The 72089-nt window shown below is 35.2% G+C and overlaps 4 protein-coding genes and 1 pseudogene across 4 annotated transcripts; 2 read left to right on the top strand and 3 right to left on the bottom strand.

Annotated features, from left to right (window-relative positions):
• The first annotated feature begins 24350 nt into the window (after positions 1–24350).
• LOC133798021 (putative glycerol-3-phosphate transporter 1) lies at positions 24351–27389 on the top strand. The gene is made up of 3 exons (XM_062236189.1): positions 24351–24505; positions 25323–26413; positions 26509–27389. The coding sequence occupies exons 2-3, from the start codon at positions 25408–25410 to the stop codon at positions 27075–27077; spliced, it is 1575 nt and encodes a 524-aa protein (XP_062092173.1). The 5' UTR covers positions 24351–24505; positions 25323–25407; the 3' UTR covers positions 27078–27389.
• A 15050-nt stretch (positions 27390–42439) lies between these two features.
• Positions 42440–43719, bottom strand: LOC133793935 (uncharacterized). The gene has a single exon (XM_062231162.1). It carries the CDS (start codon positions 43583–43585, stop codon positions 43409–43411), a length of 177 nt encoding a protein of 58 aa, XP_062087146.1. The 5' UTR covers positions 43586–43719; the 3' UTR covers positions 42440–43408.
• A 4877-nt stretch (positions 43720–48596) lies between these two features.
• Positions 48597–56236, top strand: LOC133798019 (DNA-directed RNA polymerase II subunit RPB7). The gene is made up of 7 exons (XM_062236188.1): positions 48597–48846; positions 49763–49905; positions 50271–50436; positions 50534–50584; positions 50755–50820; positions 50930–50998; positions 55935–56236. Exons 2-7 carry the CDS (start codon positions 49790–49792, stop codon positions 55995–55997), a joined length of 531 nt encoding a protein of 176 aa, XP_062092172.1. The 5' UTR covers positions 48597–48846; positions 49763–49789; the 3' UTR covers positions 55998–56236.
• A 616-nt stretch (positions 56237–56852) lies between these two features.
• Positions 56853–58918, bottom strand: LOC133795753 (uncharacterized; annotated as a pseudogene).
• A 551-nt stretch (positions 58919–59469) lies between these two features.
• On the bottom strand, positions 59470–60384 carry LOC133795752 (glutathione S-transferase T3-like). The gene has a single exon (XM_062233207.1). The coding sequence runs from the start codon at positions 60382–60384 to the stop codon at positions 59470–59472; it is 915 nt and encodes a 304-aa protein (XP_062089191.1).
• Between the last annotated feature and the right edge of the window lie 11705 nt (positions 60385–72089).

Below are 72089 nucleotides of genomic sequence, written 5' to 3'. Positions count from 1 at the left end.
TTTATAACACTAGTATATATAATAAGCAATTAGTTAGGACATAAAATAGGTTTTAGTTACCCATTTTATTTTAATTATTTAATAATTATAATTTATTAAATACTTATCAAAATTAACCAATTATAATTTTGACATTTATTTTATTAATATTAATACCAATTTATCAATATTAACAAAATTATCTCAATTGACTATAGTACTCTATTTTTTAGACATTTCAATAAAATCCTCAAAGTTTCTTCTATTTATTTTCTCACAAAATATCAATAAATAATTTAACATTATTTATTTTCATTGACCTAGTCAATATGATATTTTATAATTAATAATTAAATTAATTATTCAAGACTACTATGTTCATTTTGATACGAGATGACATGGGGACCATGGATCCATGAACTCAATCTCCAATAAATTACCGTGAGTTTATTTATAACAAATAATTTCACACCTTATTAATTCCTTGTGACTCCACTATAGATTCATAATTGCACTCTTGAATTCATATAATGCTTTACACCAAATGTAAATACGTTATCCATTGTTATAATTATAACCGTCATTCAATCCTCTATGGATGATCTACTAATGAGACGGGTGCAAATTACTTTTTTACCCCTCATTGGTATTTTATCTTTAACTCCCACTAAGTTCCTTGTAAATGATATTTCCGTAAACTTAATTACAGAAGTGAGTAATCTATCATTTAATACTTGAACCAAGCTATAGGAAATCATCGTTTCACTTCTTAAACAGAAGCTATAGATTTCATGCCTATGATGAATACTCTCACTCAATTATACTACAAAATCTCCAATATGTAAGTATGAGTTAATCCATAGGGTAAACTGGTAACGAACAAATCAAAAGACTTGTATAATACAATTAGCAGAATATTAATCACCTATAATTAAAATTGAATTGACCTATGGTCAACATTGTGATATGATTAGATTAGATAATAATGATACTTACTTATCTTATCAATAATCAATATCGATCAAGTTCAATGTAACAAAATACATCGGATCTTGTCTACTTGGTCAATGCCTTGGATAAGACATTACACCCTGAATGTGTAAGTAGATTATATCGTAGATTACCAGATCAGTGAAAATCCAATGCACTGACTTAATTTTAGGACTTGTTCTTTTGAACATATAATTACAATTATAATCCACTGTGACCTAGTCACTATAATTGTAATTATTTATATGTTCGAGATTTTATAAATATTTGTATTATTCCAATAATTATGTAATAAACACAAGCAAGCAATACGGTTGTCAAACTAAATAATTTATACTTTTTTTATTGACAATATAAAATTACATTACATGTTCGACATGATTTTATAAGAGCATAAAACCCAACAGTCTGATCCCCCTTTATTAGCTTGTTCTGGTGACCTAGCTCGTTGAAACATGTACCTTGCTCATTGGTGAGAAGCGTCTTGCTTGGGGGGAAACAAAGAACGGGGAGTACCTCCTCATTTCGCCATGCTCGCGAAGCGTAGCAATTTCACAATTATAAGTTAAGTAACATGTTTCACAACCAAAAGTTTAGTTGCTGATTTCATAACATAAACTTGGTGACTTATTCATAATTAGAAATAGTGTGACAAAATTATAATTATCAATTTGACATTTGGATTATTAATGTAATGACTTTTCAAAAGATGAGTGCTCGTAATATTTCTTTTTTTTTATTCTTTGTTAAATCAGTGTCACTCTCATTGACATGTGATATTACCAACAATTAAATATCTCATATAATATTGCGGCCGTATTTGAAAATAATTGTATAATTACTAGAGTATTAATTACATATTTGAGTAATTACACTATATTTTGAAATACAAAATATATTTGAATGTCAAGTGATAATTATTTATAAATTCATATTGTCATGTTTGACAAAATGATTAGTAATTACACAGAAAAATAATATTATGAAATAAATATTATTTGAAATTGATAGTAATTAGTAATTACACTAAATTCTCATAGGGTTATGAGAATTAGAGAGTGTAATTGGAACCCCTCAATTACCTCAAATTAAGTAGTTACTGTGTAATTACATGGTTAGACAAACACTCCAAATTAAGTAATTACTGTGTAATTACATAATTAGACAAACACTTCAAATTAAGTAATTATTCCGAATTATACCTAATTCCAATTACTTGGTGACTTTTCAAATAATAAGATGTAAGAGTGTTAAAGAAAGTGATAAAATCGTACATTTTTTTAAATGTTATTTTTCTTAAATATTTTCAAATTTATTACAAGACGTAATATTAGTTTTAAGAGAACATAAAGGTAATTTACCAGAATATCATATTATGTCAACATTTCGAAATTCTATGTTTTTTTTTTCTTTTCCAAATTCTCATATTTTTGTAAATTATTATTTCTCTTCAAAAAAGGTTTCAAATGAAAATTTTCATATTTTTAAAAATAGGGAGGGAATTTTCTGATATATTCTTGTAAAGTCTTCAAGCTTTTATATCACGTCACGTAAAATTACAAGTCATGTCATGTGTAGTATTTTCAAGTGTCATAATCCAAATCCACGGACTTGGAATTTTCTATTTTACAAAACATATCTTATAAAATATCTAAAGAATATATAAAACTTTTGGAACGTAATATTTATAGCTGGTATGGCTTTTTTTGGAAGATTGTTAATTAAAGAAATAATTGAAGAGATAAGAAAGAATAAATTAGATGCATGTAGATCTTTCTCGTTCTACATATATACAACAAGAACAATTTTAATTTTTCTTTTTCCACGAATTGTCATATTCGTTGAAATTAGTGTACTTTAGTCATCCAGCTATATATAATTGAACCTTTAAAAGCTAAATAGATACTGCCAAATATCTCTTATTATTCCTAGCAAAATAATATGACTTTTATTATTATCATCTTCTTTCAAAGTTTGAAATTAACTATAGGTTTTTAAATTACAATAAAATCGCATACTCGTTATAAAAGAGTTAGTCATGGCATAATAAATATATCCAAAAATTTAGACTAATAATAATGTCAAATATATATACTTTCACGTGCTAGAACCAACCCTTGACGTTATTAATTATTATTTTTTTAATTAGAGAAGAGAGATTTAAACTTAGGACTTCTTTGTGAGGAGAAGTGTAGTATTACTAAATTATAACTATGATCATACGTTATCAACTTTTAATTGGTGAATAATTTTTAAATTCTATAAAATAATTTTAAGGGAATTAACGTTACCTAAAAGCACTAAAGTAATTTTTAAAAATGCACTTATAAAATATCTAGAAAGAAAGAGAAATACAAAAATGGGTAGATGGATATTGAATACTCGGAACATTGTTTGAAAAACCATGCATTGAGGTAGAATCCATGATCCAATGATATAAACACAATGCACTGATCGAGAAGAAAGTTCAAAGATGAATAAATGAAAAGTGAGAGAATGAAAGTGATGAGACATCGTTTTTGTGTGAAAAAGTTAGCTATGTGAAAACCAACCCCTTCAATAACATTTTAAGCATGCATGTATCTACAAGTGTGACGATTTCAAATATTCATCACAGAAAAAACAAAAAATAGAGACCAAGTCCAAACTACTCAAAAATACTTATTTTAAGACCCTTCTACCAGTTCGAACCAGGGACCGAGCTTTTGACACTCTTAAAAACATAACCCAATGTCGCTAAGGGTGAAATTAAGGGTGGGTTAGTTAAAAGTTCTGCAAGTGTAAATTTTTGTCATGTATTAAACTTCACGTTGAGACATGAATTCTATGCTATAACACTGAAAGCTCGGGAGTACTATATTTTTAATTCAGCACATGTTTTGTTGAGCTGGCTTTTCCTTTGTGTGCCCTAGTATATATAGTAGTTTTGTGTGAATTAACCATACTGTTGACGTTGTTTTTCGTCAACTTAAAATATAGAGTAATTAAACAATAAGAGTTATGATGAAAATGAATAGTATGGTGGAACAACAAGGGATTTACGTGGTTCAGCAGTTAAATTTGCTTAGTCCACGAGTCTATTTTATTAGAGTTTTCAGAGTTCATTCCCACATCTTTCGGGAAGATACTCCTGCTTATTAATTGAAATAATGATATTAAATGTTGTAACTCCTATATACAAAGAAACGTCCCCTGAAGACCAGGAAAACGGATAACAGACTTGTTAATATCCCTTTAATGTCGGAACGTTACAACAATAAATACCTTTAAATGTACAGAACGTGTTACATCAGATGATTCATCAAATCTCCGAGATCAGCAATCAGCATCACATCAGTCAAGGTTTACAGACAAGTTACGAACTGGCCGTCTTACTCCAAGACCTGCTCGGGGCAGATAAATACCGTCGAGGCTGTCACATTTCGAGCTTGCACTCTTTAAGCTCGGGCTACTCGATCCGAAGACACTCGGTAACGGATGTATCCCGATGCTATGCTCTTTCGAGCTCAGAAAGAATCTCGAGGCTACATGTCTTCGAGGTTGTCGTCTTGCTTCGAGGGTTTTACAGCTGTACCATGAACATGCGTTTTTATATATCTCGAGCTCACACTCGACGAGTCCAGCTTTCGAGGTCATAATTTATTGTCTAGAAATATGGGTATAACACCTACATTTCTGAGCAGCTAAAAAGTGAGTTCTTCAAGAAACAACCTCTGCAAAAGGTCTGAAGCATTCAATGCTTCATTGCTCATTGCTTATGGCGTTTTGGTGAGAATTCACCATTCTATCTTTGGTTTTCTTGTTTAAAGCTTGAAGGGAGTTCAAGCAGATTCTCGAGGGGAGCTCGAGGTAAAGCTAGAGGGAGTCCAACAAACCACTATACCAGCGGGAGGCTGGTTGCTTGAAGATCTTCACTAAAAATACGGAGTTGGTCACATGTTGCTTGAATCAATTCAAAATGGAGTTTTGGGTTGTTTTTCTCTTTAAGTGCTTGTAATAAATCTCAGTATTTGTTAGTGATTTGTTTTATCATTAGACTAGGTCTCATGTAGTAGGTTGTGAGAAATCATAGCTAAACCATGCAAAATAATTGTGTTATTTTTATTTTTCTGCACTATATTTTTTTGTTGAATCTGAATTTTAGTAATTAGTTCAAATGAGTAATTGGTAGGAGTAGTTAATCAATTTTCAAGCTCCATCATGCCACAAAAAATAATCAATTTTTTTTTCAGTTTTATATATGATTTTATCTTAAAATTTTAAAATACTAACACCTATGTTATTAAATAAAAAATAAAAGTTACAAATTGTATTCTCTTAAAATAAATGTTAATTTGTATTTGGTTTATTATTATTTTTCAAAATAAAAGTAAAAATAAGTTTTTTTCTCAAATATATATATATACTAAATATAAGCAACATGCAATGCACATTTATTTAGTTTCATTTATAGAATTTATTAATTATATTTATTAAATTTGTATCATTGTCATATAAATTTCAAATAAATAAACAATATTATATATAAAAGAATGACATAAGCATATTGAATGAAAAATTAAACCAAACACTATTTATGATTTTTTTAAATATCTCTTCTATATAATAAGTGTGTAGATAACGGAAATTCTTGGTTTCAACGGTTTTTTATTTTTTAATGTTAACTTTAACAGAATATTCTTATATTTAACATAATATTCTTATATTTAACAGTAGTTTGTAAACACTTAAACTTAAATAAAATAAAATAAATAATTAAAAAAATTAAAACATGATATTTTTTAGATATTTTACAATGATAATTATTTAAAAATAATAAATAATTAAACAAATTAAAATATGATATTTTTCAGATATTTTACAATGATAATTATTTTAAAATAATAAATAATTAAACAAATTAAAATATGATATTTTTTAGATATTTTACAATGATAAATATTTAAAAATAATAAAATCATACATTTTATAACTCAAATAAAATTTAATTAAACTTAAACCCACTTATTACGATAATATTATATTAAAAATATAATATAATCTACTGTGAATTAGCAATAAATTATTAAAAAAAAACTAGCAAGAAACTTAAATTTAAAATCTACGTATAATATTTAATATTACATTAAACATATAATGTATAATCTCTTGTTGTCACTTCCAAATTCAAAAAATAGAACAAACAAAAACTTAAACAAAAAAAAAAAAATTTAATTAAAATAGGATATTTATTTCAAAATTTATATGACATTAATATAAATTTAATAAAAATAATTAATAAATTTTATAAATAAAACTAAGCAAATGTTCATATTGCACGTTACTTGTATCTGGTATATATATATAATATAATAACCTTTCTAAACATAAATGATAATTTTTTTAATAAAAATTAAGATTATATATTATATATTATTATTATTATGATATTTTAAAATATTTAAATTTATATTGATATAAGTATTAAATATCTATTTTTGTATTAAATATAATAATAATAATAATATTTTATAATATTTGAATTCATATTAATATAATTAATAAAAAATTAAAATTATCATAATAATATTTTATAATATTTAAATTTATATTAATAAAAATAGTCTTATATTAAATATTATTATAATAATATTATTTTATAATATTTGAATTTATATTAATATAATTGATAAATATTTATTTTTAAGTTAATTTTAAAGTTATATTATGTTAAATATTTAGAATATTCTATTAAAGTTTATAAAGTAAACTGTTTAAAACAAAAAAAAAATTAGTTATCTACACACTTGTTATAATAGAAGAGATATTTATCACGGGACAACTCCATCGATTGAGTTATTTTTCTTATTTTTACTTTGGATGGATTACAGATTGCAAAATTGTAACTCGAATTTGAGTTAGGAGGTTTAGGTAAGCTCAAATCAATTGATAAACACTTGACAGCTTCCTAATAAAGTTTGTTGGAAAAATAATTAATAGATGGGCCTTTTAATAAGATTATGCAATGATAAGACTTTAATTAGGAATTTTTAAAAAATATGACTTTTATATCATCGTTGTGCAAAAATATGGGAATTATATTTTTGTTAATTTGTATGAGAAAATTTATTAAAAAAAATATAAAGTATGAGAAATACAATTACTAGCTAACTAAATATAGAAGTTAAATTTAAAACTAAAACACATCAGTCAAACATGGGTACTATTGTAAAATTAACATTCTATTATTCTCTCTCTCAAACCCCAGGCACACAAACCTTTTATTTCTCTGTATGTATATTTATGGGGTTTTTTTTTATGGTAATTGGTTACTAAAATCATAGTTATTTCTTCTTACTCTTTTTTAAATAAGTTTTTTTTTTTTTTTTTTTTCAAATTTGATGTTTTCATTTCATATTTAATATGTGTAACCCGTCACCTCTCTTATGGTAACTGGTTACCCCTCTCATGGCAGAAGGCTACTCTTCTCAGGGTAACTGGTTACCCCTCTTGTACATATTATTTAACCTAGCTCTATAATTTTTTTTACATAGCTGTCAAAAATCAATCAATTAACTGACTATCTTACCCAAAATTTGAAAAAAAAAAATTAAGTTTTTTTTTACAATAAATCAAAAATAATAATAAACACGATTCATAATTTTTTTTTAAAAAAAAGAAAAAAAATTTGCAAAACAACCAAAGAAAAATTTAATATAAAATCAGTTATAAAAAAATAATAATTAAATTACAAACATACCCTTCCAAATTAATAAAACTTGATTAAGAGTAAAACTATGACATAAACAAATTTTTATACAAAAATATGATAAAATAAGCCCATAAAAGTGAAAATTCTTAAAAAAAGCCATAAATTAACTTTTTTCTTTAAAAAAAACATATTTTTGAACTCTATTAAAAATCTCATATAAAATATAATTTCCTCTTTAATCAAAGTCCGGGGTTTTATTGTGGCTTGTCATTGAAATGAAAAGTCGGAGTTTGCCTTATTTTTCACAAATAATTTGAGGGTGTTTGACTCCTTAACTAAAAAATTGTTTTTTATTTTTAAAACTTGAAAACTATTTTTTGAAAACAAGTAGTGGTGTTTGACATTATTTCCAGAAAACAATTTTTTAAAACAAAGTTACAAAAAATAGAAAATTTTGAGAACAACTAAAAACAACTTTTTGTTTATGGGTCAATTTCTCTCTCATCACTCTTGATCTCCATATTTTTTCTCTCACCACTTAATATTTTATTATTTTCCCTCTCATCACTTCCTATATCATTATTTTATCTCTCCTCATTTTTTCTATATCGCAATTTTCTCTCTAATTTTTTTTTCTTGCATCAGTTTCTCTATTCTCAATTTTTCTTCATCAAAGTTTCTCTCTCCTTATTTTTCATCATTTTTTCTTTCACATTACTTTATCTTATTATTTATTACAAATTTTTAAAAGATTTTTCTCTTTGTAAATATATTTATTAATTTTTTTATTTATGATTTTTTTATAAAAAATAAAATTAAAAAATTATTTTTAAAAAACATTAACCAAACACATATTGTCTTTTTAATACTACAAAAATTATTTTCTATTCTTATTTCTAAAAATACAATTTTAAAAACAAAAAACAGAAAATATTGTCAAATAAACCTACCATAGTAACTAGTTCTGCCCTTGCCTTGTGCCTCGCCAACTTATCTACCTCAAACTTTTTATGGATCTCTCTTTCTCTTGAACCCTAACTGATTCTCTCAATCTTTCCATTTTTTGTTGTTTTTTTTTTTCCATTTACACGTTTCTTTAGTTTTTGAGTTTATGGATTTTGATTCTCTTTCATTTATTTTTTTAGTTTAATTAAGCCTTAGAATGACTCCGTTTTTAAATTTTTCAATGAAGAGATTTTTTTTTTTTCAATATCTTGACTAATTTATTTATAATTTTTTTAAAATTTTGTTTAATTCTTTAGTTTATTCATATTTTTAAATAAATTATTACTTGTTGGCATAAGAATTTGTCAACTATAAACATGAGCAATTTGTGAAGCTTAAGACTAATGAACATAATTTATTTTACAAGATTCAACTATTACTGAGATTTAGTCTACGAGTTAATGTCATTTATCAAGAACTTCTAAACCTTAAGTTCTCTTTGGGTTACAATTTGGTAGTATTTTGCCCCCTAAAATAATTTTAAAAATTAAATATATATAAAATATTATAAATTTAACATGTACTAATTTTAAAAGAAATATATAAAACTTAATTAATTAAAAATATTGGGTCAAAATGAAAGAATGGAAAGTAATTAGAAAAATATATTAAAAAATAATAAGGGTTTACACCTTTTTGGACCCTGTGTTTTTTCCCATTATCTGTTTGGATCCTGTGTGTAATGCCCCGAATTTCCTAATAAGGTTTAGGACCTTGATTAGGAGGCCGGGAGGACCATAATTGATTTATTATGATATCTAATGCTTATATGCATGTTTATATGAATTATATTATTATATGATGGTGAATGCATGCATATGGGCTTATATTTTAAATGCAAGGGCATTTTGGTAATTTGGCCACTGTGGGCGTAATTGTATATTTTGGGTGCATGGTTGAGATTAAATATAATTTTACCACATTGTATGTGGATTGGTTCGAGCTTTTCGACATGAGACGATCATGGGATGTAAGTATTCGGTCTAGTCATAACGGGCTTAAGCTCGGGGCTCGGGGTGAGTCTCGGGGTGAATTTAATGATTAGAGCATTACCGGGAATTAAAGGGTAATGGGATGTGATTTATTGGTATTTGAGAATGTGGAGATTAGCGGGAATTGGAGAGCGTTAATTATAATTAACGGTATTGGTTTGAAATGACGATCTTACCCTTTGAGGTGTTTAGAAGCTTTAAGTGACCTAGGGGCACTTAGGTCTTTTGGCATGGGATAAGTATCAATTAGAAGGCTGTGGAAAAACAGAACCAAAACAGAGCCAATCTTTATCCTTCTCCCTTCCTTCCCGTGCAAGTCTTTCCTTCATCCTTCTCTTTGAATTTTGAGAGTCACCTTGAGGAGTTATGCATGGAGGTCAAAGGGAACAAGCTAGGAATTGAGGTTTGGGCTTAGGAACTTGTCACAGCCATTAAAGGAGGTTCAAGCTTGGGTTTAAGGTGAGCTTTATCCACTAACTTTCTGGTTATACCCTGTTTTAGTGTTAGATTTCAGCTTGTGTTTTATGGTGGCTTGTTTGGATTTGAGGAAGTTTTTATTGAGGTTTGCTTTGGGTTTTATTAAGGTTGTGGTATGGAACAAGTTTATGGATTGTATTGGAGGTTTGAGTGGTGTTTAACTGGGTTTGATGGATTGGTTCTAAGAGAAATCGTAGGGGAAGAAAAACAGGGGTATTTGCTGAACTGGGGGTTGCGCCGCGGCATGGCCAGGGAGAGCCACGGCCCTTGGTGTGAACTGGGTTTTGGGCGCCTCTGTCTGGGGGGCGGGCCACGGCATGGCCAAGGAGGGCCGCGGCCCTTAAGGTCATTTTTGCCATAATGGGGTTTTTAGCTTGGGGATTTAAGCTTTAGGCCTCGGGGTTGAACCTACTACCCGGTTGAGTAGTATTTGAGGTCCCGGAGGTTAGGTTTTGGTTTGGGAACATTTTATTATTCATTTTATTAATGGTATCCCATATGTTTGGTTATGACTAGGTGACCGCTAAAGGATGAAAAGCTGATCGTTCTCAAAGGTCGTTTCTTTTATTAATTCTCGCTCGAACCCGAGGTAAGAAAACTGCACCCCGTATGTGACATGCATGGCTATGATTGATGCATGTTGGATGTTTAAATGTAAACATTGATAGCATAATGAATGCTTGGCGATCTTGCCCATTTGCATATGATTATTAATGAAGCATGCTGGGTGATTAAGTGTGATGCATGTGATGCACGAGAAACATGTGATTAGGGCATGCCATGAATGATGAATATGAGATTGGCCAGAGCTTGAGTCTCTGAGTTTGTGCATGATCATGATTATGCTAGCAACTGTTTAGTAAGCATGCTAAATGCCCTATTCTTGGATAATTGGCATATGATACATATTGATAGCATTGCTTACTTGTGCATGGCACTGACTAATTAGTCAGGTTTGGCAAAGGTGTTAGTATCAGCTGTGAAGCTGTGACTGAATAGTCAAGTTCGGCAGTGATACTGGACACTGGTCACCCAGAATTGGCAAAGGTGTTAGTACCAGCTGTGAAGCTGTGACTGATTAGTCAAGTTCGGCAGTGATACTGGACACTGGTCACATAGTGCTGACTGATTAGTCAGAATGGTTTTAGCGTGGTTCACGCAAGCCAACGGGGATTAGATCTAATCGATTACTAGCATTGAATGACTCAAGGAGCATTAATGCCTGACCGACCTTGAGGGTCGATGAACAAACAGAGCTTGAAGGCTAGTGGCTTACCTATCAGCCACTCTCTTGCTAGAAAACAGAGCTTGGAGGCTAGTGGCTTACTTAACAGCCACTCTCCCGCTGAAAATAGAGCTTGGAGGCTAGTGGCTTACTTAACAGCCACTCTCCCTCTTGAATTATGTGATGTTTACTCATTGGTTTGGAAGCTTTATGCTCCGTTTGATTATAACGATAATCATTTAATAATGCTTATGTATAGTGTTATGTTTTCTTGCTGGGCTTCGGCTCACGGGTGCTATGTGGTGCAGGTAAAGGCAAGAGGAAGCTGGACCATCCTTGAGTTGGAGAGCTTAGGTGATGACGTGTACATATGCAGCTGCTCGACCGCCACGGTCGAGGTTTAAAGTGGAACTAGGGTTGAACCCTGTCTTGCCGCTTAGAACGGCCTGTTGTAAATATTTTCTGTAATAAACTCTGAAATTTATATTTTCGGGATCCCAATGTATATATTAAACGTTCTAGTGAAACGTTACACCTTAACCAAAATGTTTAATCCCTAAACCGCTAATCATACTTAGATCACGATTTTGGCCAAATGACTCGATTAGCGAGTTTAGCACTATTTACAAGGCACACCGTAACGGTCCCAGGAGTTGGGGCGTTACACTGTGCTTTGAGAAATTACTTTTTAGACCCTATGTTTTGTAAAATGGTTAAAATAGAGTCCTAAACTCGATTTTGGTCAATGTTTTCTCAACTAAAATTACAAATAATTGATCAAACTAACAATTCAGAACAAAAATAAAATTATTCTGCTTAAAAAGTGTGTTGTTATATTCAATTTTTTCTTTATCGAAATTGAGTTTAGGGTTCTATTTTAACTATTTTACAAAACATAGGGTCCAGAAAGTAATTTGTCAAAATACAGGGTCCAAACAGGTAATGAGACAAAATACATGGTCCAAAAAAGTATAAACCCAAATAATAAAGAAGAAAACGGGAATATGTTTTTTTATTTGTAACAATTTATATTTTCTTTTAAAAAATGTTTCAAACTTAAATGTGTTTAAACATAATTTTGAATAATTTTAGTCTTTAATTAGAACTAATAGAAAAATGGATTGTTAAATTTTTATAATTAAATGAGACACAATTTAGTAGTTGTCAATATTTAGGGGTGTTGACGCCGTTTTTCGTCAACAGATAAAAGAAGAGCACAAAAACAATGGATGACGATGGCCAAACGGAACAAACAAATCAAACACATGATTTTTTACGTGGTTCAGCAGTTAAATCTGCCTAGTCCACGAGTCTCTGTTATTAATCTCAAGATTATCTCTGAACAATTCTTTAGCATGAATTCTCCAGAGTTTTCTCTCAAGGATCAGAATTTCGGTCCCTTACAATGGTGTATGGCTTCTCTATTTATAGAGAAGGATGCAGAATACTATCCCACATATTTTGGGTAGTTACTCTTTTGTGAATAAAAATAAATGGCTTTAAATGCCTTTAATCAGATAAAAAAGAAAACGTCCCTGAAGACCAGGAAACGCATAACTGACTAAATAATATCCCACGATTCTTGGGGATTTACATCAATAAATGAGGATTACATCTCATGTTTACAATATTTGTAGATATTCAAGGTGGTCATAGCGTATCTCCAAGGCTTCAACATCTCAGGTTTCACGTCATTGTGCGAGCCACTGACATCTCCCGAGCTAACATTGCTTTTGAGATAGTACATCGAGCTCAAGATCCCTGCTCCGAAGTTGTTCCTGAAGATGAGGGGCTCTCAGAGCTACCTTTCGAGATCGAGATCATTTCGAGGTCACTACATTCGAGGTCATGTATCATACTTTGCAGGCTCGATTTACAATCGTAGAGCATACCCTAACCCTCACGAGACCATTTAATGCGAACTCAGTTTTCGAGGTCATATTTACTATGGCTCGAAATCTGGGTATAACATCTTGCCCCCTCAAAAGTATTTGTTCGAATCCTAAGAGAAGGAAACTTTTGAACTACTTCTTCTGGGAACCATACCGTCACACTCTTAAAAATGGACACGCGTCAGCCAGGTATTGCTCACTTTAGGCACTTGAGTACCTTGGGAACACGCCCACGATCGTCCATCTGACAACTTTTCGGCGCCTTCTTGTCATTGATCCCCATCCGTTCGATCTAGTGAGCATTTCACTCGACGCTCCTGATTAATTCCACTTTTCCACCTATATATACGAGACCCCCCCTCTTCATCTTCTTCTTCACGTTTGTTCATCGTAAGCAAGAAAAGAAAAACAACCAGAAAACCAGACTCTCCTAAGAAGCTTCTGTCCTGCGCATGTTTTCTCGACCCAAGAAACAAAGAAATCCTGGTCTGTTCGAGTCAGTGAGTTCTTTCTTGCAACCTCTTCTTCAGTCGACGATTTCTCTGCAATCACCATCACTGTGTAAGTATGCCATTTCTGTTGTTTTCAGTTTCTTTTATACTGTTTTTGATGTGTATGCTAGTTTACATTCTTAGCATAATAAGATAGGGGGTTTTATTTCGATAGGCTTTCAGGTTTCCTAGACTTTCCCTGTTGGATTTCACATCACTGGTTTATGTCCAGTTTTAACGTTTGAGCAAAGTTTCAATTTTCTGGGTTTTGAAAATTTTAGGCCATGTTTCTTGTCCAATAAGTTTTCGGGTAAAAACCCTTGTCCTTGACAAATGCACAAAAACCAAAAATGCCCTTTCCTGGCTAACCGCCACCTTTCTTTCCCTTGAATTTCGGGATTTTCAAAAAATCATCCACGCTCCTTTTCTTTCCTGTGGAACACACACTCTGACTCTTTAGTAAGGGTCTTAATACTTAGTTTCTTGTCCTTAAATCTCCGAGTTCATCCCATCGAGCTCGTGATTCTTGCATGCATGGCCCTCACCATTTTTTCTTTCTCGCTAGATGTCACAGAATCCGGAAAGACGGTGGGGGTCATTACGAGCAATCCCTTACGAGCCCAAATCTCCGAGCCCAGAATCGGTCTTTGCCCGGAACCAACGTCGGATTAAAGAATACGAGATTGCACGCGAGCAAGAAGACATTCGAGCCCATTATCGTCGCCAGATAGACGAGGTTATTGAAAAGAAGAGAAGAGTTCTTCGGGAAGCCATCTATCCGGAGCCCAACCCAGGACCTAGGCCAGTTCCCCTCGACCCTGCGTTAAAAGTCACGGTTGCATACCACCCAGGGGAACTCCAGTTTTCCTTAATGGCGGAGCCTTCGTCTTCGCAGCCTAGGAGGGAGATGTTTGAAGCCGAGTTCTACCAGAGCTTGGTTACCACCATCGACCAAGTAACTGATATCTTGGCCCTCCATGGCCTTAGTTCGTTGGACACACTGAAATGTCGAGCTCCGACTAGGCATGAACGGAGCTGCTTCGCCCCTGGGGGCCGCGATTCTAGTGTAAAATACGCGGCCTGGAGCCAGGAACATATAAGGGCAGGAGCTTTGCTGCCCCTGAAGTCCTTTTTCAGAGACTTCATTGATTTCGTTGGGTTGGCTCCATTCTAACTCAACACCAATTCATACAGGGTGCTGTCTGCCCTGAGGTCCTTGTTCCACGAGCTGGGGTGGACAGGGCCTTCACCCCAAGAGATTTTATATCTCTTTTGTTTGAAGAGTAATACCTCCTGAGCTCGGGGAGGAGATGGTTTTTACTATCTTTCGAGCTACCCCAAAGAGACGAAGATCTTTGAAGATCTTCCGAACCACCCTCCTGACTTCAAGAAGGCTTTTTTCTGGACAGACGGTCTGTCCCCGTCTCGACATCGTTCGTTCAGGCGGATTCGTAAGTATTCTCATTACTTTCTATTTTTGAGCTCGAAATTTTAGCCCTTAAGTCCATATTTAGTTGAAGTGTATCTCGCCTTTCAGCTAACTTTCAGCGTCCCACCCCTGACGAGACAATGAAGGGGCACAGAGAGACCTTGCTCCGACTCCCTTACGGCAGGAGATCTCTCTCATTTCTATTACATGAGGACAAGCTACGAGCTTGTGGGTTGTTGGGACAGGGTCAGTCAACCTCTGACTGGTCCAGTAAAAAATATGAACGCTGGGAGGAAGTGCCACGGCCCACAGGCATCCTTCCTCCGAGGAGAGAAAGGAGGGCATCTCTCCCAATTCGCTCGAGAAGTCCGCGGTCGGGGAATGAGGCCAATGACGAAGCCTCGGGTTCGGACTCCGATGGAGGTAAAACCCTTCCTACTTCGCGAATGTGGTCCCCCACTTTATTAAAACACAGGCCCAATAGACTAGTCTCGTGCCCACAGGATAGATACCACTTCTACATATGGAGTTGGGTAGATGACTGTGTCCATAGGTTTGATAGTGGGCTCGGGAAATACGACACTATGTACACCACGGACGAGGTGTGGAATGGGATAGCTGTGCAGTATGGGACCAATGATTATAGGGACCTCTCGAGGTTATCACCAACTTATAGGGAAGGCACTCCCCCCGCCTCTTCTGAAGACGGGGGAATTTCATGGTCCCCAAGCTCGAGCTCGGGGGAGAGTCTCAGTTAGGTTTTTTCTTCAACTGGTTTCCATCTTTTTTCAAAGTTATTATTATTGTTTAACTCACTGTCATTGTGCAGGTGCCATGAATCCCGACCTCGACGCCGTGCTTTTTAGCGATGGGGGAGCTAGCGCCCAGAAGAGTAAACGCCCGAGGATACCAAAGAGATCCGACCGACCGTCCAAGGTACCTAAACATCGCGAGACGACTCCCACGGCCCAGACCACTGCGAACACCTCCAAGGAACCGACTGCCCAGATTGATGGGCCAGGCCCGACTGCAACCATCTCGCTGTCTCCCACCGAAACCCGGTTAACAGTTGTTCGGCCCCCGAAGAAACCTTCTACCTCAACGGTTCAGCTGCCAACGGCTCGAACCCACACTGAGGAGTATGTACTTGATGGTGCCGCTGGGACAGAAGGGGCTGTACTCAGCTCGGACGTCCTTTCTCGGGTAGGTCAGAGCTTTTCTGGCTTTGGCGCCGACCACTGGGATCTCGTGCGCAAGGCCTCGGACTGCAACACTCTTTATGAGAAGAGTATCGAACTCACCGCCGCGGTAGCCTTCTCAACTCTATTTTAAGTATTTATGCCTCAATTTGCAATTCTGATTCGTTTGTGTTTTAGGCCCTTGTTGTTTCAGCACAGCTCAACTATAAACTGACCAACGAGGTGCAAACGAGCTTGTCTCTGGCTCAGAAGTCGAAGGATCTCGAGCTTAAGATGGTTGACGAGCTCAAAGACTCGAAGTCTGAACTTGAAAAACTGAAGACTCGTCTCGAGGAGCTGGAAAAGTCAAATGCTGAGCTCGAGAAGGCCAATGCCAAGCTCGAAGAGGAGAAAGCTGCTACCCTCGACCTTATGGAGAGCGAGAAGGTCCGCCTCCTGAACGAGTCTAAGAAGCAGAAGGAGAAAGCGGTCGACCAGGCCATGTACAAGCTTTGGGCCGACAATGTCGACCTCGACACCAGCTTCCTGGGTCCTCTCGAAGCCACATATGTTGAGCGGTGGAATGCCCGTCTCGAGGCAAGTGTAGCTGCTCGAGAGGCGGCCCAGCAGGATAGCCATGCTATTCGTCCTAGAGGGTCTGGTGATACTGATGCTGAGAAGGCCAAGGATACTCCTCTTCCTTAAATCCGATCTCGGAGAAATCAGTTATCGGGGCTGCGTCCCCTCATTCCTATAACTATTTAAATTTGTGCCCACGGGGCTGACACAATTTTTTAACTATCCCTTTTATATGCTTTACATTTCTTGGCTCGAAATATTTTGCATATTCTTACATTGATGAGCTACTTATGTTTATTTAATTCATACAAACATAGTTTAGATTTAGGCTCGAAATTCGATGCATTCATGCATAGTTTATTCGAATTATCCGCTTCCAACCTGGTTATTTATCAAGGTCGGACGTTACTTTAACCATGAACTGAAAAGTACTTATATGGCATGTAATATGAATGATTTGGTTATATCTTTTTTTAGTCACTTTTCCTCATCCTCAGTATTTTGGCTCCGAGGTTAAGAGTTCGAAACTATTTTTCTAAGATATTCCAGCCTCGACTTTGACTTATCTCGTAATAGGTTTAGGCTCCCATTTATCATCGATCGATAATTTGGCTGGTTTGTTCCAAACCTGTTAAGCTTGCACATCTGGTTAACTCCAAACGTTTTAGGTTTTCGGTAGTTCGGTTATGTCCGAACTATCTAAGCCCGCGTACTTGGTTATTTCCAAATACTTAATGTTTTTGATAACTCGGTTAAGTCCGAACTATCTAAGCTCGCTCGGTTAAGTCCGAACTATCTACGCTCGCGTATTTGGTTATATCCAAATACTTTATGTTTTTGATAACTCGGTTAAGTCCGAACTATCTAAGCTCGCGTATTTGGTTATATCCAAATACTTTATGTTTTAATTTTTTAATTTTTTTATTTTTTAAGCTGGTGGTATGTATACCAATGATGCCCCCTTAATATCCTATGAGTGTGACCATAGGTTATTAAATTAAGAGAGACAGAAAAAATAAAAATAAATTACATGTGAAACAAAGTAGACCCTTTATTTGATGAAATTCAAAAATATACTAAATACAGATAGAAAATCATGGTTACAGGCGACACTTTTTACGTTATTGATAATATGGTCTAAGGTGTTCGCCATTCCATGCTCGAGGTATCAGGCTCCCATCTAATCTCGCAAGTTTGTATACGCCAGGTCGGATGACTGATTCTATCTAGTATGGTCCTTCCCAGTTCGGCCCGAGCACCCCAGCTGCTGGATCTCGGGTTGCCAAGAATACTCATCTCAAAATCAGGTCTCCCACTTCGAACTTTCGATCTCGAACCCTCTTATTGAAATATCTCGTGGTTCGTTGCTGGTAAGCAGCATTTCTCAGCTGAGCCTCTTCTCTTTTTTCTTCGATCAAGTCTAGGGTTTCTTCGAGCTGAGTATGATTGGAACTTTGATCGTAAATCTGAGTTCGGATCGTCGGGATCTCGACCTCGATGGGCAACATCGCCTCGCAGCCGTACGCTAGAGAGAACGGAGTATGTCCTATTGATGTCCGAGCTGTAGTCCTATATCCCCAAAGGACTTGAGGCAATTCCTCGGGCCATCGTCCCTTTGCCTCTTCTAACTTTTTCTTTAGAAAGCTCTTGAGAGTTTTGTTAACGGCTTCGACCTGACCATTCGCTTGAGGGTGAGCCACTGATGAAAAACTCTTTATTATACCGTTCTTGTTACAAAAGTTGGTGAATAAGTCGCAATCGAACTGGGTTCCATTATCAGATACAATCTTTCTTGGTACTCCATATCGGCATACGATGTTCTTTACCACAAAATCAAGGATCTTTTTCGAAGTTATGGTCGCCAATGGTTCAGCCTCCGTCCATTTTGTGAAGTAATCAACGGCGACCACAGCATATTTAACTCCGCCTTTGCCAGTTGGGAGTGAGCCTATGAGGTCGATGCCCCACACCGCGAAAGGCCATGGGGATGTCAACATGGTCAGTTCGGAAGGTGGAGCTCGGGGTATCGTGGCGAATCTTTGGCATTTTTCGCACTTTTTCACGTACTCGAAAGAGTCCGTTTTAATGGTTGGCCAGAAATATCCTTGGCGTATAATCTTCTTGGACAGGCTATGCCCCCCGGTATGGTCTCCGCAGAACCCTTCATGAATTTCTTCAATAATCTTCTTTGCCTCGGGAGGAGTCACACATCTGAGCAACGGCATGGAATACCCTCTTCTGTATAGCCTTCCGTCCAGGATGGTGTAACGAGGAAGTTGATACATCAATCTACGAGCTTGATTTCGATCTCTTGGAAGAGTTCCATTTTCGAGATAATCAACTATTGGACTCATCCAGGTCGGTTCTGTTTCAATCATACACACATCTTCCTCGTCTGGCTCAGTAATGCTGGGTGCGGATAGGTGCTCTACGGGTATAACATTTAGCTCTTCATTTTCGACGGAAGTGGCGAGGATAGGTCCTCGTCGATTTCTAAAACCGTCCCATCTTTATTTTGTATGATAACGAGTGCTTGAGCGCTCGTTTGTTTCTTTCCCCTTAAAGAGATGTTGTAGCACTCCCTTCCTGCCAATTAATCTCCTTTAATGTTCCGACCCCGCTTGGGGTTGGGAACTTAAGGGCCAGATGCCTTACAGATGATACTGCCCCCAGCCCGACCAGGGCGGGTCTCCCGAGCAATACATTGTAGGCAGATGGTAACTCTACTACCACGAACTCCATCATCTTGGTCACCGAGACTGGATAGTCTCCCAAGGTCACAGGGAGTTCGATGGACCCCATACAGGCGGTTCCTTCTCCAGAAAAGCCGTACAAAGTGGTTGCACAAGCCTTCAGGTCGCGAAGGGAGAGTCCCATTTTCTCTAGTGTTGCTTTATAGAGAATGTTAACTGAGCTCCCATTGTCTATGAGAACTCGGCGCACTCTTTTGTTGGAAAGCTGCAGGGTGATGACTAGTGGATCATGATGAGGGAACTGGACATGGGAGGCATCTTCCTCGGTGAAGGTTATAGGTTGAGTTTCAACCCTTTGGCTTTTTGGTGCCCTTGGTTCGGGTTCATAAGGAGAACCATCCCCTGTCTTCAGCTCATTCACATATCGCTTTTGAGCATTTCTACCCCCTCCTGCGAGATGAGGACCTCCCGAGATGGTTATTACGTCCTCTCCATCTATCGGCGGAGGCCTGTCTTCTTCCCGAGATCGGGAGTTATTATTCTGTGCTGCCGGAAGTGCGGCTACTCTCTGGCTTGCAGTAGTCTGTCCAGTACTCTGGTTTTTGACATACTGCCGGAAATAACCTCTCGAGATCAACCCTTCGATCTCGTCCTTCAGCTGTCGGCACTCATCAGTTGTGTGTCCAGTGTCTCTATGAAACCAGCAATACTTACTGGAATCCCTCTTGGACTTTTGATTCCTCATTGGGTCCGGACGCCTGAAGGGGACCTGGTTTTCATTAGCCAGGTATATATTTTCCCGAGACTCGTTGAGCTCGGTGTGTACTTTATATACGGAGTAATACCTTTCTCCTTTCATCTTCTTTCCTCCTTCAGCCTCGGGGTTATTTCCCTCGCTCTTTTTCCTCTTGGAGGGATTCTCCGAGGTAGGCTGTGGAGCTGCTGGGTCAGCCGAGGTTGAGGCGGAGTTAATGTTTATCATTGTAGTTTCGGTCTGCGAGGTCGCCTTTAGCGTTGACCTCGCCTCCTCTACATTGACAAATCTCTGCGCCCGCTTGTTAAACTCGGTTATCGACCTCACCGGTTTCCCTTGCATGTCATCCTAAAGGGCACTCCCGGGTAAAACACCAGCTCGGATAGCCATTAGATGCCCACTGTCATGCACGTCTCGAGCTCGGGCGACCTCAAGATTAAATCTTGTCAGATAGCTTTTCAGTGTTTCGCCCGGCTGTTGTCGGACGTTGGTCAAAGTGGATGCCTCTGGATGCCTCTGGTCTGACTCCCATCATAGCCCGGAACTGCTTCTTGAAGTCCCTAGACAACTGATCCCATGAAGTTATCGAGTGTCTCTTGTACTTCTCGAACCAACTCTTGGCAGGTCCGGCCAATGATGTCGGAAACAACATGCATCTGAGCTCGTAACCTACATTACTGGCTCTCATAATAGTGTTGAATGTACTCAGGTGGCTACATGGGTCGGTTTTTCCTTCAAACGCTGGGACGTGAGGAATCCGGAACCCTTGAGGAAACTGAGTGTTAGAAATATTAGGAGCAAACGGCTCGAGCTCCTCATCAGAATCCTCGTACCGACCACTCCCTCGTTCATTCTTCAAAAGCCTAAAGGCTTTTTCGAGCTGATCAATCCTTTCTTGGACTGGGTCCTTAGGCGGTGTCTGGAATTGCCAGTCATTGATTATGTTCCCAGGCTCGCGTCTCCGTGAGGGATCTCTACGCCCATTTAGGTGATTCCTTAGGTCCGGATTCGTCTGATCTCCCTTCCCCCTACTCTGATTCAGATGATTCCGCAGGTCAGGACGGGTCTTGCGGCTTCCAGTATTTTTACGACCTCGGTCGCGTTTACTGACGGACCTGGTTTCTCCGGACTCGTCACTGTTGAAACTTATTGATCAGTCGTTTCGAGATGGGTTCTTCCCATGTCGCCTTGTCTCCGCAGTGCGAGACCGGGACGTCTGACTTCTCTCAGATTGTGCGCCTATCCGCTCCTGGAAAGTCTCCCTGTATCCTTGCTTATCCCCCGTATGCCCTTGATCCTGATTCTGAACAGGTTGAGCGTTTCTGTGGGGAGGTGAAGGATATCTTACGGGAGATGGAGGGAACCGTATAGGTGACGGTGGTTGCCTCCCTTGCTTCGGTCTAGAGGGTCCATAATTTGCCCGAGATGGGCCAGTCGCGTTCGGTGCGCTACCAGGAACCTGAGTCCGAGCCTCGGTAGGAGCTCGGTTATTCTCAGTTCCTGCAGGTGCTTCCGCAGGTGGATTAGGCGGGACCCGAGCTCGGGTACTCCTCTGGGGCCTAGGAGGAGCGGATGGCTCTGCTGGTGTCGGAGGTTGAGTCGGCCTCCTCGTGGCAGCATCTTTTCGTGGTCGTCCACGGGGCCTCCGGGGAGGAACATGCACGTCCCTTGGAGGAGGGACTTGGTTTTCGCGCGAAGGCGGGGGCTGAGCCACCTGCGCCTCCGCGGCTATCCTAGTCAACTCCTCATTCCGTTTGTTGGCTTCTGCCAACAGTTGTTTCAACTGCCTGTTTTCCAGTTCTACAATAGGAACGTAACGTTCAGGATTGTAGTACATATCCTCATCCCTCGGTTGAGGTGGTGGTCCCCGGGAATCGGAGGATCCACTTCTCTCCTCAGACTCCGGGTTCTCCATTGGTTGTTTTCCAGGACGCCTTGGGTAATTTTCTTCAGGAGTGTTCTGATTGTTTGCAGCCATGAATCTCTCAGGGATGGATGCTTAAGGCTCTCAATGAAAGCACCAAACTGTTGACGCCGTTTTTCGTCAACAGATAAAAGAAGAGCACAAAAACAATGGATGACGATGGCCAAACGGAACAAACAAATCAAACACACGATTTTTTACGTGGTTCAGCAGTTAAATCTGCCTAGTCCACGAGTCTCTGTTATTAATCTCAAGATTATCTCTGAACAATTCTTTAGCATGAATTCTCCAGAGTTTTCTCTCAAGGATCAGAATTTCTGTCCCTTACAATGGTGTATGGCTTCTCTATTTATAGAGAAGGATGCAGAATACTATCCCACATATTTTGGGTAGTTACTCTTTTGTGAATAAAAATAAATGGCTTTAAATGCCTTTAATCAGATAAAAAAGAAAACGTCCCTGAAGACCAGGAAACGCATAACTGACTAAATAATATCCCACGATTCTTGGGGATTTACATCAATAAATGAGGATTACATCTCATGTTTACAATATTTGTAGATATTCAAGGTGGTCATAGCGTATCTCCAAGGCTTCAGCATCTCAGGTTTCACGTCATTGTGCAAGCCACTGACATCTCCCGAGCTAACATTGCTTTCGAGATAGTACATCGAGCTCAAGATCCCTGCTCCGAAGTTGTTCCTGAAGATGAGGGGCTCTCAGAGCTACCTTTCGAGATCGAGATCATTTCGAGGTCGCTACATTCGAGGTCATGTATCATACTTTGCAGGCTCGATTTACAATCGTAGAGCATACCCTAACCCTCACGAGACCATTTAATGCGAACTCAGCTTTCAAGGTCATATTTACTATGGCTCGAAATCTGGGTATAACAAGGGGCAAAAATGATAATTATTTTATGCAAATCGTAACAAGAGACACGATTTGATAATATCAATAATTCAAGGAAAAATTTTAACAAATCTTATATTATAAGAGTACAATCTAATATTATCAAAAGTTCAAGGGTGAAAATACTATTTATTTTTAAAAAATAATGCAAAAAACCGTTTAAAATAAAGAAATATAAGCTACTCCTCACTTTTAAATTTTTTGAAAAAAATTAGATATTTATTTTTAGTCATATTGTCCTTTATTGAATGAAATTATTATATTGTAACTAGGAAGCGAAATTCGTATGGACTAATAAAATTTATAAGTCGTTTTTCTGAAAAAGAGTGAAAATTCTTAACTGGAAAAAAAAAACATTAATATTTCTATCACAATGTATAATGGAGATCACAAAAATAAATGTGTGTTATATTCTGGATGAACTTTAAGGAAACTATTATATAACGACTTGATTTTATAAAAATCCATCCACGACATTAATGGTATATAGCTAATGTTCTTATCATAAATCTATTAAAAAATAGGTGACAAAACTTTTAAGCACGTGTCTTTTATTTCATTAAACAAAGAAAAGCAACCCTAATGAAATGAATGTGAAGAATTTTATCCATAAATTTATTGTAGGCCAAATATTTATTTTAATATAGTTCTGTATTTTATTCGTGCACTTTTTTTATAACGAAAATAGAAAAAAATGTGTCCAAATTGCTACTATATATATATGCTATAAACAGCATTAAAAATAGAGTAACACTAGGCTGCAATTTGAGAGAGCTTATCACATACGTACACATGTATTTTTCTATGGGTGCATCCGCTTATATCATTTAAATTAAATTAAATTAAATTATATATGGTCTTAATTAAAAGAAAACATACGTCACGCACTAATGTCCAGTGTCCTCCACCAATTGAGAGATTCCCAATTGTTATTGAAGTGTATTTAAAAATTAAATAAAATAAATATTACACTAAATCCAAAAACATGCTTATGTGAGGGGCATTTTGGTCAGGTCAAACAAAACAGCAGGAAGGAAGGATAGTGGGAACCCAAGTTTGAATACAGTTGAACTATAAAGACAGGCGAGGATACAACTGTAATTTCATATTTAATAAAAAAAGTATTTACTGTTTCTGTTGCCTCCCAAATTTTTAGCTTAAAAGAAAGCTGAGCTAGACTCGTTAAACCACACTCAAACTCAAGAGAGAAAAAAACCAGAGTTTCAGTTTCGGACATTTCTATACTGAAGAAAAAGAATACTAAGCTCAATCTCAGCTAAGCTTGAGATTATAGGTACGTTTTTTAACTAATTATATTGAGTAACATCTAATTCTCAACTTGGTTTTTATCTTTGTATCTTTTTTCTTCTTCTTCTTCCATTCGGGTTTTAGTTCAAGGATTTCGTCTATGCAATCAAATTTTGAATTGTGATATATATATTTATATGCATAATTGATGACGCTTTTTTCTTTATCTGGTTTATTACCTTTCTCCAGTGTTTTTCCTCTCTGATAAAATTGATATTTTATATATATTATATACATATACACACTACAGAGATGAGATGATATTTGGAAAGCGATAATGAATATTTGATTCTTAGTGATTGAGTCATGTAGTCCAGTCTTATGGCGGCAAAGTTCCTGTCTTGTTGACTTCACAATTGATTTTTTGTTTCATACATATAGCTATAATTATATATATGTTTACGGTTTGGTTGCTTTCCGGGTTTGATTTTACCCAATTGAATTGAATTTTTTCTGGTCGGAACAATGTGTTGACGACTTCTTTTCTGGATTTTATACATATTCAAATAAAATTATACAGTTTCTGTTCTTCGCTTCCACTTATTTATTTAATTATTTTTGGTCTTAATCCTCAGAATCTTTCAAACCATCCAGTTTTTGCCTTTTCCGGAAGTTTTTGTCATGTAAATTTAAAGGCAATAGTTACTTTTTAGTTTTCTACCCAGATGAGGAAAAACTGAAATATTCGCTCCTAATATATATTATGTAAATTTTATTTAAAAAATAACACTAAAATGATAGTGCACAAGATGCATTTTACATATGTTCTATAATTAAACTAAATATCTTCTCCCTTTTTGCAGCTTGAAGATTTTGAATTTGGTGTACAATAGGAAGCAAGAGCTATTCTTCCTCTTCATTTTAGAGATAGAGGAATCAATATACAACATGGGTTCACTGACTGAGATTGCACCAGAGGAAACTTCCAACAAGCCCCCAGGAATTAAGTTTGTGGAGTACATAAAAAAGTCCTCAGTTTCCTTTAAAACCCACCAAGTAATTGTTCTGATTGTGACATTTTTGGCATACGCAAGCTACCATGCTGCCAGGAAAACCACAAGTGTTGTGAAGAGTTCCCTCGATCCCCAATCACCAGATTTGGGCTTGAAGTTTGCACCGTGGACGATAACATATCTTCAATCTCCACCAGAGACCAGAAAGCTTTCCTGGGTTCCTGAAGATGGCTGGGCACCGTTCAGTGGAACAGGTGGAACGGCGCTTCTTGGTGAACTCGACGTTGCGTTCCTTGCAGTTTATGCCATGGGAATGTATTTTTCTGGTCATCTTGGGGATAGATTGGATTTAAGGATCTTTTTAACTGTGGGAATGATAGGAACAGGTGTGTTCACTTCCCTATTTGGTCTTGGCTACTGGGGAAACATCCATAGCTTTTACTACTTCCTTATAGTTCAAATGGCTGCTGGTCTATTCCAATCAACTGGATGGCCTTCAGTAGTTGCAGTAGTTGGTAAATGGTTTGGGAAGAAGAAGAGAGGCCTTATAATGGGAATATGGAATGCTCACACATCTATTGGAAACATCACTGGTTCTTTGCTAGCTTCTGTTTTATTGAGCTACGGATGGGGCTGGTCCTTTGTTGCGCCTGGTCTGTTGATAACGTTTTTTGGTTTGGTTGTTTTCTTCTTCTTACCGGTGAGTCCTGAGGCAGTAGGAGCTGAAGAAAATGAAGATGAACCAGAGTCGCCAAAGAAAATTGGGAAAGCACTGGAGGTACCATTGTTGAGATCAGAGAAAGTGGGGAAGGACAAACCTGTTGGATTCATAGAAGCTTGGAAAATTCCAGGAGTTGCACCTTTTGCTCTTTGCCTCTTCTTTGCCAAATTGGTCGCTTACACATTTCTCTACTGGCTTCCTTTCTACATTAGCCACACAGGTACTAATTATGCTCATCTTCTCATTGTAAGCTTATCTTTTCATTATACTCAAACATTATGTTCATCACTAACTTTACATTGTTACATTTTTCAGCTATAGATGGCAAGTACTTATCCAATGAGACTGCTGGAAACTTGTCTACATTGTTCGATGTTGGGGGTGTGGTAGGAGGAATCCTAGCCGGTCACATTTCTGATCGCCTTAATGCAAGAGCAATAACAGCAGCGAGTTTCATGTATTGCGCCATTCCTGCTCTCTTCTTCTATAGAAGCTATGGACATGTGTCATTAACTCTAAACATTTTCTTTATGTTCATAACGGGAATGTTTGTGAATGGGCCATACGCTCTCATAACAACAGCGGTATCAGCTGACCTCGGTACACATAGCTCATTGAAAGGGAATTCACGAGCCCTTGCAACTGTAACAGCAATCATAGATGGAACAGGCTCGGTTGGGGCTGCAATTGGACCATTGTTAACTGGCTACATCTCTACTAGGAGTTGGAGCTTAGTTTTCACAATGCTGATGGGAGCAGCCCTGATTGCAGGATTGTTTCTTACTAGGCTTGTTGTGTGTGAGGTGACTGAAAAAATTGAAGAGTCAAGATCGCAAGGAGGGTCCCCCGCGACCAGATCTTCTTCTCCAATTGATGAGGTTTGATCTAGTGAATAGCGCGATTAGTTTATGTATGAGCAACTGTAATTATGTGACCTCTTGTGATCGATTCCTTGTAAAATGAAAAGATGATAAAGATCATTAGCAATGTACATGGAGAAGATTTTTTAGGCTTCTTCTTGAGTTCACTTCTGCTATTGAGGGAAAAAAAAATCAGTGGAAGAGTGACAAAAGGGTGTGTGGGGTGGATAGAGTTATGTGTTTGTAGTTACCTGCATGTACAGTTTTGATGAATGTTATACTAAATTATGTGTCAGATTCAAAACCAATAAAAAAAAATTCATCTATTCATGATCACATTCATCATCTATTTAGATTCAGTCAACTTGCACATTATTCCAGTGGAAAACTTCACTCTGTAATTTGAAATAAAAATATCTACTTTGGTGGAAAGGGGATATTTTTATTTCTTATAGTTGAAGATTTCAATGAGTAGAACAAAAATGGAAGGAAAAAAAAAACTTGAAACTTGGGCACATTTAGTGGGACCCCGGTTGTTAAAAATAGACCAATAAAAGAACATCCTTTTTCATTTTGGTTATAAAGTGTAACAATGACCACAGAATGGATCAGGAGTCAGGACCAGAGGGGCACCAATACCATACAATTTAGACGAGAATTTAGGTACACATATGTGACATTTCTTCTCCAATTATCCTTTCTGATGCCAAATGCTTTGAACCGTTTGGTTAGTTTAAAAGGTCCAAATTAAGTACTCACATCACACTTCCATTTAAAAAAAAGCGAAAAACTACTCACATCACGCAGTAAGACAAAGTTGTTAAACATTTAGAGGTTAGAGCAACTCCAATCCATAACCCAAAATTATATTGAACCAACATAAAAATTGTATAATTATAGCACTATAGTAATTTCTCATTCCATTCACAATACTAAAAATAACACAACAAATATATTCTATTATAAAGTATAATATTTTCATATTATTATATTATTACAAATGATAAAATATATTAAAAAAGTTATTATTATTATATATTACAAAAAATTAAAAACATGTTTTCCTTGTTCTATAGTGCCCCCACCAAATTGATGGGGCAATGTACACCTTAACAAATTTGGTTTCTATTTTACACTAAGATTGGAGACCATTTTGTGTAATTTTAGCACAAAAGTAGTGTTTTGTCGTTGGGTTAGAATTGTCTTTAGGCGCATGTTTAGTTGGACTTTCAGTTTAACTTTTAGATTTTAAAAAAAAAATCTTTTAAAAGTCACTAAAGTTAGCTTATTTTAAAATGATATTTTAGAACATAAAGTCAAGATACATTACGAACTCAATCAGCTTAAACTGTTTTTAGAGTTTCAAAAGCTCAAAAATGGTTTCTAGAAACCCAGCCAACCAGCCCCTAAGAAGTGCATAGCTATGACAGGCATACAATATGATATGCATATTGATATAATTTAATATCGAGTTTCATATATTCTATTTTAAACTAAAATATATGACACTCAATATTAAGTTACACTAATTACCACATGTAGCATTAAATAATGGTAGACACCATAGTGTCTCATAAGTAATGTTGGAGCTAGAATGAAATATTAAGGGCCCAAACTCTTTTTAATTAAAATTATATAAAAATACAAATCTATTTCATTTAAAAAAAAATAGTTTATACTTTTTTGGACCATGTGTTTTGCTTAATTATATGTTTGGACCATGCGTTTTGACAAATTATATTTTGAACCCTATTTTTTGTAAAATGATTCAAATAGAATCCTAAACCCGATTTTAGTCAAAGTTTTCTTAACTGAAATCATAAATAATTCACCAAACTAATAATTCAGAATAAAACTAAATTTATTCTGCTTAAAAACTATGTTGTTATATTCATTTTTTTCTTCATCAGAATTGAATTTAGGGGTCTATTTGAACCATTTTACAAAATATAAGTCCAAAAATAAAAATTTTAAAATACAGGATCCAAACAAGTAATCAGAAAAAATACAGAGTCCAAAAATGTATAAATTATCAAAAAATAAATAAATTGGAGTCACAGCCACCCTTAGTCCCCCTATACCCGTAGCAATATTCAATTAGGAATGGACAAAGTTTTCTATTTCTAACATTGTTGGCATCAACCAAAATTTTTTAAAAATTTAATGGATTGCTTCAAGACAAAAATTGTGAAAAATCGTATAAAGATGTGGTCCTCATGATCACCAGCTTGACAACCCTCTAGTCACCTTGTTTTGATTTATATGCTTTTACATTGCCAAGTGTTCAAGTGTTGAAATCATTCATATGTCACTGTATAGATTGTTCACCAAGTGATATTTCATGGTGAATTGTACATTCATAAAGAACAATCCGTAATCGACAAACCAAGGTGTGTAACACTTACACCTCAATTACTTATTTAATTAAATTATTTTTTGAGATTTACGCCAAGATTAAGTGAAGAATAAACTCTTGTAATCATTGATACGTGCAGATCCATAACTTGCTAGAACTCTATTTTTTTTAAGTACAATGTTTTTCTTTATTTTAGAAAAATGAATTACTTATACCTAACAAAATCAATCAATAAATAAAAATACATGTTTGTATGGTATTCTATTGTGGTCCTCTTCTTACACAAGACAATGGCCGTACAAATAAATAAGTAAAGAACTAAATGTTAAAATAATACTTGAAAGAAGAACCAATATCTACCACAAATTTGATTGCAATGCAATGAAAGCCACTAATTTATTAACTACTTTTTATAAATCACTACTTACTTTAATATTTAAAGTAAAGAGATACTCATTGTGCTCTTAACCACTAAGAAAATATGCTAGTTGATTTGTTGAATATTTTTTTTTAGTTTTGGTTTAGGAAAGGAGAGACAATTAAAAAAAAAACTCTTTGTATGATTCTCATTTCAACCAAAATTAATTATGGTTGTGTTTGGTAAAATTTTTGTTTTTGAATTTTTTAAACACAAAAATAGAAATATTATTTTTTATTTTTGTTTCTTTATTATTTAAAAATAAAAATATGTTTAGTAATTTTTTTTTAAAAAACAAAAAATAACATATGTTTTTGATAACTTTTATTTTTATTTTTTATTTAACAATATAAAATGAGGTGTTGATTTGAAGAAGAGAAGAAAAAAAAAAACGAAAAGTGAAAGTAAAAGTGAAAGTGAAAACATTCTATTTTCAAAATTTAATAAATTTTAATTCAAATTTTAAAAAATAATAAATAAAAATAGAGTTATCAAATACTGTTTTATATTTCATTGTTAAAATTTTAATTAATTAAATAAATAAATATTTTTTTAAATATTACCTAACAACACCTGTATATTGTCACTTTTTTCTGATTAATTCGGGAGACTACAATCAATAAAGATGACATTTACTTTTTCTACTTTATGTTGATAAATGTTTCTTATTGGAAAAATTACACTAGTGCTATAATGAACTACAAATCACTACAGAGAATAGTAATATATCCTCCAATTTTAGATTAAAAAAACCTTAAAAAAGAAGAAGATCGAAGAAGTTATCGTAATAATAAAATATTAAAGTGTTTTAGAAAACAAGAGAAGTTTTCCAAGGCACCGAATGCTTTCTTGTTTTGTTCATTGTTTATTTATATAAGTTGAAATAGGTAGAAAGAAGAGAAGGGAGACGATGGAATAATGAAAGAAAATGAAAGAACAAAAGATGGATGAGTGGGAAGAAAAGTAATTATTAGTTTAGGGAAAAATGAAGGGTGTCAAATATATATACAAAGTTCTAGGTTATATTCTTATTCATTGAGGTAAGGTTAGTCTAGTAGAATAGAATTAAGAAAATAAAATAAAAATTTTATTATTTGTGAATAATAAATTATGAAAAAATATATTGAATATGAAATTATAATATATATTTTTATTCATATGTGAAATATATAAAGATGAGAAGTTGAATAAGATAATTTTATTTTAAATTTTTAATAGGAATAAATTCTTACATGTTAAGTATATTAATTAAGTGATCTGATTAATTTTTTTTGCAATATGCCCTTTAAATATATTATTAAAGAGCATGATAAGCATTATTCAGTCTTATTATACTTTCTTAAGATATTTGACTTGGATGTGTCTATTGTTAGATGTAAATTTTAAGATCCCAAGCAAATTATTTTAGTTATTCTATACATATATATGTTTTAAATTGCAAATAAGTCGAGTATAAGAATAATTTGTACACGATTATATTTGCAAAGTCGCCATGTAAAAATTATAAAATAAGGGCATGCTATTGCTACCTATATTACAATATATATGCAACTAAAAATTACAAATATCAATTATAATAGATAATTTCAGTCGTACCATGTAAATTTATAAAGAACGAACACATAACTTATTTTTTCAAGATTAACCATAAATGACCAAAGTAGTCATGCAACTAATTCCACTTAATTAAAATAGTTGATTAAAGATTGAGAATAATTTATTACTTTTGTGAAATTGTATCGTCTCCAATTAATTAAATATTGATATTTTCTCTAATTATAAAAGGCAATTGTGAGCCTAATCAACCTAAAACAAGTCTTGGTACCTTGTGGGCAGGGTTAGGACTTGGGGCCAACTTCTTTTACTAGGTGTTACTTTTATTTATGGGCAGCCAAAGCAAGTGTTAAGGTTATGCTATTTTTAGTAAGACTGCTGAGGAATGAAAATTGAAGTTAAACCAGAAACATTAATTAGGGCTAAGGTTGTGCAAAAGATTTTACAAACTGTCAAATCTGAATAAACCGTTCAAACCAGATCGAAAAAATCAACAAAAAATGCAACTTGAATAATCTAACAAAAATTCAAACCACCCAATTAATATACTAATCCGCTCAAATAATCAAAATAAACTAATTAAGAGTTTTTTGTTACATATACTATATTTAATATTAAATATTGTTTTAAATTTTTAACAATGAATTTATAATAATGTTTTAAAGTTTTAATTTAAAATAATATGTCTAAGTTTGGAAGATGTATACTATACTTTTAGTTTGTTGAATCTAATTATTTGAATATTTTTTACAAAAAATAATAATTAAGATTGGTTTGGGCGGGTTTATCCGACCAAACTACCTAAAACATTAGATGGGTTAAATTTTTTTTTTTTTAATTAGACGGATTAGAGTTGAATTTTTACAATTCAATTTTTACATTGTGTTGATGAAAAGATGTAACAAACTACCATTGAACTCCACTAATACTAATGAAAGCAACTGATGACTTATTAAAATCCCTAAAAAGGTAAACTAATAATCTCAACTTAGAAATAGTCAAAGTTGTCATTTTGGATAACTACTAGTGTCACTCATAAAAAGTCAATGGGGTGATAAAAAAACAAATCATTTTTTTTTTCAATAATGAATATAATAATAATTATAATAATACATCCAAATAACAAAAGAAAAAAAAAAAGTTCTTTAGTTATACAAGTTTTTTATTCTACTATGCACAATTAATCCATGTGTAAACCAAGCATAGATTAAGTTACGGTTACCTAGGAAAATTGGACAATAAATTTGTAATATTCTTTACATAAAAACCTAGAAATCCTTAGCGCACGCTTGGTTGGCAAGAATTCATTAAAATGGAATGAAATTGATTCTCATTACAAAATAAGGTTATTTTACCACTTTTTATGTGTTAATTGTTGCTTAAATCTTGAGTTTTTAATTGATTTATTAAGTTTTTAATTAATTTTGAATTTATTAGTCTTATTTTGATTTTATACATTTTGATGTGTTTTTATAGTTATTTTGTTATAAAATGTTGTAGTTAATTAAATGAATTATTGTTGTTTAATTTGAGGTAAAAAAATGTTGTATTATTGAAATTAAATGTAAAATATAAATTAAGTTATAATTAATATTTTCAAAGAATTAAATTAATTTATTTTATAGTTGAAAATATTGTATTATGATTTATTTTATATTTATTTTGTAGGAAATTTATGCTCTTAAAAAGAAAGAAAAATGGAGGATAATATGACATTTTCAAGAAAGCAAGACAAAGAATTGACATTTATAAAAAGCCTCATTTGGGCCTAAGCCCAACAGCCATCTCCTTGGCCCACGAAGCCCCTTCAGCCAGCTTCTCCAGCAAAGCACCAAGCTCCTCCCTCTTGGGCCGCCCAACAACCTGGCCCATTTCCCCAAGTCCCCTTCAGCGTGAAGCACCAACACATCCCTAGCCCTCACAGCAATGAAGCTTCCCTCCTGGGCCCGCCTAGCAAGCCCACCATTTATTCCTCATCAACTCAGCCTTCCCACGCCCCCAGCCTCTTCCGCCTGATGCCTTCGCCAGAGCACACAACCAGCCCACGCCAGTGCACACAACCAGCCGCCTGCCACACAGTCCAAGCAGCCTCCTTCCCAATTGTCCATAAATTGTCCAAAAGCACCATTGTCCTCTTATGTCTAAAAATACTATTTTTTATCTTATTTTCTACACATTTTACCCAAAAACATCATAATTACACCTTATAATTTGCCCAAATTTTCTATATTATTATTAAGTTAATTAATTTAAATTAATTATTTTAATTTACTCATTTTGGCTATAAATAGGGAGTTTTGAAGACCATTTAGGATGTCCATTTTGAGGAGAGGTTAATATACCATAATTTCTACACATTCAAAACCTCTCTATTCTCTTCATCTTCTTATTTTTTTTTGTTATTTTTCTATGTATTTTTAGAGTAAAGTTTGGAGGTTTCTCCTCCAAATTTTCCTATTTATGTTTATAATTTTTAGTTTTTATTTGTTATTCTAGTTATGTGTTTCTAATCTTTTTAAGATTATTAAGGTGATGATGAAACAATTTGTAACTAGATAGTATTTATTTTGTATGTTGATTTCCCATTTTGTGTAACAAAGTTTATGGATTTTTCTTCTTCAAATATCTTCTTTCATCTTAAATATCATGTATTTTGGATTGTTAGCACATATTTAAACTTTGTTCTTCATTAGTGCAAATACATAATATTCTTTGTGTAAGATGTGTCATTAAATTGTACACATCCATGCTTAGAACAAAAATTATATGTTTTGCCTTATAAATAATGTTCATTGATTTATTTGTTATTTCATTAGGTTGATTTACACTAAATGCTTTGAAATTATAATTTTGAAAATTGAAGAAAAATCTTATCTTTTTAGAAGTAATTTGTGCTTAAAATTATAAATCTATTTGAAAAATAATAGTTTAATTTATTTTAACTATCACTAAAACTTGGGAATCAATGTACTTATAAATATTATTAAACTCATATTTTGTGGATTCTAATCATTAATAATCTTATTTTACTATCTTGATTTCTACTATTAATTTATGTTTATATTTGTCTTTAATGTCTTTATTATTATCTTTTAGTTTATTTTATTGTCACAGATTCTCATCAATCTTTGGGGCTAGGTTATAATTTATTAATTTTGATTTAAAATAGTTTTCTTTTCGATTTTAAGACAACTTCTTTGGGTTCGATATCCTTGCTTACACGATCACTATTCTATATGAACGATTCGTGCGCTTGCGATTTATAAATATTTAAAACATACCCGTTTTGGGTCCAACACATGGCATGATATTCATCATTCATAGCAGCTTTCCAGTTCGGGTCGGCAAGGGCATAATTGTGGGATTTAGGCAAGGGTGAGATAGAGGAAGGTGAAGTAGTGGTGAGAAAATATTTAGGATTGGGCTTAACTATGCCACTTTGGCTTCGTGTTTGCATTTTTGGGACTTGAATAGGTGTGACATTCAGAGGTGGGCTCAGGTTTGGATCCTCATTAGGAGGAGATAAGGCGGGGGAAATTGTAATGTCAGCAGGGTCGATAGAATCGTAGGTCGTGGGTGACTCAGGGTGGTGGGAGGGAAGTGGGGTCGGGGAGGAGGTGGGAAATATGGGAGGTCAGGGGTCATCGAGATGGTCAATGGGAGGAGTAGATGGTGAAGGAGGGGTCATGGTAGGGGGTGGTATCACGGTTTTGATGAATGGAGGAAGAGAATCCTCATTGCTCAAAAAAGCATAGTCACGAACATGCGGAGTGTAGTGTTTAGAATATGGAAAAACACTTTCATCAAAAACCACATAACGGGAAATGATGACCTTTTTAGTGTGGAAGTCATAACATCTATAACCACGATGAGAAGATGGATACCCCAGAAAAATACAAGGGGTGGATCTAGGACTCAACTTGTGTGTGGCGATTTCAAATAAATTCGGGTAGCACAAACAACCAAAGGTGCGTAAGTGATTATAGCTAGGTACTCTTTGGAAAAGAACTTCCAAGGGAGTGATGTTATTAAGGAGACTAGTGGGGCAAATATTAAGAGGATATATGGCCATGTGTAAGGCTTCCACCCAAAAGAAGGGGGGAGAGAGGCATGAAATAAAAGAGAGCGAATAATATTGTTAATAGTACGTATCATACGCTCAGCTTTCCCGTTTTGAGGTGAAGTGTGAGGACAAGAGTGACGATAAAGCATTCCATTTGAAGTGGAAAATTTGTTGAAACTATGATTATCATACTCTCTACCATTATCGCATTGCAAAGCCTTGATGGGAACTCCAAATTGAGTGTTGACATAAGAGTTGAAAATAGAGAAAGTAGAAAACACATTGGATTTTTGTTTGAGTGGAAACGCCCATAAATAATGAGAATAATCATCGAGAAACAACACATAATAATGGAATCCAGAAGGACTTAAAATTGGAGAAGTAAACAAATCACTATGGATAATATCAAAGGGTTTCATAGTCATAGAAAGAGAAGTAGAAAAAGGCAATTTGCAATGTTTTCCCAGTTGACAAGCATGACAAAGGGTGGAGGTAGTTTCCTTATTACACATGATAAAATTATTTTTCTTAAGAAAACGCAGAACGGGTTCGCCAGGATGACCCAGACGATTGTGCCATGTGGAAAGAGGTAGGACAACATTGACAGATGGTAAAGTGGAAGATGGGGACGATGGAGACAGAGGATAAAGATCACCCACACTACTGGACCTCGTCAAGAGAGCCCCCGTTCGAAGATCCTTCACAGAGAAACCAAAAGGATCAAATTCAACAGACACATGGTTATCTTTAGTAAATTGATGAACATAAATAAGATTTTTAACTATATTAGGGGCATAAAGAATATTTTTGAGAGCAAGGTTAGGGTGTAAGTGAGGGAGAATGGATGAGCCCGAACCACGAACTGGAATTTTAGAGCCATCACCAACCAAAACATTTGAATTGAGATTGCGCCAATTGATAATTGCAGGAAGGATACATGGATTGTTCATGACATGAGAGGTGGTGCCGGTATCCATATACCAATTCTCATCTGGTTGTTGAAGCGACAAAGCATTAAAAAATGCTAGTAAATCAGTCGGTTGGTATCCATTTGTGAGGAATGCTTGGGGCTGCTGTTTATTGACACGTGGTGCAGATCCTAGCAGACCGTGGTTGTTGACCGAAGGCATCCCGCGCCACTGTGGAGGTTGAGTAGGATAAGGACACGGTGGAGAGGCCCATTGTGGAGCCCACAGGCCAGCCCATCCATAGTATGGTGAGTGTCCAACCCCACGACCATAGCCACGACCACCTTCTCGGCTTAGCCCCTTTTTTCCTTGATTATTGCGGCCACTAGTGTCATGACCACCATTATCACGGCTACCATGGCTACTACTGCCTGAGGGTGACTGTTGAGTATTGGACAAATGGGAAGAATCATTAGATGCAACGAGAATAGTGGATGAGGAAGAAGTACCCTTTTTATTGTTGTCACGGCTCATGCGATCCAAATCAAGCATCGAGCAAGCTTTGTCAAAGGATGGCAAGGGATTTGATTGTTGAATAATGGTGGCTACCGTGGCATATTCGTCAGTGAGATGAGCGACTAATTGAAGAACCAAACGCGCCTCCGAAACGGGATGACTAATAGCAGAAAGTTGTACGGAGATTGTCTTAAGGGATTGACAATATTCAGCAAGAGAAGAGAAATCGTCTAGGTACATGGCTCCAAATTGCTTTTCAAGTTGAACAGCACGAGTGCCTTTGTTGTCTTGGAAAAGATTACATAAATGGTCCCAAGCCACCATAGTCGTAGCTGCTTCATCAAGTATTTTATATAAGAGATCAGTAGAGATAGTACTGTAAAGCCATTGCAAAACATTCGCATCAAGCCGATTCCATAGATCATTGTCAATGTTTGTTGGCTTCGGTATTGTCGGATCAATATGATCCAGAATAGTAAAAGCCTTTGCGATGTTGCGGAAGAGAGTTGCCCATGGAGTATATTGCACCTTGTCGGCATCGAGAATGAGAGGAACAAGGTTGCGAATGTTGGTGACGTTCAGTACGGGATGAAAAACAGTGGAGACAACTGAGGTTTGACCTTTATTAGGAGTTTGTTCAACGCCAACCATTGAAAAAAGGAAGAAGAAATTTACTGAAACAGAGGTAGGGAAGAAGAAGAAGGATCGATGGTGGCTAGGGTATGGCTGATACCATGTAAGAAGATAATTGACTCCTCTCAGTCGTGATTTCTTATTCCTTCCGTATATATAATATTACAACCTATTTTGGGAATATAGACTAAACAATCTTTACTATAATTACATTGCTATAATTGTGCATAAGATTAAGATTATACAATATTTACATATATATTAACACCCAGCCCACCCTTGGTCGTCGTAGACCCTGCGCCGCCGTCTATCACAGAAAAGAAAGCGTCTCCGGCAACCTCGTCTTTTGCTTTGACTCCTGCTACAGTTGGATCTGGTAAGTAGCGACTTTGCTCTTCTTTCCATCTCGATCTTCTTCTTCTTATTGTTGTGCTTCATCTTTTCTTCTTCTACTACCTATTCTTGGGCAGATTTGGTGCGATGGGGTGACGTCTGGTGTGACGGGAAGGACGAATCTCCGTCTACTACGACGGGGTGACGCCTGAGTTGGGCAGATTTGGGCTGATTCTGTAACGCCCCAACTCCAGGGACCGCTACAGTGCACATTGCAAACAGTGCTAAACTCGCTAATCGAGTCCTTTGGCCACAAACGTGTAACTAAGTGTGATTAGCGGTTTAGGGATTAAAAATTTCGGTTAAGAAGTAACGTTTCACTAGAACGTTTAACATATACATTGGGATCCCAAAAATATAATTTCAGAGTCTATTACAAGGAAATATTTACAACAGGCCGTTCTAAGCGGCAAAACAGGGTTCAGCCCTAGTTCCACTTTCAAACCTCGCCCAAGTATTGGTCGAGCAGCTGCATATGTACACGTCATCACCTAAGCTCTCCAACTCAAGGATGGTCCAGCTTCCTTTTGCCTTTACCTGCACCACAAAGCACCCGTGAGCCGAAGCCCAGCAAGAAAACTCATATGCTCATAAACAGTCATATCATGGTATCAAATCATATCCGGCATGCCTAGCATTCATAGCTCTACTCAGCATGCAAATGAATTCAAACAGATGCTGGGGTATCCAGGACAAGAAGTCCTGGCCTTCTGATTGGAGGACTATCAAGTCAATCCTAATCAGATGAGTGTCGCAACACTTGAGGTTCTGGTAAACCATACTGAGTGACCGACAAGCGAGTCACTAATTCAAGTGGAAGGGTGGCTGTTGGGTAAGCCTCTAATCTTCAACAGGTTCTGGTAAACCATACTGAGTGACCAACATGCAAGTCACTGGGGCCTCAGTGCCCAAGCCATGCATATGATGATCAAAATGGTCATGCAGAGCTCATAGCTCTGATCAGATGAGTGAATATCACTTGAGGTTCTGGTAAACCATACTGAGTGACTGACAACCAGGTCACTAGGGCCCAGTGCCCATTTCCTGCAATGGCTCTACATGACTAGCCTTTGGCTAGATAAATGCTTGTTTATATTCATCGAACTTGAGGTCGGTCCTGCATTAATGCTCTTTGAGTCATTCAATGCAGAGGGTCGACTAGGTCCAATCGACATAACTTGCCCTACACACTAGGGTTGTCATGACTAGTGAGTTAGCACAATGTGACCAGTGCCCAGTACCACTGCCGAACCTGACTAATGAGTCACGGCTTCATAGTTGATACTAACACCTTTGCCAATTCTGATTAATGAGTCAGCCCTGTGTGACCAGTGCCCAGTATCACTGCCGAACCTGGCTAATGAGTCACAGCTTCACAGTTGGTACTAGCACCTTTGCCAAATCTGACTAATTAGTCAGTACCATGCACAGGTAAGCAATGCTATCAATGTGTATCATATGCCAATTATCCAAGAATAAGGCATTCAGCATGCTTACTAAACAGTTGCTAGCATAATTATGATCATGCACAAACTCAGAGACTCAAGCTCTGACCAATCTCATATTCATCATTCATGGCATGCCCTAATCACATGTTTCTCGTGCATCACATACATCACACTTAATCATCCAGCATGCCTCGGTGATAATCATATGCAAATGGGTAAGATTGCCAAGCATTCATTATGCTATCAATGTTTACATTTAAACATCCAACATGCATCAATCATAGCCATGCATGTCACACATGGGGTGCAGTTTTCTTACCTTGGGTTCAAGCGAGAATTAATAAAAGAAACGACCTTTGAGAACGATCAGCTTTTAGTCCTTTAGCGGTCACCTAGTCATAACCAAAAATATAGGATACCATTAATAAAAATGACCAACATAGGTTCCCAAACCAATATCTAGCCTCCGGGACATCAATCCCCACTTAACCGGGTACTAGGATCAACCCCGAGGCCTTAAGCTAGCATCCCCAAGCCAAAAACCTATTTTTGGCCAAATCTGCCTTGATGGGCCGCGGCTCACCATAGCCATGCCGCGGCTCATCCCCCTGGCAGAGGCATAATTGCCTCAGAAACCACTTTAGGCCGCGGCACACAAAAGCCAAGTCGCGGCTCATTACCCTGATCAGCCCAAAAACCAGCAATGCACCAGCAAACTCCCCTGCGTTTTTCCTCTCAAACCAGCTCTTCAAAACAACTCAAAACCTCTTCCAAACACTCATTTAAACCCCCAAACATCACCCATAACTCCCCCTCATCAAAACCCAAGTTTCCAAACTCAAGAACTTCCATTAATTCACAACTAACACATCAAAATCCTCAATTGAAAACTTAATAGAAAAACAGAGTATTCCATAAAACTCATGGCTGGAACTTACCTCAAACTTGATTTTGAATCCCCTTCCATGGCTGATTCAAGTTCCTAAGCTCCCACCTTTAATCTCCTAGCTTAACTCCTCAATTTGGCCTCTCAAAATTCAAAGGGAAGTGAAGGGAGGAACATGTACGGGAGAGAAGAAAAAGGGATGAGGATGGCTCTGTTTCTGTTCTGTTTCCACAGCTTTCTAAACCCCAAAGCTGATATAAATCCTTAAGGTCAAAAGACCATAATGCCCCTAGGCCAATTTACAAGCTTCTAAACACTCCCAAGGGTAAATTCGTCATTTCCAACCTATACCGTTAATTATAATTAACGCTCTCCAATTCCCGCTATTCTCAACATTCTCAAATACCAATAAATCACATCCCATTACCCTTTAATTCCCGGTAATGCTCTAATCATCAAAATGACCCCGAGACTCACCCCGAGCCCCGAACTAAATCTCGTTATGACTAGACCGAAAACTTGCATTCCCATGATCGTCTCATGTCGAATGGCTCGAACCAATCCACATATAATGTGGTAAAATTATAATTCACTATCATATAATAATATAATTCACATGAACATGCATATAATCATTAAATATCATAATAAATTAATTATGGCCCTCCCGGCCTCCTAATCAAGGTCCTAAACCTTATTATGAAATTTGGGGCATTACAGACTCCGAGTTCGAGGCTGAGGTTCTTGGGTGTTGACTGGGTATAGCAGGTTTTATGTTTAAGGAAGAAGAAGAACAAAGTTGAGTTTTGATGTCGATTTTCAAGTGTAATGTTGAAATGCGTTGAGAACTTTTGATTTAATTTTGAACTCTGATTTTGAGTATGAATTTTAGGTTTGAAATGTGATGATGAAATGCATATGCATATTATTAGTTTGGTTTTATTTTGTATATGAAATTTGTTTTTTTTTTTAAATTTGATTTTGGGTTCAGAAGAAGAAGAATGATGAAGATAAAGTTTAGAGATTTTGGTCGTTTCAGATTTTATTTTTTATGTATTTTAGGTTAAGAATTTGTTTTAATTTTATTTAACTAATAGAATTGTTATTGTTTTTTTTTTTTGTTAATAATGTTACCGATTTCTAAGTTTTTATTTTATATCAAATTCTATTAATTTTTTATTTAATAATATTTGATTGTGTAAATTTTAAATGACTTTTTTTTAATTTTTAATATTTAAAATGAATTTAATATACTCAAAAGTCATTAATATTTTGATCATATTTAAAAAAAAATTGACCAGAATTGGGCTCAACGTATTATTTTGTTCCGTTTTATAAAACACGGGGTCCAAATTATCATTTAACAAAACACAAGACCTAATCGGTAACTTTTACAAAACACAATACCCAAAATAATATTTACCCTATATTATATATATGTATGTATTTAAAAATATTTATTATATACATATTAAAACCTCAAAATGATTTACTTAAATGTCCAATAATAAGTAAATGAGTTTATACAAAAAGGACTTGTATATTATCCCATTATTTGTTTAGACTTTATGTTTTGACAAATTCTTTTTTGGACATTGTATTTTGTAAAATTGTTCAAATAGACCTCTAAACTCAATTTTGATGAAATTTTTTTTTAATATAACAACGCAATTGTTAGGTAGAATAATTTTGTTTTTGTTTTAAGTTATTAATTTGATGAATTATTTATAATTTTAGTTCAGAACACTTTGACCAAAATCGAGTTTAGAATCTTATTTGAACCATTTTTTAAAATACGAGGATAAAAAAAAAAAAAATTAGACAAAACGCATGATGCGAAAAAGGTATAAACCATAAATAAATAAATAAATTAACATAGAATAAGATAATTTGACAGTCGAATGAAATTTTCTTTAGAAATTCGTAAAAAAAAAAAGGTCATGAAAGAACTACAGGTCCTGGCCAAGTTAATTTCCTATTACAAAATAGGAACACCTATATGAACATGTTCACAGTGACAGGATGAACCATCAACCATGATGTAGAGAGCCGATACAATCTCTAAAAACTAGACTTCGTTTCCAGCTTCAAACATTTTAAATTCACCTTCATAGATGCAATGATTAACCAACCTTTCTCCTTAGAGAATAAATAGTGAAATAGCAACCAACTAAAATATTGATACAACAAACTTCAAACCAAGGAAATCAGTTTAGAAAAAAAGAAAGAAATTTTATAGTGCAAATCAAAATAGCAAAACAGAGAGAGTAGCCGTATTGTTCTTACATAGTTAAGAGTCCCAAGAGTTCAATCAAGCAATATTGCATTCTTGACAAAATAATTACCAGTAAGAATTACAGAGTCATACTAAAAGCAAAACACTCATCAACCAGACAAAAAATTAGACCCTATAATTGGTCAAATTGAGCAATCCATGAGGGGTATGTCTAAGCGAGCCCGTGATTTGCTCCTGTGAAGTGTTTTTGGGTTTCATTTCTCATAATATGCCTCCCAATGTTGGTAAATTTCAGCAGATGAACTAGTCTAGTCGCAATAAAATAAAGTTAAACATGTATGAATGGTAGCAATCCATCCCAAAAATTCTCCATACTAGCCAAAGGTCCACTATGAGTTTATTTAACAAATAGTAGTCAGGGGGGAATCTAAGCAATGGTACCAGAGAAAGTCCTCAAGTAATTTGAAATTCAGATTGGCTGATAGGAGTTATGCAACAAGCATTATTGGTCTACCGTAACTAGTACATATATGTGCGTATTGTTCTGAAAACATTGAGTTTTTACTAGTACTGGCGAGTAGTTTATCTGGGTTGCTCTCCAATTCTACACTGTACAACAGCAGAAACTGCAAACTCAATTCTCTACCCATTATACCTTGACAAGAAAACTAATAATCCTTTTAAATAAACGCCACCAAACACAGAAAGTCTAACTCTTTAATTGAACAAAATCAAGTATGTTTCAGATAACCATTTGATATGTCTTCACAATGAAAATCAAATCACAGTAAAAATGACGAGTTTCATTACAAAGTTATCTATAATAAATCCTCTCCTCTTATTGCCTCTTCTTCTTGTACAATTTCCACTCAGTATAAAATCAAAAACAAAAAAATAGGGAAAATTTTCCCAAATCGAAAAACCTGATATTTTGAAAGTCGCAACTAATCTTGGTCCTCTTCCTTCTTCTTGGGCTTGCGGTACTTCTCCTCGACGTGCTTGGCCATGAAGAGAGCCGTGTTGGCGACCTTCTTGATATTTGGAACGTTGTAGTTTTGGGCGATGTAAACTCCGCAACACGTCCCCATTATAAAGGAGAAGCTACTCCTTATTATCCCCATCCAAATCGTCCACGACAAGGCCTGAGATTTAAGGAGTTGAAGAAGAAATTAGGGTTTATGATCGGATTATCAAGTCACACACCCTGTTGTTGTTGTTATAGCTTGGATGCTATGCTTGTTGTAAAACGAGAAGGTACTGGACTCTTGAGAACGTTATATATTTTTCTATTTATTTACTTGAGGTCCCCAATTTGTTCAAACTATATCACTTAAGTCCCTGTTTAAAATTTTGAAGCTCATAAATATTTATTTTTCTATTATACATTATAATTTAGTCCCTACATTTTATTTACTATTTAAAAATATTAAACCTAAAAGAAAAACTATAGTATTTTTATTATTTATTTAAAATACTTGTGGTTTGTTTTGTATTCTATCATTTTATTATTTTAATTTTTTTTTTGGATCTTAATAGTTTATTTTTTCATTTACTATCTTATCTTTTTGTTCTAATACTTGTTTAAAATAATTTTTTTTATATAAATAAAATGTCAAGTAATATTTTAAATAATAACGTTATTTTAGTTTTTGTTTTAATATGGGCCATTAATTAGGGATATAAACAAAGTGGGGAGTGCTTGTCCGGGCTTCATCCCCGTTAACTATTTTAATTCCCACATCCATTCCTCTATATTCTCCATCACGGGCGAAGCGAAGAATCCCATGGAATTCTATTTATTTTTTTAAAAAATAAAAAAGTAGATTACTTAAAAATTAGATTTATTAGGATTTTTTTTATCGAACTATTACCAATCCAAATCGTGCCTCCTAAATTTATAAACTTGTTAAAAATTTCCCCTTAACTACTCATGCTATTGAAGTGTGTGACTTACGTCCAATTTCGCTAACGAGATGGTGATGTGGCAATTTAGGCACAAATGTGACATTGTCATGTCAATGCCTCATTTATAATTTTAAAAAATAAATATGATTCTTGTCCCTCGAACTATTACCATTACCAAATTGTGCTTTCGAATTTTAAAAATTTAAAGCTAAACAAACTTTTGAATATTAAAAAAAAACTATTAAACTAAAAATATATTTAAATTAAAATAAATTGATGGTGCAAAAAATTAACTAAAGTGTTGGGCGTCCGTCTGGGCGAGCTCGAAGCTAGCTGGGTAGCGACGTCGTTGACAGGCTGGGCTCATGCGGGTTGTGACACCCCACGTCACTATGGCTGCTTTCTGGAATGACGACTGGCCCTACAAACCAAGACAAGTCTTTCCAGCGTGCTTTGTCCTCACTCGCACACTTCCTAGGAAAAACTTCCCAGGAGGTCACTCATCCCTAGATTATTCCAGGCCAAGCACGCTTAACCATGGAGTTCTCAAGTGATGGGCTACCGAAAAGAAGATGCACCTTCCTGATATAGGTAGTACCCATCAATCCATTTAAGCCCTCTTCAACTGTGTAGTCCCATACCTACGCAGTCTTAGAATCATTACTCTTGACCTTCCCCAGGCGGTACGGGATTTTGACTGTCACAATCACCCCCCCTTATGGGCCCGACGTCCCCGTCAGCCACACTTCCGGCTGGATCAAGGCTTTGATACCATTATGTGACGCCCCACGTCACTATGGTTGCTTTCTGGAATGACGACTGGCCCTACAAACCAAGACAAGTCTTTCCAGCGTGCTTTGTCCTCACTCGCACACTTCCTTGGAAATCTTCCCAGGAGGTCACCCATCCCTAGATTATTCCAGGCCAGGCACACTTAACCATGAAGTTCTCAAGTGATGGACTACCGAAAAGAAGATGCACCTTCCTGATATAGGTAGTACCCATCAATCCATTTAAGCCATCTTCAACTGTGTAGTCCCATACCTACACAGTTTTAGAATCATTACACTTGACCTTCCCCAGGCGGTGTGGGATTGCACAGCTTACCCGGTCTTTCCCCTTGCGGATCACGGGATTCTGACTGTCACACGGGTTCCTTGGCGACATTCAGCTCTGGTGTCATCTATGTTGTCCTTCTGCATCTCTCCCTTTCCCTTCTCATCTCATATCACTTATCTCTTCATATGTTTAATGTCCTAGTGTGTTTGGATGGTGCAAAAATGTGAGAAAATAAGTAGAAAATCTCAATTTTTTGTTATGAATTTGAGAGATTGAAATTTTGATTTGTATATGTTGTGATAATTTTGTTGGTTGCGTTTTTGTTGTGATAAATTATTAGTATTGTTGAGATTGTTTGGTAGGGGCAAAAGTGATGGAAAATAAAAAAAAAGTAAGAAAAAGTGAAAGTAAATTAGTTAAAAGTTTAATATAGTTTTGTTTTTATCATTTTTTTATTTTGTAAGATTTAATTTAGTTTAAATGAATTTTAGTTTAATTATTTTTTATCTTTTTAATATTCAAAAATTTGTATAATTTTAAAATTCGAGGGGTACGATTTTGTAGTGATAATAGTTCAAGGGGCAACAATTCTAATAAACCTAAAAATCAATATCTTACACTATGTTAATAGTTCATAGTACTAAGTATTGTTCAAAGTAAAATTAATTTTTGTAAAAAAGTAACCAATATACTACAAAAATACATGTAAAATAATTTTAAAAAATATTATAAAAAACATTAAAAATAATTAAGCTACTATTGGGGGTTGTGAGTATTATACCCATCATTGCCCCGTTTAACATTCCGAGATGAGAAATGGTCCTCGTCCCCGCCCCATTCCCTCTTTAGGTATGGAATCCCCGAACCATTAAGGGCTCCGTCCCCACAGAGAAAATTTCCATTTCTAGCTATTATGTATAATAAAACGAAACTTATATGTAAAATAAGACTAATGGTGGAGAGAAGTGTAAGGCCCTAACTTCTCATAATAATAATATCGAGAAACAACGTTGGATCATAAAATATAAAAATATTGCTCTTTTATTTAAAAATATTATAAAGCCTAGGATCCAACTTTACAATAAAAATATGGTCTTTAACAAAATTAAATATAGCAAAAATATGGTATTAGACTATTATATTTTAAATTCAGAACCTTAAGTGTATGGGTTGAAAACCCGATGCCATATTTGCTCACATGTCATAAAGTGATTTAGCTTCAAAACCAAATATAAGTGAAAATTATATTTTATATAGGTTTTTTAATAAAGTTTTAAAAAATATGACTTTTTTTTACAAGTATTATTTTATGGTTTTTTAAAATTTGTATTTCCTTTTATGAGATTTTTTTTCCATATTTTTGTAAAAAAATCATTATTATGCCATATTTTTTTTTCTCATAATCAAAATTTTTTAATTTAATTTGTCTATACAAACTGAAAAAAGTTTAATTACCATATTTTTGCATATTAACGATTAAAAAGCCATATTTATGAAAAAATCCCCAAATCTAATGACATCTGTTCATAAAAAAGAAAGAGGAAATTACATTTTATATGAGATTTTTAATAGAGTGTGCAAAAATATAGATTTTTTTTCAAAAAAAGTTAATCTATGACTTTTTTTAAGAATTTTCACTTTTATGGGTTTACTTTCCCATATTTTTGTATAAAAGTTGGTTTATGCCATAGTTTTACTCTTAATCAAATTTGGAAGGGTGTGTTTGTCATTTGATTATTATTTTTTTTAGGTTATTTGATTTTTTATATTGTTTTTATATTACTAATTTTATATTAAATTTTTCTTTGGTTGTTTTGCAAAAAATTTTTGTAATATGAATTGTTTTTAAAATTATTATTTATTCATTATAAACATGTTTTTTTTTAAGATTGTACGTTTTTTTTTTTCAAATCCTGGGTAGGGTAACTAGTTACTTGAATGATCTTAAAAAAAAATCATAGAGCTAGGTTAAATAACATGCACCAGGAGGGGTAACCAGTTATCCTGAGATGAGTAACTTTCTACCATAAGAGGGGTGACGAGTTAGTCATATTAAATATGAAAAGAAACATCAAATTTGAAGGAAAAAATGGAAGAACACTTCATTAAAAATGGAAGAAGCAGTAACTATGATTTTAGTAACATAAGTAACTAGTTACCATAAAGAAACCATAAATATACAGACACCAGAACGTGAAAGTAACCAGTTACCCTCAGAAATATACACACAAAGAATGTGAAGGTAATTAGTTACCCATTCATGTTTTCATATTTTTATTAGTTTTTTTTCCAAATTTTGGTATTCCTATAAGTGTTACAGTAAAAAGAAAATGCTGAAAAAATTGATTTGATTTTTTTTTACATATATTGGAAAAAACTATAAAAAAATTACAATAATAAAAGATAATAAATAAAAAAAATAATAGAATAATTATGTAATGTTAAAATATATGTGTGAAAAAAAGAAATAGAATGAGAAAAGAATAAGTACAAAAATGAAAAAAAAAACACAAGAAATGATGAATGAAAAAAAATAGATGAATAAATAAGAATGAAAAGAAGTAGAAGAAAAATAATGGAAAAATGAAAAAAAAATATGAATAAAAAAATTGGTAGAAAAAAATGGAAGAAGAAAAAAAAAGCTCATATGTGTAAAAAAAGAAAAAAATGGAAGGAGAAATAATAAATACAAAAATAAAGAAAAAATAGAATGAAAAAAAAAACTGAAAAAATATGGAAAAAAAAAATACAAATGAAAGAAAAAAATAGATAACTGAATAAAACTGGAAAAAAAAAAGAACAATGAAAAATGGAAAAAAAAAATAAAGGAAAAAATTGGTAGAAAAAAAAAGGGGAAAAATGGAAGAAAAAAAAAAGAAAAAATAATAAAAAAATAATGGAAAAATATAAAAAAAATAAAATTATTGTCAAAATAAAAAAAAATATAACTATGATAAATAAAATGTGACATTTCCATATTTTAGTATATCCCCGTACTTTAATTTGTTTTTTAATAATTTTTACATATAAATTAAGAAAAGAATAACTATGTATCATTGCACATTAATAATATAAATACCATATTTTTTTGAAAAATTCCCATAAAGAAAAATCTCATCACATTTGGATCCCGTACAAAAGCCCAAACAAAAAATAGGGTTTCGTGACATTCTTCCTCCTTTTTCTCTACAACACAACTACCCACTAATCGACGCTCACGCATAACGTCCCGTGGCCTTCCCGCAAGAACCTCTCTTCTCTTTTGCTCTCATCGTTTTCACTTTCCGTCTCCCTCTCGCTCGCAAGTTGTATCACTCACGGCAGCACCTCATCTCCACTCTCCATCTCACTCATTGCAGCTCTGCTTCTTCTCTTTTGCAACTTTTCTCTTTGGCTGCTCAGCCTCAAAGATCTCACAGTAAGTTTCCTTCCCTCTTGAGCATAATAAATTATTGACCCAAATGACTCTAATTGAGTTCTTTGATGTAGTAGACGAGACCTGTTAGTTTCAAACCTGTTTATTATGGATTGTTTACTTTATTCAGGAAGTTTTAGTTTTTTGAAATTTGTCGTTTTACATTCTCTGGTCTTTTGAAATTTGTTTTGGTTTTTGATTCCCAATGATTAGAATAAGCAGACGGGCGGTCTGAACTGATGCCATGTTGATTGTCTGCATCTTCCAATTTTGGAATATCTCTGAGCCTATAATATACCGCTTATTTTATGTATAATTTTCAGTTTTATCGTTTAAACTAGTTTTGTGCTTATTTTCATTCACTTGCTATGATGAAGTTTGCTTTCTTATATGTCTGGACATATGAAATTCGTTAATGAACTGGTATGGCATCTTCTGAGCTTGTCTTGTGATTCTCTCTTCTCCCATTCCATTTTTTATTTGGCCTTATAATTCTTATGGCTAAACTTGAAGATGTTTTATGGCATGTGATTATAAGATATGCAATTACTGATGAATTTATATACACATGTAAGTTATTGTCCATTACTCCATTAGCCTAAATTTAACCCTCACCTTCTGTTTCTTGAAGCCCTTTCTTTCTCTCACTCAGCCGCTACTCTCTCTCTCTCTCTTGTTTTCTTGATATCCCTCTGTTAGTCTTGCTCATTGTTTTAAAATTCTTTCCCAATTTTCTTTTTGTTACTTCACGTGACTCCTCATTTATATTCGCTCTATTACTATTTCTATTTTGTTTTCATCATTTTTATTATTAATTTTATTGTGATTCCTTTTCTTAGTTTTTCTTTTATCTCTTAGATAAGATTTCTGCTGTTTTTTATTATTAATAATTGAATTTTTTTCCCATATTCTTTCTCAGTTGATAATATAAAAGAAAACAAAAAGAATGTTCTTCCACATTGTATTAGAGAGGAATATACAGCTTCATCCACGACACTTTGGTCGTAATCTGCGGGAGAATATCGTCTCCAAGCTGATGAAAGATGTCGAGGGAACTTGCAGGTGAGAAAAGATTACTTCTTTTTCTTTCTTTTGATTTGTTCGTTTCCCTAGGAGAACAAAATTAATGCTACCATTCTGTAATCCAAAAACCTAAAAGATACAATACATTTCAACCATCTAAAAAAGATTATGTAGTTGAATCAACTGGATATCCATATTTTGCCTTCTCAGTTCAAGTTCCACTTAATCCCATAGATGTTAGTCCTTGAAATATAAGTAGACCTTATTAATATTTTTCTTTCTAGACCAGTATCTATCATTGGATCTGAAATCTTGTCTTCACATCATTGTATAGTATCTCTCCCATTACATCTTTAGTACAATTTAAGAAAGAAAAATTTATTTTACTTTCTATTACTGTGAAGTGGACGGCATGGTTTTGTTGTGGCAATAACTGGAATTGAGGAAATCGGAAAAGGTCTTATCCGTGATGGTACAGGGTTTGTTACATTTCCAGTAAAGTATCAATGTGTAGTATTCAGACCATTCAAAGGAGAGATACTAGAAGCTGTTGTTAGCATGGTAAATAAGGTATGCATATTGTTAGCCGCCAAGATGTGCCATTAAATATTGTAAGTTTGTAATTTTCAAGGTCAAAATGAATGTACAATAACATCTGGAATTACAGATGGGATTTTTCGCCGAAGCTGGACCTGTTCAAATCTTTGTTTCAAACCATGTAAGTTCATTGCTCAATAGACTTTTTGTTGTCCATACAATTTATGTGCTTCTTTTTAATTTGTTATCATGTCCATACCCGTTTGAAAACATATAAGCATGTTGTATATCTATTGATATTAGAGTGTGTTATATCTACATGTAAGTGTATCTTCTTGTTGTGGATTGTAGTTGATACCAGATGATATGGAGTTCCAGTCTGGAGATATGCCCAATTACACTACTTCAGATGGATCAGTACGTATTTATGATACAAACTTGAATAGTTATTATCAAATTTACTTATGGATTATATGAATTTAATTGATCTCTTCGTGTACTTAACTCAGTGTCTTGGATCTTTCAGGTTAAGATTCAGAAAGATAGTGAAGTGAGATTAAAGATAATTGGAACAAGAGTTGATGCTACTGAAATTGTATGCTTTTTAACCTTTTTTTTCTTCCACTTGCCAGATCTGTTAATTATCTATTTTTTTTCTCAACTTTAGATATCATGAGACTAATTTCCATCTAGTGAGTTCAGTTTATCGTTTCTTTTAGTAAAAAAAACTAAAGAATGAATTTTTCTGTTGGTTTATCAAAGCTAGTGTTGGGATCAAGAACAGAAATCACCACAAAACAATTTGAATAGCACAATCAATGTTCGAAGATAATGATCACCAATCAGAACAATGATATAAACTGAAACTTAAAGAACAAAACAGAACAAAAGTAAGAACAGTACACAGAGATTTACGTGGTTTCCTAGTACCAAAAAAAGGTTTGGTACTAGACTAGTCCACGGGCAGCCTTCTCTCTTATTGATTCTTCTTGAAACTTGATTACAAGGAATACTACACTCACAACTCTCAACTTTTCAGAATTCTCTCTCAAAGTTTCTTACAAGAATTTATAATGTCAATCTCGGAATGAAAAAGAATTAACAACTAAAGTTATTTATAGCATAACAGCTTCTAACAATAAAACCAAGTTGTGAGCTAACTAACATAACTGACAACAACTAATAAAAAAAGTTGTTATAAACCGTTGTTGACTGGACCAATAACTCACAAATCTACACCTTGGTCCAGTAACTCATTCCAAAAAAATTTAGGCTGCACTTTGAAGCCCCGAGGGGCCTAATCTCCAATAAACTGAATGAGATCCAAGCAGTGAAAGAACTTACTGCTTGGTAGAACTTTAGTGATCATATCAGATGGATTATGATCAGTTGATACCTTTTCTATCAGCACTGATCCTCTAGAGATTATTTCCCTGACAAAATGAAGCTTTATGTCTACATGTTTAGTCCTCTCATGGTAGACCTGGTTTTTAGACAAGTGAATTGCACTTTGGTTGTCACAATGGACTGTGATAACTTGATCTTGTAACCTCAGTTCTCGAGCAATTCCTTCCAACCACAAAGCTTATTTTACAGCTTCACTAAGAGCAAAGTATTCTGCCTCTGTGGTAGATAGAGCTACTACCTTATCCAGTAAGAGACTTTCTTGTGTCTAAACACCATGCATAGTCTGAGTCCACAAAGCCTTCAATAGCAGCACTTTTGTTTCTCTCCTTAGCTCCACCATAGATCAAAACTCTGCCAAGTGATCCTTTAATGTACCTCATGATCCATTTCAAAGCTTGCCAGTAGGATCTGCCAGGTTTAGCCATAAATCTGCTAACAAGACTTACTGGGTATGCTATATCCGAACGAGTACACACCATAGCATATGGAATGCTATCCATATAAACCTGTTCATTGTGTGTACTAGGTGCTTGGTCCAAACTCAATTTAAACTGTTGAGATAGAGGAGTAATAACAGGTTGAGTTTGACATACCAAATCTGCTTAGAATCTTTTTTAGATAAGCCTCCTGAGACAAGTATAAAAGCTTCTTATTTCTGTCTCTCTTGATCTCAATTCCCAGAATTCTTTTGGCAGCACCTAAATCTTTCATTTCGAATTCCTTGCTAAGCTCAACTTTCACCTTTTGTATCTCATGCTTGCTGTACTAGTAAGTAGAATGTCATCAACATATAACAGTGATATAACAAAAACATTTTCAGCAAGAAATTTGAAATAAACACAATTACTATACTTGCTTCTCTGAAATTTGATTCGAGTCATAAACTCATAAAATCTCCTATTCCATTGCCTAGGAGATTGTTTCAAGCCATAAAGAGATTTATTCAACTTACATACAAAATCTTCTTTACCTCTGGCTTTGAATCCTTCAGGCTGTGCCATAAGTATAGTCTCATCAAGTTCACCATACAAGAATGCTGTTTTTACTTCCCTCATTCATAGCCTTAAGCCATTCAGACTTTTCATTGCTGGTTAAAGCAGCTTTGTAACTCTTAGGTTTGTCTTCTAAGACTTTACTTGCAGCTACTAATGAAAATGCAATTAAATCTGCATATACATACCTCTCAGGTGGTTTGATCTGCCTTCTAGTTTTGTCTCGAGCTAGCATGTAACTGTCATCATGTTGTTCATCATCAGCTTCATCCTCTTCAAGTAAACAGCTAGTGCTAGATTGATCTCCTTGAGTTATGTTACTAGTCTCCACCTCAAAACTGACCTTCTCTGAACTAGGATCAGAGTTTCCATCAGTAGCCTTGTTTTTGTAAGCCATCTTAGTCTCATTGAACACAACATCATGACTGATGATGCACTTCTTATAACCAGGTTCTAGACACCATAGTCTATAAGCCTTGACTCCTTCTGGATATCCTAGAAACATGCATTTAATTGCTCTAGGTTCCAATTTATCTTGCCTAATATGAGCATAGGCAATACAACCAAAAAAATTCAGTTTTTCCAAATTTGGAGGGTGACTTGTCCAAATTTCTTCAGGAGTTTTCATGTTTAGAGCTGTTGAGGGGCATCTATTTATTAGATACACTGCAGTGGTGACTGCTTCTGCCAAGAAAACTTTTGGTAACTTTGCACTCAAGAGCATACACCTAACTCTCTCCAATATGGTTCTATTGAATCTTTCTGCTAGACCATTTTACTGGAGAGTTCTAGGAACAGACTTGTGCCTTGCTATGCCATTTCTAGTACAAAAATCAGCGAACTGATCTGAGCATAATTCAAGCCCATTGTCAGTTCGAAACCTCTTCAGTTTTCGTTCTGTCTGATTTTCAATAAGAGTTCTCCAAATTTTGAAGTTCTCAAAAGATTCATCTTTGGTCTTCTGAATAAACACCCAAAGTTTCCTTGAGAAATCATCCACAGTGGTCATGAAGTACCTTGCTCCTGAATGAGGTGGAATTCTAGAAGGGCCCCAAAGATCAGCATGAACATAATCAAGAGTACCCTTTGTTCTTTGCTGTCCAACATTGAATCTAACTCTGCAAGCTTTACCAAATACAGTGTTCACAAAATCTCAGTTTCTCCACCTTGTTTCCACATAGTAGCTCTTGCTTCGCTAATTCAATAAGACCCTTTTCACTAACATGCCCCAGCCTCATGTGCCATAACTTGGTCTTTGACAATTTCTTTTCTGAAACTGTTGCTGCAGAACCAATTACTATGTCACCTTCAAGAGAATACAATCCATTCTTCTTTATTCCCCTCATAACAACCATGGAACCGTTAATTACCTTCAGCATTCCATTTTCACCCTTGAATACATGTCCTTTCTTATCTAATTCACCAAGGGAAACTAGATTTCTTTTAAGATCAGGTACATGCCTCACCTGAGTAAGTAACGTCTCAGTCCCATCATGAAATCTAAATCTCACAGATCCAATCCTAGTGATCTTGCAGGCTTGATTATTTCCAAGAAGCACTGATCCACATTCTTGATCATCAAACTCTTTGAATCAGGACCTATTTGGAGTCATGTGGAAAGAACAACCAGAATCCATTATCCATTCTGTCTCAGTTTTGTTGTTTGACACCATTAAAGCCTCTGAAGAATCATAGCCATCTTGAACAATAGCTGCATTTCACGAGTCATTGTTCCGGTCATATGATTAGAACCTCCCTTTTGCCTTTCTGGACAGAATCTTCGGGTGTGACCTTTTCTACAATGATAACCCCTGATGATAGGAACATTTCCTCCACCATTTCTGTTATTATTGTTGCTGCCATTTCTGTTATGAGATTTAGACCTCTTCCTGTCATGCCTACTGTCATTCCCTGAGTTTCTTCCTCGAACTATCAAGCCTTCCCCACTGGTAGAAGTTTTAGGCTCCTTTCTTTCATTCAACTCCTTCGAGGGTAAAGCAGCCTGCACTTCATCAAGAGACAAAGATTCTCTCCTAGACAGTAGTGTTTCTTTAAAGTGAGCATAAGCTTTAGGTAAAGAACACAACAATAACAAAGCTTGATCTTCATCATCAATAGTAACATCAATATTCCCTAAATCAAGAATCAGTTTATTAAACACATCTAGTTGTTCTTCAACAGTCTTATCTTCTTTCATCTTAAACGAATATAGAGCTTGTTTAAGATAGAGACGATTTACCAAAGATTTGGTCATGTACAAGCCTTCAAGCTTTGTCCAAACCCCTGCAGCAGATTTCTCCTTTGACAATTGACGAAGAACCTTGTCTCCAAGACTTAGAATAATTGCACTATGAGCCTGCTCAAGAAGTACTTTCTCATCCTTCTCCTCCATAGTCTTATCAAAATTTTCTTCGCCTTTGAGAGCTTCATCTTCCTTGCTGAACTAGGAGAGCTCGCATTTTCAATCGCCATAATCCAAAGTTGTTTTGTCTAGTGAATTTCTCAACTTCGTACTTTGCAGAAGCCATGAATGATCCACGCTCACCGCACCAATTTGTTGGGATCAAGAACAGAAATCACCACAAAAAAAGTTGAATAACACAATCAATGTTCGAAGATAATGATCGCCAATCAAGAACAGTGATATAAACTGAAAACTTGAAGAACAAAAGTAAGAACAGTACACAGATTTACTTGGTTTCCTAGTACCAAAAAAAAGGTTTGGTACTAGACTAGTCCACGGGCAGCCTTTTCTCTTATTGATTCTTCTTGAAACTTGATTACAAAGAATACTACACTCACAACTCTCAACTTTTCAGAATTCTCTCTCAAAGTTTCTTACAAGAATTTATAATGTCAATCTCGGAATGAAAAAGAGTTAACAACTAAAGCTATTTACAACATAACAGCTTCTAACAATAAAACCGAGCTGTGAGCTAACTAACATAACTGACAACAACTAATAAAAAAAATTGTTATAAATCGTTGTTGACTGGACCAATAACTCACAGCTAGGTCATTGGAGTTCCTAAAATTCACTCCAAAATGATTGCTTTTAAAATTATATCTGTAGTATTTAAAGTTTTAGGTTATCATGTTGCTCTTCTAATATATATTTTTTTTCTTCCACAGTTTTGCATTGGTACCATAAAGGACGACTTTTTGGGTGTGATAAACGATCCTTCGGCAACTTAGTGGGGTTCCTCATAAACCCAGAAAAAAATATAATTTAATCACCAATTCAAGTTGAATTACTAACACCAACTCTTTTTATTACTTAACACATTTGCTATAGTTGCTAGCATGTTAATATGAGAATGTAATTTTCTTATGTGCAAAAAATTGGCCTTTGATTAGGCCAAGTGTTGGTCACAATAATGAAAGACCTTTATTTAATGCATTAGTGATTAATATCATCATAAATATTTACATAATACGAGTAAGTGTTACTAATTTGCAGGTATTTTTTTTTAATCTAACCTATTGTATTTACCTTTGCTTAAAATAAAAGGTTTGTGGATTGATTGGTGGGAATTTGTTCGTCTAACTCGTCTAGTTGTTTTGTACACGTTATGTGAGGGCAGTGAGGCTATGATATTAGTCTAAAGTATTAACTTTTAGTAAAAACGAACATTGCAGCTATTTTTTATTATTATTATTATTGAGAAAAGCAATGTAGTTATTATATCTAGTGTTTTTAACAACTCTATTAAAGCATCTCCAATGCAAACTACCCCAATTATTGCCTAAAATGTCTAAATCAACTAAAAAATATAATTTTTTATTTTCTCTCATCTACGTCATTTTTGGCAACATATTTCTTAAAAATACTCCGATGCAAGCTACCGTAAAACTTGCCATCCATGGTCCGTACATATTATTATTTAATATATCATTTTATAATTATAAATATTATCATACTAAATTTTTTAAATTCATATATTAATAGAAATAAATAGTACATGATATTTAAATTAGATTAAATTTAAAAAAAAAACTTATAAAATGACATAATCGTAATTAATCAATTTAACATAATTAAAAAAAAAACTAATTAAAATGATTTTCAAATTTTGACCATATGTGTTCCACCAAGTGTGCTTGAAGATTGCGATGAATATTTCTATCACGAATTTCAGCATTTCTTTGCAGCATTGTCGGGAAGTCGGAAATAGGTCCATGCAATCTTCAACTGTTGGGGTGTCTGTAGGGCCGTCATCATAATGAAAATCAACCAAACTCTCATATGCATCTCTTTCATCCTCGACAATAATATTGTGCAATATGATGCATGCATGCATAATGTTGTCCCCAGTTTTCGAGCCATGTTAAATGTGACCTCGAAAACTGGATTCGCAGCGAATGAACTCGTACAGTTTGAAGTATGCTCAAGGATTAAATATCGAGCCTGCAAAACTGAGACGACCTCGATTGTGGTGACCTCGAAATATTTACGATCTCGAAAGGTAGCTTCCGAGACGCATCTATCTTCAGGAATGACCTTGGATCAGGGGTTTCGAGCCTGACGCGCATACGATCTCGAAAGACATGTGACCTCGGGAGATGTCGTTAGCTCGAACGATGATGTGAGACCTGGGAGAATAAAGCCTCGGAGATATATGATAATAACTTTGAATATCTACAAGTGTTATCCACAAGAGACGCAGTCTACATTTATTATTGTAAATCCCCTAGAATCGTGGAATATTATTTGATTAGTTATACGCCCCCTGGTGTTCAGGGGACGTTTCCTTTTATATTTGATTATAGGCATTTAAAGCCATTTATTTTATTTACACAAAAAGAGTAATTACCCAAAATATGTGGGATAGTATTCTGCAAACATTCTCTATAAATAGAGAGGTCATGCACCATTGTAAAGGACCAAAATTCTGAACCTTGAGAGAAAACTCTGAAGAATTCATGCTTAAGAATTTTCAGAGATAATCTTGAGTTTAATAACAGAGACTCGTGGACTAGGCAGATTTAACTGCTGAACCACGTAAAAATCGTGTTTTGTGTTGTTATATTTTAATTGGTCATTACTGTTTGTTGTTGACGTGCTCTCCTTTCATTGTTGACGAAAAACGGCGTCAACACATAATATCTTTGAGAACATCTCTTTGCCAAAAACGTGCTGGTCCTCGTACAATAGCAAAACGAGATTGAAGTACTCCAAATGCTCGCTCAACATCTTTACGTACCGCTTCTTGGCATTAAGCAAATAATTTTCTTTTCTCTCCTTGAGGTAGTGGGATAGTTTTAACAAATGTACCCCACTCTGGATAGATACCATCTGCTAGATAGTACCCCTTGTTGTATTGTGTGCCATTTATTGTAAACTCAAATCTTGGAGCTTGCCCTTGTAAGATTTCAGTGAATAATGGGGATTGATTTAACACGTTCAAATCATTATTGGATCCCGGAACACCAAAAAATGCATGCCATATCCAGAGATCTTGTGATGCAACTGCTTCAAGCATGATTGTTGGCCTGCCGTGATCACCTCGCGTGAATTGTCCTTTTCATGCAACTGGGCAATTTTTCCATTCCCAGTGCATACAATCAATGCTTCCCAACATGCCTGGAAAACCACACACCTCCCCTATTTGAAGTAAGCGACGAATGTCCCCAGCATTGGGCCGTCTTAAATATTCGGTCCCAAAAATTTCATTCACTCCTTGAACGAAATTGACTAGACATTCAATAGCGGTAGTTTCACCAATTCGAACATACTCATCAACATAATCGGCAGACGCTCCATATGCCAACATTCGCATAGCAGCGGTGCACTTTTGTAATGGCGAAAGCCCCCTTCTACCGACTGCATCAAACCTCGTATGGAAATACTCTGAATGATTTTCTAGAGCTTGCACTATGCGTAGGAATACATGTCTACGCATTCTAAATCTTCTTCGAAATTGATATTCTATATACACCGGTTCATCAGAAAAGTAGTCATCGAACAAACGTTGGTGTCCTTCTACATGACCTCTATCAGTGTGGGCTCTCTTTCTTCCTTGTCTTGTTGAGCTACCCCCATCCATGAGCGCTTTGAAATATTGATCATCATGATCGTCAATACACTCTGCAATTATGATATCCTCTAGACTCATATTTTCGTATGGATTCCGAGAATTTGGCTAATCCATTGTTGAACTTAGAGTATATCATATTTGGGAATGAAAGATGAATGAAAGAGTAAAATGAAGGATTGAATGGAGAGTTGAGTAAAAATAATATTGAAATTTGGTATTTATAGACATGGTAGCCGTTTAAATGTAGCCGTCAAAATATAGCCATTAAAATATAGCCCTTGAAATATAGCCGTTGAAATATAGCCGTTAAAATATAGCCGTTAAAATGTAGCAGTTGAAATATAATCGTTAAAATGTAGCCGTTGAAATATAGCCATTAAAATATAGCCGTTAAAATGTAGCCGTTAAAATATAGACGTTAAAATATAGCCGTTGAAATGTAGCCGTTAAAATATAGCCGTTAAAATGTAGCCGTTGAAATATAGCCGTTGAAATGTAGCCGTTAAAATATAGTCGTTAACATATAGCCGTTGAAATATAGCCGTTAAAATATAGCCGTTAACATAAAGGATAATTTATTTAAATAAAATAAAATACATAATAATGCGGTTGATAAAAATACATAGCAATTACAATTTCAGGATATTATTCTTTATATAAGTACACAAGTTTTCATGATCTTTCTTTTGTTCATGAGTCATATGCGACGTGTCCATGATGAGATAATCCATGTATTTTGTCATCCTATTATCTTCTGCCTCTTTCTCCTTTATCGTCTCCTCTTTCTCCTTTATCGCCACCACTTTCTCCAATGCAGATGCTTTCCGTTTACTAATCTCTATAAATCTAGCATGTGTGTCTTTTTTTTCCTTCCCTTTTCTCTTTGCTGCCTTTTGGCCAGTAGGGCGCACTTCACGTACTTCATCATCACTGATGTCTGCATTGGAAGAAGAAGTAAATGCCCCTGTATCTGACACCTTTGTTCTCTTACCACCTTTTGGTTGGTACATTGTATTCCATTTCAGCTCATCCTTTAACAATCTCCAACAGTCCACAAGCAGAAAATTTGAGTTGTTATTTTCAGATTTGTACAATTGATGTGTATTCTCAAGAATTTGCTCATCAGACCAACCACTGTGATGTGCTTGTTGTACTATTTTATAACACCCATTGAAACGCGCCACCTTTTGATTCATCTTGTTCCAATGATCTTTGCATTGCCTTCCAGTTCTTGCTTGCTCGCCTTTTTGGTTGGTGTTGTAGAATTCTGCAATCCGAGCCCAGAAATGTGTAGAAGTTTGGTCATTCCCCACAATGGCATCCTTAGATGTATTAAGACATCCACTTATCAGAAGTATAGTGGCTTCCTTGCTCCATTTGACTTTACATTTATGCCTTGATTCATCTTCATTGTGTAGAACTACATTTTCCAACCCTTCAACACTATGTTCAGGTTGGGTTTCAGAGACAGATGTCGATGATGTTTCACGATTCAAATCAATACTAGACTTTTCCATACTTGGCCTATAATTTCTTGAAACCATTTCGGGTTGGTGTAGGGAAGGCATATGAAATGCATATGGTAGTGAATTTGTTGGTGTGAAGAATGGAGCTTGTTGGGGTATCTCAATAGAGCCAAAATTTTGGTAAGGGTAAGAGGACATGGGATAATTTTGAGAATTTGGAAAACTTTGGTTAAATTGATAATATTAAAAATTTGGATTTTGAGGATTAGTAGAAGGAGTATTTTGAAAATTTTGATTGAAATGAGAATATTGAAAATTTGGATTTTGGGGATTGGTATGTGGAGAAAATGATGAATTTTGAAAATTTAGATTTTGGGAGTTGGTATTTGGAGAGTTTGGAAAATTTTGAGAATTTTGGGAATCCATTGGTAAAAAAAATAAATTTTGTGATATTGATAATTTGGAAGAAAAATGTATGAAATGGTGTGAAAATTGAATGAAATAGATGAGTATTTATAGAAGAATTTTTTTTAATATATTATCGTTTTTTACACCAACAGTAACATTTTCCTATATATAATATATATATGTATAATTAAAAAAAAATTAATAATAATAAAGATAGCACCGTTGCCTCTGTGAGGCAACGACTCCTTTATAATTGATAAGCTACTTTCCACTCCAATGATAAGCAATCAATATATTCGGTAGCCTGTCAGAGGGCTAATCAGGAGGCCACCAACATTGGAGCTGGCCTTATATATCAAAGCTATTCTCATATTTCTATTTATAAAATTCCAAACTGAAGTTATACATTTTTAAATGGTAAAGTACTTATTTTCGTGACAATGAAATCAAATGAATTAAAAAAGATGTGCAAACAGTTTATACGACTATGGTTTTGTATGTTGATACAACAATACTTTATCGAGCCTAGGAGTTACTACTTTTAATACCAAACACTCAGTTTCGATTTGAAAATTGTAGAATTGAAATTGGTTGTATATTTGAAGTAAATCGACCAAAAATTAAATTTGAGCATATAAATAGCTTTTTTTTTTTTTTGCTATTACTAATTCATAATAAATTTGTTCGATCTGAAAAAAGAAAGAGTATGTGCCCACCATTGTACCGAGTAAATCATAAATTTATTATAGTAGGTTTGGATTTAATTTAAACTTTTTTTTCTAAACCCAAACTTGTTAAGAAAATGAATACTATATTTAGATATTCCTATATTAAGAGTTATTAATATAGCTTTACTAAAATAAGGAAAGGCTTATATTAATTAGTATATATAAGACGACTAAAAAAAATGTGTGGTTTATATGGTTTAGAAAAACCTATAAATTAGTTTTATGTATTCATTCTCATATATCCCAAAAACAAAAAGAAGAAAAGCTTAGAGAGAGAAAAGCTTTTGAGAGAATTTTTGTGAGAAAAAAATTCTTGGGTATAATTGGGGTGTGGGTTGTGAGAAGTGTTGTAAACACTTTGTGTATTTTTTGTTTCTCAATTTCAGTAAAAGAATTGCAGCAGATTTAGACATTTTTTGCGTGTGTGTTATTTCCGCTATTCTTTTTATTCTCACTAATCTGATTCATAAAAAAATTAGCGTAAGTTTTCCTAACAACTGGTATCAGAGCTTTGGTTAGAAATTCTACCAGAAAGTCAGATTTGAATGGGAGCAATGGCTGCAGATGAAGGAAAGGTGAAACTCGAGAAGTTCGATGGCGCAGATTTTGGATTTTGGATTTTGGAAGATGCAAATCAAAGACTACCTATACCAGAAAAAGCTTTATCAACCTCTCTCAGAAAAGAAGCCAGAGGGTATGAAAGATGAAGAATGGAATCTTCTCGATAGACAAGCCCTCGGAGTTATTCGATTGACGTTGTCTCGCAATGTTGCTTTCAATATAGCAAAGGAAAAGACCACAACGGGTCTTATGGCAGCACTCTCTAATATGTATGAGAAGCCATCAGCCTCAAACAAAGTTCATTTGATGAGGCGATTATTCAAATTGCGGATGACGGAAGGCTCATCGGTAGCTCAACATCTAAATGAACTCAACACCGTCACAACCCAATTGAGTTCAGTTGGAATTGAGTTTGATGAAGAAGTACGAGCATTAATACTTTTGTCTTCTTTACCAGACAGCTGGAATGCTACAGTCACAGCTATGAGTAGCTCATCAGGAAGCAATAAGTTAAAATTTGATGATGTTCGTGATCTAGTTCTCAGTGAAGAGATCCGACGGAGAGAGTCGGGTGAATCATCAACCTCTTCAGTATTACATACAGAGTCAAGAGGGAGAAATTCAACTAGAGGGAATGGCCATGGAAGATCGAACTATCGAGGTAAATCCAGAGATAGGAGGTCCAAATCTAGGAATCCCAATAATTCCCAGAGCTCGAAGACCATCGAGTGTTGGAATTGCGGTAAGATTGGACACTACAAAAATCAGTGCAAGAATGCACCGAAAAGCCAAGATGGGAAGGCAGAAGCAAATGTTACTTCTACCTCAGAGGGTGATGATGCGTTGATATGCTCTCTAGAGAGCAAGGAAGAATCTTGGGTGTTAGATTCTGGAGCATCATTCCACGCTACTTCAAAGAAAGAATTCTTTGAGAGGTATGTCCCTGGAAACCTTGGAAAGGTATACCTTGGTGATGACCAACCTTGTGATATTGTTGGTAAAGGTGTAGTGAAGATTAAGTTAAATGGGTCTGTTTGGGAGCTGAAGGATGTCAGACATATTCCCGACCTAAGAAAAAACTTGATCTCAGTAGGGCAGTTGACTAGTGAAGGCTACACTACAAACTTCCATGGTGATAATTGGAAGATTTCAAAAGGTGCAATGACGATTGCTCACGGCAAAAAGAGTGGTACTCTTTACATGACAGTAGGGGCGTGTTGTTCAATTGCAGTTGCAATAGGAAATGAAAATCCCAATATGTGGCACCAGAGACTAGGCCACATGAGTGAGAAGGGGATGAAGCTTATGCATTCGAAGGGGAAACTTCCAAGTCTACAGTCAATTGAGTTAGATATGTGCGAAGATTGCATACTTGGAAAGCAAAAGAGGGTCAGCTTTCAAACAAGTGGCAGAACCCCAAAGAAGGAAAGGTTAGAGCTGGTTCACTCTGATGTTTGGGGACCAATGACCACTTCATCCATTGGTGGGAAACACTACTTCGTGACTTTTATCGATGATCACTCTCGGAAGGTATGGATTTACTTTCTGAAGCATAAGTCTGAAGTGTTTGAGGCTTTCAAGAGATGGAAAGCTATGGTTAAAAATGAGACAGGTCTGAAGATTAAAAAGCTCAGAACTGACAATGGTGGTGAATATGAAGACAACATATTCAAGAAGTTTTGTTATGAGCACGGAATCAGAATGGAGAGAACTGTGCCAGGCACACCTCAACATAATGGTGTAGCTGAGCGTATGAACTGAACATTGACAGAAAGAGCGAGAAGCATGCGTATACAGTCAGGTTTACCAAAGCAGTTCTGGGCAGAAGCAGTCAACACAGCAGCTTACTTGATTAATCGAGGCCCATCAAGTCCACTAGAGCACAGAATACCAGAGGAGGTATGGAGTGGAAAAGAGATAAACCTATCACATCTAAAAGTTTTTGGTTGTATAGCTTATGTGCATATTAGTGATCAAGGTAGGAATAAGCTTGATCCTAAATCTAAGAAATGCACTTTCATTGGCTATGGCGGGGATGAGTTTGGCTACCGTATTTGGGATGATGAAAACAAAAAGGTCATTCGTAGTAGAGATGTAATTTTCAACGAAAGAGTGATGTACAAGGACAGACACAAAATTGACACTATTGACTCAGAGCATAGTGGGCCAATATTTGTAGATGGAGATTATGACCCAGATAGTTCTGTGACAGAGTCGATTGAGACAAGTCCTCAGGGAGAGAAACTTGTTGGACAAAGCGGTACACAACAGTCTAGCACAACGCTACCTTCTACTCCAGGTCCTGTGTTGAGAAGGTCTTCTCGGCCTCATGTGCCTAACAGAAGATATATGAACTATTTGTTGTTGACTGATGAAGGAGAGCCTGAATGCTATGATGAAGCATGTCAGACTTGTGATGCAAGCAAGTGGGAGCTTTCCATGAAAGACGAGATGCAGTCTTTGATTTCCAACCAGACATGGGAACTAGCTGAGTTACCCATGGGTAAGAAGGCACTTCACAACAAATGGGTGTACCGGGTGAAGAAAGAACATGATGGCTCTAAGAGATATAAAGCTCGATTAGTAGTCAAAGGATTTCAGCAGAAGGAAGGAGTTGACTATACTGAGATTTTTGCTCCTGTTGTGAAGCTCAATACTATTAGATCAGTGTTGAGTATTGTTGCCATTAAAAATCTTCATCTTGAACAGTTAGACGTAAAGACTGCATTTCTTCACGGAGACTTGGATGAGGAGATATACATGCATCAACCAGAAGGTTTTTCAGAGAATGGGAAGAAGAATATGGTATGCAAACTTAAGAAGAGTTTGTATGGCCTAAAACAAGCCCCAAGGCAGTGGTACAAAAAGTTTGACAGTTTTATGCACAAGGAAGACTTCCAGAAGTGCAACGCTAATCACTGCTGCTATTTCAAAAGATATAGGTCCAGCTATATCATTTTGCTACTTTATGTTGAAGATATGTTAGTAGCAGGTCCAGATATGGATGATATCAGAAGGTTGAAGCAGCAATTGTCAAAAAAGTTTGACATGAAGGACTTAGGTCCAGCAAAGAAGATTCTTGGAATGCAAATCACAAGAGATAAGCATAGAGGGATTTTGCAGTTATCTCAATCAGAGTACATCAAACGTGTTTTGCAGAGGTTCAACATGGGCGATGCCAAGCCAGTCAGTACAGCGTTGGCAAGTCATTTTCGCCTATCCAAGGGTCAGTCCCCTGAGACAGAGGAAGCCAGAGATTTCATGGCTAAGATTCCTTATGCCTCAGCTATTGGGAGTTTGATGTATGTGATGGTTTGTACAAGACTAGATATTGGACATGCAGTGGGAGTTGTTAGCAGGTTTATGTCAAATCCAGGAAAAGCTCAATGGGAAGCAGTGAAGTGGATTTTGAGGTATCTACGAGGCACCACAGATAAGTGTTTGTACTTTGGAAAAGGTGAATTAAAAGTACAAGGCTATGTAGATGCAGACTTCGGAGGTGAAGTCGATCACCGGAAAAGCACCACGGGTTATATATTCACTGTTGGAAATATAGCTGTTAGTTGGATGTCTCAAATGCAAAAGATTGTAGCTTTATCCACTACAGAGGCTGAGTATGTAGCAGTGACTGAAGCCAGTAAAGAGATGATATGGCTTCAAGGTTTGTTAACTGAGCTAGGATTCAAGCAAGAGAATAATGTTTTGCATAGTGATAGTCAGAGTGCGATCCACTTGGCAAAGAATTCAGCATTTCATTCTAGAACCAAGCATATTGGATTTCGTTATCATTTCATCAGATCTTTATTGGAAGATGAAGTGTTAATACTGGAGAAGATCCAAGGAAGTAAGAATCCAGCAGATATGTTGACAAAGACAGTGACGATTGAGAAACTGAAGTTGTGTTCAACTTTAGTTGGCCTGCAAGAGTAATAAAAACGAAAAGCTATGCTGCATAGAGTAAAGTGTGAAGACAGATTGAAATCAGTCTTCAAGTGGGAGATTGTTAAGAAAATGAATACTATATTTAGATATTCCTATATTAAGAGTTATTAATATAGCTTTACTAAAATAAGGAAAGACTTATATTAATTAGTATATATAGGACGACTAAAAAAAATGTGTTGTTTATATGGTTTAGAAAAACCTATAAATTAGTTTTATGTATTCATTCTCATATATCCCAAAAACAAAAAGAAGAAAAGCTTAGAGAGAGAAAAACTTTTGAGAGAATTTGTGTGAGAAAAAAATTCTTGGGTATAATTGGGGTGTGGGTTGTGAGAAGTGTTGTAAACACTTTGTATATTTTTTGTTTCTCAATTTCAGTAAAAGAATTGCAGCAGATTTAGACATTTTTTGCGTGTGTGTTATTTTCGCTATTATTTTTATTCTCACTAATCTGATTCATAAGAAAATTAGCGTAATTTTTCCTAACAAAACTAACCATTGTTACTAATAATAATAATAAAATAAAAAACTGACCATGACATTCAGTAATGACATGCCTCAAAAAAATTATTTCGATACGATAGGTGATGAAGTAGTGGAGGCTAGAGGGTAGGCTTGCTTATTTATTTTTTCATTCCCCCAATATCACAACATATCAAAAAGCCAAATAGAAGGCTATTCAGTTCATTAGTGGAAAAAGTTTTCCAACTTAATATTAAAATTTGAATAATGTTTTTTTTAAATATTCTTATTTAAAATTTATTAATTAGTTATTTATAATTAAAACAATTAAAATGAAAAATAAATTCAAACTTAGAATTGAAAAAAAAAATTGATATCATTACATAACATAGTTGTAATTTAATAAATTTAAAAAAAAAATCAAACTAGTATATATTTATAAATGTAAATAAAAATAGTTTTATGTTTATCAATGAAGCGACATATCGTCAATTTGTAAGGAAAAAATGATTTGGCTGGTGGCATAAAATGATATTTAATAATGAAAATCACCAAGCACATTGATGATAATTTTTTTAAAAATATAAAATAATTATCCTTAACCCTCCAGATAAGTTATGAAACTTGAATTTATTAGGTTGGAACTTATCTATATAAGAGCGAATTGTTAAAAAAAATAGAAAATGTGCTTTAATGACTCCCTAGAGGAAGAGTCTCACATTGCTTTAGAATACTCATTTGTAAGGGTATATAGATAGTGGACTTGAGCATTGGGGTTGTGCCCCAAGGGGTACCCACTTTTGTGGAAGAGGGATGAGTCACACAAATGCTCACCTAACCACCACACGAGCTGAGCTGGGTTGGTGTGGTGTGCACCTTATTATTTTTTGAAAAAAAAAACGTGATTAATGTTGGTAAAATTGAAGACCGTTTCTCTTAAGCTTTTTTAGGAACCTCTCCTACGTTTTAATAAAACGTTCTTTTTCCCGTTAATAAAGATCTGATTTATCCTGGGGACGACGGGGCTGATAGTCTGCTTGCACCATTTTTGGGCAGTGCCGCGAACGTCTTAAAGAGAGCGATCTAGTCCGCGACTCAACCCAGATTATTATTCGGTAATTTCGTTCCTTTTTATTACTGCAGCAACTTAAGACGTTTACGTTTCTGCCATGACTACCGATGATAACTTTGGTGTTGTTGACATAAATAAACCATTTCGCTTTGAGGGTAACCATTTTAAAAGATGGAAATAGAATATGTTATTTTTCCTCATAGTGAAAAAGGTTAACACTGCTCTGACTACTGATAAGCCTATTGTCTCTGAAAAGGATGAGAACGATGAAAAAGACAAACAAACTAAGGCATTAGAGGCTTGGGTCGAAAATGATTTTTTATGCAAAAATTTCATTCTCAATGGTTTATCTGATGACTTGTATGACTATTATAATTCTGACAAAAATGCTAAGGAAATCTGGGACGCACTGCAAAAGATGTATGACACTGAGGAGGCTGGAACCAAGAAGTACGCTGTCAGTCACTACCTCAAATTTCAGATGACCGATGACAAGTCAGTGGAAGCCCAATCTCACGAACTTCAGAAAATCACTCATGAAATAATTTCTGAAGGTATGTCTTTAGATGAACAATTTCAAGTTGCTATGATTATTGACAAACTGCCCCCTGCGTGGAAAGATTTTAAAAAATTTCTTAGGCACAAAACAAAAGAATTTTTACTGGAAAGTCTGATCACTCGCCTTTGTATTGAGGAGAAAGCTCGTAAACAAGACCAGAAAGAAGAAGTGCTTGTTGTATCCAGCAACAACAACACTAACAAAAAGTCCACTGCGGTTCTGAAACCCAATGGGAAAACTTCAAGAATCAGAATCGAAAGCAGAACTCAAACCGCAACAATCAACCTTAGAACAATAATCAGAATTGGAACCATCAAAGGAACCAAAACAAACAGCAGCAAAACCCCCCTAATAATAATAATAATAAGAATGAACCTGCTCCATTTCTGTGCTTTGTTTGCAACAGACTAGGTCATATGGCACGCAAGTGCAGGAACAGGCCAAGCTCTGCACCGCAGGCTAACCTGATAACTGAAGAGCCTTTCATGGCTATGATATCTGAGATCAACCTTGTTGGTGGATCAGAAGGGTGGTGGGTAGACACTGGCGCTTCTCGCCATGTTTGCTATGATCGAAATATGTTTAAGACATATACTGCTGCTACTGAGGATAAGAAAGTGTTGATGGGAGATTCACACACTACGATTGTTGCTGGTATTGGAGATGTGGAATTAAAGTTTACCTCTGGAAGAACTGTGATTCTTAAGGAAGTCATGCACACTCCAGAGATGAGAAAGAATCTGGTCTTGGGCTACCTTCTCAACAAGGCGGGGTTTACACAGACTATAGGGGCTGATTTGTTTACTTTAACTAAGAATGGGATATTTGTAGGGAAATGGTATGCACCTGAGGGAATGTTTAAATTGAATGTTAATGTTAATAAAGTGAATGCTTCTGCTTATATGTTGTGTAATTTTAATACTTGGCATGCTAGACTCTGTCACGTTAACAAGCGCATAATCAAGAATATGAGTAGTTTAGGCTTAATTCCTAAATTATCCTTAAATGATTTTGAAAAATGTGACTATTGTAGCCAAGCTGAGATCACAAAAACACCACATAAATCTGTGATTAGAGAAATTGAGCCTCTAGATTTAATTCATTCTGATATCTGTGAACTTGATGGAACGTTGACCATAAATGGAAAACGTTATTTTATCACTTTTATTGATGACTGTTCTGATTTTACATATTTGTACTTAATGAAAAATAAAAGTGATGCTCTTGATATGTTTAAATCTTTTGTGACTGAAATTGAAAATCAATTTAATAGAAAGATAAAGAGATTTCGTAGTGATAGAGGCACTGAATATGATTCTAGCATGTTTGCTGATTTTTATAACTCACATGGAATTATACATGAAAGAACTGCACCATACTCACCTGAAATGAATGGCAAAGCCGAAAGGAAGAATAGAACTTCTACTGAATCAATTGTTGCTATTTTGCTTAATTCTGGTGCTGCATCTTATTGGTGGGGAGAAATATTATTAACTGTATGCTATGTGCTTAATAGAGTTCCAAAATCAAAAAGCAAAATTTCTCCTTATGAAATCTTGAAAAATAAACAACCAAACATCTCTTATTTTAAAACTTGGGTTTGTTTGGCATATGTTAGAATTCCTGATCCTAAAAGAATAAAATTGGCTAGTAGAGCATATGAATGTGTGTTTATTGGCTATGCTGTTAATAGTAAAGCATATTGATTTTTTGATTTGAAAGACCATGTTATTTTGGAATCAAATGATGCTGATTTTTATGAACATAGATTTCCATTTAAATTGAGAAATAGTGGGGGTGCATCATCTAGTAACATGCCTGTGATTAGGGACATTGAGCATCATGAGGGGAATGAAACTGAACCTAAAAGAAGTAAAAGAGCTAGAGTCTCTAAAGACTTTGGTTCTGATTTTTGTGCATATACTTTAGAGGAGGATCCTTTGAACCTCCAAGAAGCTTTGACCTCATTAGATGCTGACCTGTGGCAAGAAGCCATTAATGATGAAATGGACTCTCTTGAGTCTAACAAAACCTGACATTTAGTTGATTTGCCTCCAGGATGTAAGACAATAGGATGTAAATGGATTCTGAAAAAGAAATTGAAACCTGATGGTACTGTTGATAAGTACAAGGCACATCTTGTTGCCAAGGGTTTTAGACAGAGAGAAAATGTAGATTTCTTTGATACATACTCACTTGTCACAAGAATAACATCTATTCGTGTGCTTATTGCTTTAGCTTCTTTACATGATCTTGTTGTGCACCAAATGGATGTTAAAACTGCTTTTTTAAATGGTGAATTAGAAGAAGAGATTTACGTGGACCAACCTGAGGGATTTGTGATCCATGGTCAAGAACATAAAGTGTGCAAATTAGATAAATCTTTGTATGGTTTGAAACAGGCACCTAAGCAATGGCATGAAAAGTTTGACAATTTAGTTATATCACATTTGACAATCTAGTTATATCACATGGTTTTAAAGTGAATGAAAGTGACAAATGCATTTATTATAAATCTGAGAATGACATTTGCACCATCATATGTTTATATGTGGATGACTTGCTTATTTTTGGTTCGAACTTACATGTCATAAATGATGTGAAATCAGTGCTATGTGAAAACTTTGACATGAAAGATCTAGGAGAAGCGAATGTGATCCTTGGTATAAAGATCACTAGATCTGAAAAGAGAATTTCTTTGGATCAATCTCATTACATTGAGACGATTTTAAAGAAATACAATTACTTTAACTGTAAACCTACGTGTACACCCTATGATCCCAGAGTATGAGAGCATCATTGGTAGTCTTAGGTATGTCACTGATTGTACTATACCCGACATTGCCTATGTTGTGGGACTACTGTGCAGGTTTACTAGTAGACCTAGTATTGAGCATTGGCATGCTATAGAAAGGGTCATGAGGTACCTTAAGAGAACTATGAACCTTGGATTGCATTATCATAAGTTTCTCGCTGTCCTTGAAGGATACAGTGATGCTGACTGGAACACCTTGTCAGATGACTCCAAGGCAACCAGAGGCTATATTTTTAGCATAGCTGGTGGAGCTGTTTCATGGAAGTCTAAAAAACAGACTATTCTGGCTCAATCTACAATGGAGTCAGAAATGATAGCACTAGCTATTGCTAGTGAAGAAGCAGGATGGTTGAGAGGCCTGCTAGCTGAGATCCCTTTATGGGAAAAACCGATACCAGCTGTGTTGATCCATTGTGATAGTACCGCGGCTATTGCAAAAATTCAGAACCGTTATTACAACGGTAAAAGACGTCAGATACGACGTAAGCACAGTACTGTTAGAGAATTCCTCTCTACTGGAGCTGTAAGAGTTGATCATATACGCACTGATGAAAATTTAGCTGATCATTTGACGAAATGATTAGCTAGAGAGAAAGTCCTTAAAACATCAAAAGGAATGGGACTATTTCCCTTAGAATGATGATTCACACGTGATGGTAACCCGACCTATAGACTGGAGATCCCAAGAAATAGGTTCAATGGGTAATAACAAGTTATGATGTGATATGAGATAGATCATGCTATTACTTAAAGTTAACTTGAAGCATGAATTCCTGAAGCAACATAGGGATGAGTTAATAGAAACTCTTAATGAGATCTATACTCTATGTGGAGTGGAGTACCGAGCTACAGGAGTACTCTTGATAGACTCACCTACGTGAATGTGGAAGTGGGGCCGCTTCCTATGAAATTTTGGGCAAATTTCTAGAGCGTTCACTATACTAGGATAGATGTGCATGGCCATTAAAGCACAGAATTTTGGACTACACCCTAGAAAGATTGTGCGTGGTGCAACGTTAGAGATAAATTTCAAGACTACGTGTCACTCTAGTATATTCTAAATTGCATTCATTATGCAAATGTTCAAGTTGAAAGATACCTTTGTTTATGCTCAATCTTATTGTTCTTAGGTTACTGCTCGATGAAAAATATTTTTTAAATAATTCAAGTGAGGGATTGTTGGAACTTATCTATATAAGAGTGAATTGTTAAAAAAAATAGAAAAGGTGCTTT

Source organism: Humulus lupulus, chromosome 8, assembly GCF_963169125.1.
Source record: "Humulus lupulus chromosome 8, drHumLupu1.1, whole genome shotgun sequence".
Lineage (NCBI taxonomy): Eukaryota > Viridiplantae > Streptophyta > Magnoliopsida > Rosales > Cannabaceae > Humulus > Humulus lupulus.
This window is presented reverse-complemented; position numbering and strand designations above follow the sequence as displayed.

What these genes read in the sequence shown, in the direction of transcription:
- LOC133793935 (XM_062231162.1), bottom strand. Translation starts at nt 43,585, where the DNA reads ATGGGGATAATAAGGAGTAGCTTCTCCTTTATAATGGGGACGTGTTGC.
- LOC133798021 (XM_062236189.1), top strand. Translation starts at nt 25,408, where the DNA reads ATGGGTTCACTGACTGAGATTGCACCAGAGGAAACTTCCAACAAGCCC. An exon ending in TTTCTACATTAGCCACACAG is followed by an intron (nt 26,414 to 26,508) that starts GTACTAATTATG and finishes TACATTTTTCAG; the next exon opens with CTATAGATGGCAAGTACTTA.
- LOC133798019 (XM_062236188.1), top strand. Translation starts at nt 49,790, where the DNA reads ATGTTCTTCCACATTGTATTAGAGAGGAATATACAGCTTCATCCACGA. An exon ending in TTGTTAGCATGGTAAATAAG is followed by an intron (nt 50,437 to 50,533) that starts GTATGCATATTG and finishes CTGGAATTACAG; the next exon opens with ATGGGATTTTTCGCCGAAGC. An exon ending in GAGTTGATGCTACTGAAATT is followed by an intron (nt 50,999 to 55,934) that starts GTATGCTTTTTA and finishes TTTCTTCCACAG; the next exon opens with TTTTGCATTGGTACCATAAA.
- LOC133795752 (XM_062233207.1), bottom strand. Translation starts at nt 60,384, where the DNA reads ATGGTTTCAAGAAATTATAGGCCAAGTATGGAAAAGTCTAGTATTGAT.